The sequence below is a fragment of the Lissotriton helveticus genome, chromosome 6 (genome assembly GCF_964261635.1).
Source record: "Lissotriton helveticus chromosome 6, aLisHel1.1, whole genome shotgun sequence".
Lineage (NCBI taxonomy): Eukaryota > Metazoa > Chordata > Amphibia > Caudata > Salamandridae > Lissotriton > Lissotriton helveticus.
The window spans coordinates 1,777,860,202-1,777,932,290 of NC_136067.1; positions in this window are offsets into that span (position 1 = coordinate 1,777,860,202).

A 72,089-nucleotide genomic window follows, 5' to 3' on the forward strand; every position below is an offset into this window, starting at 1 on the left:
TCAGTACGGCTGAGCCCTTTCAACCAGAAAAACAATCCGAATGCCAATACTGATGCACAATTCTCAATACTTAGAGACTGGCACAGTGTCAAAAAAATCACTTTACCTTCCACACATCAAACTCATTCATTCATTCAGACCAAATTTTCCATTCACCCTAAGTATTCAACCTACACTCAACAATGTAATCGTCCTTAGGTCCACTTAATCTGAGCTCACCGTTAGTGATGGGCCTCAGTGAACAGACCAAACAAAGCGATAGTAAATGCCTTAAATAATTGTGCACACTGTTCCCTCCTGGAAATTAACAATTTTATAATCAGTTTACTAAACGTGCAAAACACAGCTTGAAGATTTTATACAAAATCTTCAAGCTTTGTCAAACGAAGACGTTTATCATATGTTTAGAAACTGCCTAATGTTGAGACCTCCTAAAAGATAATGACGGCATTGGCTGACAAAGCTGTGGGCTGCACACAGCGGCGTACTGGAAATCCACCACAGCCCCGGAAAGAAAAGTGTGATTAACGTTAAGGAGGTGATTTGTTGGCAGAATGTACGGTACTACGGACATTGATGTCTCAGGTGAGATGATACAAGAAGTTCACTATATGGGACCCACTCTTGCTTGAGCTAGAAAGGCTCGCGGAATAGAGGTTCACACCGAACGACGCTCTTATGGTAGGGGATGGTATGACCCTGGGACAGGGGTGGAACAAAAGGCACACCTGCGAAGTGTTTAATACTGGAAAGGATGGGCCACCTCCTCTCGTGAGTGGATCATGATAAACCACGCCTGCCCTTCTTCTTCCCAAACGGGCCACAGGGTGAACCGACTTCGAGCAGAAGATAAAAGGCACAACCATATATTTAAGATCTCCACACTTAACTGGTTTTTGTTTTCTTTAGTTAACTTGTTCTTTTCCAGCCGAACTCTGCACAGTATGTCGCAAAGTAAAACGAAACAGTATATGTCATCCTTCTTGGATACCGCAGATCATAGCAACACAACTTATTTACAAAATGCAATAACATGCTTTATAAAAAAAAATGTCAATGTGTTATCACCGATACAACTGTCAGCACAGAGGCCAACGATTGAATGTTCCTGACCAACGTTTTGCCCATAATTTGAGTTTATGTGTTAAAACCCCATTATGAAACAACCTCTGGCGTATGTTTTCTTGCAACTGGTTGAAGATGAATTTCCATTGATACTGCCAGAGTTGCGCTATAACCTATAAATGAACTGGAATTCCCCCTCCTCAAACAAATAAAAGAAACCCCGGCCCTCTGAAAGCAAGTTATCTCATTCGAACATTTGCATACTATACTAATGCCTTGCTCCGTGCCGAAGTAGTTACTCTCCCCGCAGAATATCTAATTATCTGATTATCGAGCAAACCCAGCATTTTTAATTTATCCCTGTTTTTATGAGATGCACTAATAAAATCTGCACTCGGCGGAAGTCCCATCTCATCAGCAATTGCCTTCCCTCAGGCCGCGCGCGTCTGTTTACATTATAAAGGAAGAGAGCAAATGCGCTCGCGGCCCTACGTACCTCTCTCCAGGGACGCGCATGCGCTCACCTGACCTCCACAGCCTCGAGGACACGCCGCCTTCATTTGTATCTTTCGGACTCGAACACGCCACCACCACTTCCCCGGATCAATCTCTTAAACAACAAGTTTAATCATTTAAAGGCGAATATGCAGGGCTTTTCCTCTCCATTATAGCAACAAACCTTGCCCGAAGGAGGAACATTAAATCACATCGTAATCCGTACTACTGCCTTGGGCCTCCCTTGACAATGTGGTGTTGTTGAAACTTCATTTTAATATTTACTTCTTGGATCACTTAAGGGCTGTCAAGTTTAATAACATTTTATCAATCGGATACTTTTATTATACACAGTTTCATAAAAATAACAAGGCCTTCTTAGGCTTTCAGTCATATGCGGAGATAATTATGTTGACTGGAGAGGGATTTGGTTTCCAATAACTGTTGGAATATGTGAGCAGCTTCCCGACACGCGTTCTATGGATTAACTGAGATGTGTTAAATGTTTGTAATATGTTTGCTAAGGCCAGATGCGTGCAAAATCTGCGCAATGTGCAGATATGAAAATGACTGCATTAATTTCTTGTCCATAAATGTAGAAAACAGTAAATGGCAGTTCTGAAAAGTTCCCAACTATTAAATGGAACATATAGAAATGGTACTAGTTTTTACCACTCTGTGGGCCTGATGTACAAAGTCGTTTTGCACTCAAAACGTTTACAATTCGAAAAATCACAGCGTTTGTGATATTGGGGAGAGAATGTGGCCTAAAGGCTAGGGCAGTCGACCTCAGAACTGGGAACTGGATTCGAGTCTCTGCAGGGACGCTCAACATACTGTGATTCAGGGCAAATCGCTTAATCTCCCCCTTGCCTAACAAAAATGAATGTGTCCGTCTGTACCGTAACTGGTGCGCATATAAAGCACTCTGATACCTTTGGGGCTAGTTCGTGCTATATAAAACTCCACAAAAAAATCAAAATGGCTTTTTTTTGATGTGCTAAATCCATAACCGATTTGATATAGCGTTACGGAATCGTAAAATAGGTTTAGAATCCTATAATGAATTGCTGTTAGAAGAAGCGTGTGTAGGGCTTTTCTTCCGAACAGTGATTTGTTAAGGTACGTCCCAATATTTTGCAGCTGAAATCCAGTCTCAAAAGAGGTTAACCCATTGCAAAGGGGGACCACTTCCATTTTGTGAATGTTAAAAAAAAGTTTGTTGGGGACTAGGCTGTGGTCCACAGGATCACTGCCAACTATTTTAAATTCGGCTCCTTTTCCTTCAATGGAAATGGGATGCATTTAAAAAATAACTGAACTGTATTTAAAATATGATCACAGACATGGTGGTTTGCTGACCCCCTGCAGGCAAAGATGGCATCCAATCGTAGTGAGTCACAATGTATGGCCTACCTTATAAATACTGATGACGTGGGTCAGATTGTGACCCTCTATGATTCGGAAATTTGCAAATAGAACTATTAGCACATAGGTCGGTTTGCCATTTTCAAAAAATTAGTGCACGGTTTGCAACCACTTTTTGTGAATAGAAATTTCATACATTAGGCCCTTTGTTCAGATTGCACATCATGCCTTCCTGGTACCCATGGCTAGGATGAGAACCAAACAGCATCCCTGATAACAGTGTTCAAACCAGCTCCACATTTGTTCTCTAGATATCCCTATATGCCAATCTATTTCTGTGTATCTAGATGTGCTGGAAGGAGGGTCTGGGAGTGCTGCAGCACCTCCAAATTTACCATGCTGGGGTTCAGAAGGTGAATGAGCAATGAAGATTCCTTTCAATTTTTATTCTTCTATTTTCAAATTTGCTGTGCGTTTAAAGATTCAGGGGGATATTTACAACAGAAGTGGCGGAGTGAGGCTTTAGCCGTAATGGCTTAACGCCTCACTCCGCCACTTCAGAAACTGAAGGCTGCACCATATTTACGAGAATATGGTGCAACTTTGTACTTCCCCCTGGGTTGGCGCTAAACTTAGCAGTCTAGTGCCAACGTAGACACCCTTGCACCATAGTGCAAGGGTGTCTGCATGCAGGAGAATATTGTTTATATACAGGAAGGCCCCCCTTCCTGAACATAAACAATCTTGAAATGCCATTTTGTCACTTCTATGTGTGCTGCATAATGCAGCACACATGGATGTCACAAAAGGTCTTTTTTTTAAAGATTGTTTATGGGCAGGAAGGGTCACCTTCCTGAACATAAACAATCCAAGGCTTTTTGATTTTTCCATGTGTGCTACACAAGACAACACACATGGAAAAAGCAAAAATGAGGAGAAATAAAGCATTTCTCCTCGTTTCGCCAACTTAAGACCAGGTTTTCACTGGTCTTAAATTTGGCTCTACCTCCCATTTACATTACCCTTGTAAATAGGGGGCAGCGTCAAAATCAATGGATGTTGCGGTGGAACGCTCACCTTAACACCCACTGCTCACCCCTTTCACGCTAAGCATAGCGTGATAGGGGGCCTTATTTGCAAGGCAGCGTTAATCCAAGTTAAGTGGCTTAATGCTGCCTTGTAAATAAGGTGAATCGCCACGGAAATGTCACACAAAGTGACGTTCCTGTGGCTTGTACATATGCCCCTCAGTTCTTCTGACAAATTGCTACTTACTCTTAAAATTGAGATTGGTTTTAAATTGTCTTTTTCTGACTAAAAAACATAGAGGAGTGTGTGAACTGTAGTATGCAACAATTTTGCTGAGGTACAGAAAGTGTGAAAGGAAAGACTTTCGGATGTCAGTTTTTTTCTAGCACAGCAACATGCACATAACTATCAAGTAACAGTACAAATACTTCAAAATATTTCATCAGTTAGGAAAGCACAGATGAAGCATATTTTTTCATTCTGAAATGTGATGGAAACAACATTTTTAATAGAATCACAGCAAATCAAGACACTTAGGGGTCCATTAGGATGGCGGGCGGGCTTTGCCCGCCCGCCACCCTATCGGGAAACGGGACCGCCCGCCTCAAGGGCGGGGGTCCCGAAATGTGCATTAGGATGCACCCGCCACAGTGGCGGGCGCAATCCTCATTCTAACATTGTGGCGGGCGGCGCCACAATCTGACAAGCAAATGCACGCATTTGCATACAGGAAGCGGCAGGCGGTGCCTGCTGCTTGGAGTATGAAAATGCGGGGGGGTACCACAGGTACCCCCCCATTGCACTGAACACCTCAGCCAGCAACAGGGGGGCCCGCAGGGGGCCCCCGAACCAAAGACCGCTTGCCTTTCCGCCACGGAAAGGCGTGACAGAATGCCCATTGTAATATGGCTGGCGGTGTCTAACAGACACCGCCACCATATTAAACATATTCCGCCCCGGCCGCAAGGCCACCGGGGCGGTAAACAGGCGGGCGGTGATTTTCACCGCACCGGTCCCCCCCGCCATCCTAATATGGCGGGGGGAATTTGGCAATGGATGTCGGGCGGATTGCCTCCGCCAGGCTGGCGGTGGCTACCGCCAGCCTGGCGGAGGCAATCCGCCCGACATCATAATGGACCCCTAAATTGTTGATATGCAAGTGGTAAATATATGATGAAAACCAGTTTCCACATATTATCGTTTGCACACTATATAGTTTCATCAGTAAAATTGCATGCCATTGCAAATTTGTGAAGTAAAGAAACAAAGGTCCAAAGCAAAGCAAAAATATTAATTAATACTATATAGACCACAATAGGCTGCTATATATTTTTTCTTGCCCAGCCGGACAAGGAATTTATTTTAAGTTGAATCAAAAGTTTAGAGTCTGAATACATTAGCAACAAACAATTTTTGCAGTAAGGCACAGTCCTGCACCGTACTGAAGAGGTAGACACAATGAAAGGAAAAGAAAGAATACAGTAGGGAAAAAGGTTCTTCAGGCAAAAGGAGTGAGCGTTCTGGGCACTTTTTAAATCAATGTTAACAGTGTTCACCAGAGTAGCACATACATACAATAATATACAATGGTCAGATGTATGTCTACTAGAGAGAGTCGACGTTTTGATCCTACGCTCTAGTTACAAGGGGATCATCATCAGGACTTAACACAATTAATTGCCTGGTCAAAATAATACATACGCCTGTTGGGGAGAGAACAGGGAAGAAAAGAACAAAAAACAATGTGATTTAAAATAGGTTTGAAAAATTAGGGAGAAGTCAGCATGACCACGTTTTGCCACTGCCTCACTTCTATTTAGGCCTGTCCGTATAGTATTGAACTGGATTATTGTCTTCAATTCCTCTCGATTCAGGGGTTGGGCTAGGTTACCGCCCCTTTGGGGCAACTTGACAGCTTTAAGGATTGTCCACTTGATGTCATCCGCGGTGTGTAACATGTAACATGTCACTATTGCACTGAAATCACTTGCGCTGTTTTTCACTACTCACTATTGAGACAACACGCTCAGTAGACTCCGGTCTACTCTTGACCCATGGTCCAGGCCAATTGAACTTAAGGTACCTGAGGTACCTGGCAACCTCCAATTGCCTACAAGCATCTCATGTACTGTTCCCAACAGTTGTAATACATACTGCATGTCTTCATTAGTATTACACTCCCACTTTAAACATGTCACAATCACATTCACTTGCGCCATATGTTTTAATCAGCAAATGTTTTAATAATTTCAACAGATATGTAATTAGGTTCTAATACACCCTGTAATTCCTTAATTGTGTTGGAATCCCATTTTTGTCATTTCACAATTGCACTTGCGACGTACTCCCTATTTATGGAAGCTTTACATTATCTAGTGCTTCCCTAAGCCTCTTTTACACCTCAAGATGGCTGCCACATTGCTGCAAGCCTCCTCGAGCTCCTTACACACACCCCCATCGCGTGCTCCGGGTCGCGATCACATGACCACGGAGCTACGAGATTTAATCAACATGGCCCCGTCTGTCCTTAGGCTCCATAGCAGCAGAAGACCTGAAGCGGATTCGCGCTTTGGCCCGCCTGCATCTTGACATCGTTCAGCAATCTGGTAAGAATCTATTCCATAGGCTTGCCGCTCTCACACTCCGCCAGCCCGGATATTAACCCCCGCTGTCAATTCTTCCCCAGCGGACCGCTTGAATTAATTGACCGCTTCGCAACCGTCGGGAATCCAAGCCCGCGTTGCCATCACGGCTGTCCTTACCGGAAATGCGGTCAATCTCTCCCACCTAAAGAGCCATTGGTATGTTTGTTATTATGTATATTGACACTAAGTCACGTCCTCCGTGAAGGTATGGCCCCTTAACCATTTCTTCCTCCTACAGAGCTCACAGCGTCACCGCACGCCTTGACCCACGAGCTCTGACTTATGAGCTCCCTCAGCCCTGACAGAACACGCAGCGTCATCATGCGCCTTGTGCCCCTCCTCGAGCCCCCGCAGAGGTAAGCACTCGAGCCTGCTTCAACCACCCATTGTGTGACAGTAAAAGCGCCTAGATCCTATCCTTATATATCGGCTCACCGCCACTAGTCCCTACCAGAGGTACCACCTGGATACACACTCATCACCGGTACCCTGCAACTCGAATTGCTAAAGGGACATACACATATGCGAGTGCGAGCTCTCGCTGCACGCTACCCTCCACAACCCGACTACCGTTCTCTGCCAGGTTGTAACTAGTGAACCACTGCCATATTTAGTACCTGGTCACGCTGGCCCCCTCCTCACAACCACGGAGGTCCAAGCAAGTCACCATTAGAGCCAACTCTTGCGCCGAAAAACACACCAAGCATTACTGTTTTTTAATCCAAACAGCACGTTCACTGGAAACACTGTAAATAGCACCTTATCACTGCAAATCTGGATACTGTAAATAGTGTGCAAAACGTGGTTATGCTGACTTCTCCCTAATTTTTCAAACCTATTTTAAATCACATTGTTTTTTGTTCTTTTCTTCCCTGTTCTCTCCCCAACAGGCGTATGTATTATTTTAACCAGGCAATTAATTGTGTTAAGTCCTGATGATGATCCCCTTGTAACTAGAGCGTGGGATCGAAACGTCGACTCTCTCTAGTAGACATACATCTGACCATTGTATATTATTGTATGTATGTGCTACTCTGGTGAACACTGTTAACACTGATTTAAAAAGTGCCCAGAACGCTCACTCCTTTTGCCTGAAGAACCTTTTTCCCTACTGTATTCTTTCTTTTCCTTTCATTGTGTCTACCTCTTCAGTACGGTGCAGGACTGTGCCTTACTGCAAAAATTGTTTGTTGCTAATGTATTCAGACTCTAAACTTTTGATTCAACTTAAAATAAATTCCTTGTCCGGCTGGGCAAGGAAAAATATATAGCAGCCTATTGTGGTCTATATAGTATTAATTAATATTTTTGCTTTGCTTTGAACCTTTGTTTCTTTACTTGACTGATACCCATGGTCCATAGCTACCTATTGGGTCCCCCTTGTTTACCTTAAAAAATTGCACATTTGTGGCCATATCAATGGGAAATTTGCTATCTGTAAATGATGGTGTGCTACCACATCATGCTTTAGTAATATATTTGTGACTTACACTGGCTACCACCCTTACCACTTGTTCTTTGTGTGATGATTGGATTTTTCAAAATTCCTTTGAATTTAGTGATGTAATATTGATGACAGCACCCCTGCTCTGAAGATTGTTCCAGGCCCACTGTGTCTGTCTCTCCGTCCTACCCCTTCTGTGCTTGTTGCATTAAACCCCTGGGTCTTGGAGAGAGTGACAGAGAGGCTGCAGGCCTTCAATAATTAGTCTCCAATGACTCCATTATGTCCCATCTCCAAATCAAGAAAATGCCCAATAAGATAAATGGCTCATCCGGCCCAGGCGGTTCCTATTTGCATGAGTTACTGTTTATTGATATTTTTGTTACATTATTTCTGATTGTATTATGGCATGCCAGGAATTATTGTGTAACGACGGGAAGTCAAGAAGTAATATTTATGATAACATATTCTTCTTCTGTAGTCATGACATTTTAAGAATGATCCTTTGTGAGAACTGGTTGAGGGTGTCCCAGGGGTTACTGGGCTACATTCGGCTCAAATGGTTCATTTTTCCTCTGATCATGTTGGACCCAAGCACATGTACAACTTAGCAATACAGAGTATTCCAAGGTTTAATCACTGTGGGCTAGTGACTTAGAATAGTGCAATAGCAATTATTAGATTAAGTTGAGAAAGTGCTTTATCTTTGAAAAAATACTTTATGCCGATCAAATCTAAATAATACACATAGAAATTGCCAGTGCAGAAGGAGATATAAGAAGAAAGAAAAAAAGGTAAAAGGCTTTTCACAGTAAATTAGTTTAGCTTACTGGATTTAACTGAAGGTGAGTCACTCATAATAACCTTCTTCACCTAAACTAAAATAAAGGATTTGACTTCTCTAGAAATGTTACCCTTCCCCACAGTTCTTTAATTTTTGTGTCCCATTTTAGAGAGTCATCTACACATATGCTGCTCTCTGTAATGTGTGTTCCTTTTTAATGAGATCAGCTGCCCAAGAGCAGTATATTTTTCTTAGCAGATCCTTGTGCTTCGATAGCCGTACCCATGGACATGGCATGACCAAGTGCATATGCGTGCACCAGAAGAAATGTAGATGGGAATGTGGGCGTTCATGCTAGGTGTTCAGTGAGGCTCTATAGAGGCAACAGGCTGGAGAGAGTTGATGCAAACTCTCCACAGCATCCTCTGCTAGTTTTTTAGTGTTGTGCCACTATTTCTGGGTGTCAACGTCTCTTTTCTGGACCCACCGCTCCTTCACAACTGAAGGTTGAAGATCCCACCTCAACACACCTGAAGTTCCTCCCAGAGTGGTGGACAGCTCAGGGTGGTGGCCATTGTAGGGGTATTGGAGTTGCTTACCGATGTCCTTGCCTTAGAATACCTCGTCTCTGCAGTGCTGGGAGTCAGATCAGGTGGCACACATTATCTATCTTGAAGCCGCTGAATGCAGTGGAATAAATTTAAGCCGATGTCAGGGAAAAGTTTTACATCTTTGGACTGCGTTACTGCAGCACTGTTTTTATGAAGCTGCACACTTCCAGGGACAGGAACGTAAAGTCTCCTAACTGCTCCAATTATATTCTCGTGCCCAGGCAACCAACAGTGGTGTGGGGGTATTTCTGACTGCACAACAGGTTACAGGAAGTCGGCGCTTAGAGGAGGACAATGCTGCAACCACTGGATGGTTCTTAGTGTTGTAGTGGGTTAGAGCATGTAGCCATCTCTACTAAACCCTCTTTAGCCAGGAGGAGGTATGAGCTGTCTCAAGGTACTGTTGCAGGCAACCAAGGTCACACACTGGATGTTTCAGGGATTGAGTGGGCTTACCACAGTCATTGCAATGCAGATCCTTTTCCTCAGCCTTGCAGAATTGGTGAAAGGTGGGTTATTCAACCCCACTACACAGCTTCCTCAGTGAGCAGGCCGCTCAGCTATGACCTTGTCTTCAGGAAATGTTCTCCTTCTGCAGCCACTCTTCCCCCAAAAATAAAAGAAATGAGCATAAACATTGTGAAGGAGGCTTGCTGTTAAATTTCCTACCTTGAAAAAGTTTTGGACCCTGTTTACTGAAGGCTTGAACACTATGTGCATGAACAGTATGTATTGACAGAGCTATGTATATGCTTATTTTGATAATGATAACCTAAATAATGGTCCTGCGATTAATTCCCAACATGTTAATGCCTCTAACATCAAGGGTATGGCTGTCTTGATTGCAAACGAAGGAACACAGCTACAGTATTGGATGCTGGAATACCAGATGGACTATTTAACAATATTGTAATTCATAACCCATACTGGTGGTTGCAAGTTCATTCCTCTTTTTTAATGGCATACTAACTTGGTGGACAGAACTGGATAATTGGAGAGTGGTCCTCCTTGCATCAGTTTTCAAATCACCCTAACAGTACATGTAGATATCATCTTCTTTTGCTCATCTGTTAGTGTTTTCAGAGATTCATCTAGAAAATACAAATTTGGATTGATTATAAGATCCTTATGAATACACAAACAGGTTTTCACAGGGTTTACCAACCATGCTCATGGTGTGGCACATAGCCTTCTTGTGTATTATGCCCTGAAGTTAGGGTCTGTGCTGCTCCTTTGGGGATAAGAGGATTTAACAGGAGCTTTTGATTCTTTAAATTATAGTCTCCTTTGGGAAAATGTGCCTAATTGGGGACTTCCCAGAGGTCTAGTTCAGCAAAACCAAGATCAATATTCTCAATCTTGGAATGTTATACGTTAAATGCATAGTTTGCACTCGTATGGTGGGCTAAAGAATGGTGGGTTGGAATAGTACCCTGAGTGATTGCCAGAGGTTAGACATATTGCAAGCATTCCTCTCATCACCTTTTGTGTATTTGTTGTCATGCACTAAGTGGCAATGGGTCTACCTAGACACTGGTACCATGCTCACTGTGCTACTGGAACCAAACTACACCTACTGAAGAGCCCCAACCAGGACAAAACCTCTCTTGGGTTGCTTGTTTTTCAGTTCAGAGAGGACCTGACAGTTCAGGCTGGACTGTTTGTATTGGAGCAGGGTCAAGACTGACTTGCATATCGTTGGATCTAATCTGAGGTGGAATGCTGGGCAAAAGAATGATGCGTTGAAATGCTACCACTAGCGATTGCCTGTGTTCAGGCAAATTGCAAGCATTCTTTCCAACATCTTTTGTATGTTTGATGTCATGCCCCACGGCCAATGGTATGCCCCGACGTGGATCTCTTGCTCACTGTGCCACTGTAACCAAGCTTCACCTAACTGACGAGACCCAATCAAGGTGAAACAAGTCTTGGATTCCTTGTGTTATGGATCAGGGAGGATCTGACCTAGCTGTTCGGGCTGAACTTTCCATATTGGAGCAGGGTTGTTGCTGGATTGCATATGGTTGGTTCTAATCTGAGGTGGCATGCTGGGCAAAGGAATGATGTGTTGGAATGCTACTCCTAAAGATTACCAGTGGTTAGACAAAATGCAAGAATTCCTCCGATCACTTTTTATGTGTTAGATGCACTGGCAAATGGTCAGTTGGAATCTGAGCATCTTCATGTGAGGATGCACTATTTTCATACCCTGTTATATATTTTCATAATGTATCTCCTGTATGGGATTTTTTCCCTGGACTTCACATTTGGCCAAGAGGATGTGATGACCCACGCATGGACCTGTGACTTTCACCCCTGAAGTACAGCCTGCATCAAGCTTCAAACATCGCGTCGAGCGCAGCCTGCATTATTTCGGCTCACTGATATCACCTCTCTGTACGATCCTCAGATCTGGAAGGCAACGCGGTCTTTGGATGTTTTGAGGTTAGTGGTGAGGTCTTATTGGCAGCTCATGTGACTGCACACCTGTTTGAGGTGTTGCAGTTATTGGAATGCCTTAATTGCGGTTGAAACATCATCTCGCCCAATCACAGAGCAACACTGTGCTTCTGTGACATTTTATTTGTGCGTCCAGAGGAACGCAGTAATCACTGCAGATGGACTAGTGAGCAGTCTTGCCATCGACTCACTGGGTGTCAGTGACGTCTTCAAATACAGTACATATTTGATGTCGGCTTATTCATTGTTTGGAGCACATAACGTGCAGTTGTGTGCCAGTGCTTAATTTGTAAAAAACATAAGTGCTGGGGCGCACATCAGGAGGCAACCGCAGTTTGCACCACACATTGCTGCTGTACTTACTCAACTACTAACCATCGCACTGCTACAAGTATGCCAATTCAGACCATTTGAGGCTGCTAAAGCTTTAAGAAAGGCTTGATTGGCAGGTATTAGTTGTTATGACTGCATGTTAAATCAACAAACAACTGCTTTTCTGCTCATTTTTAAATTACACACACAGCGCCACCATGTGGCAGCTGTCATAAGTGTAGGTTCCAATAATTAAGTATAGTAACAAAAAGGAGCCAAGAGGGCACGGAAAGGTATATAAGGGATCGCCCTCCACTCTAAGCAATCAATCTAACATAAGATCCCTATACCTGGGACAATTAATAAATTTAACAGACATGAGTATAAATCACTCAGGTTGTATTATTTCAAACATACCAGAGTAAACCCCTGCTATCTATCGCAGTGGGGTATAGATCCTCTAATGTCTTATTGTCCCCATAAACTATTGTTCCAAACAGGTTAGTGAGTTCTCAACTCAAACAGTGTCCAGGACAATGTCCAACAAATGTCTGCCTTCTTTACCGGCAGTACATGTATCCACACTCAACCACATGTGCACAAAACTAAGAAAAAATGTGTGGTGGAGCGGAAGGCACTTCACGGGCGAACAACCCTCGGGGATGTTGGCTGATGTTACCAACTCAATGCCCCTTTCTCATCATCGGTTGCCTTCCAGTCCCAAAAGAAAACAAACTAGGTACAACACATAAAATGAAATGCGTGTAAAGGTGCAAAATAAAGAGTTTTACAACATTAACTCATAAGGGACAGAGTGACATAAAATCAACAGACACACCCACTCAATCACTTTATTCTTCGTTTTAGTGTGTACTGATGAGTTAAAAAAGTAGGTTGGTAGCTTAATATCGCCTACCAGTACCTGATACCGACATGTTTCACTGCCCCAATAATTTCGGCTGATTCATCAGGGTATTCAACACTCGGTCACTGCACCAATTTTTGGAACATCCTTTCTGGACACTGTTGAGTCGAGAAATTAAAAAACCAGAGAAACACCCCAAGGTCAATGTAAATTATTAGTTCTCCACAATTGAGTAATGGTTACAAATATAACTATAATTCTCTATAATTACCCCAGGCCAGCATGGGCATCTCATACCGGCTGACCGAATCACACTCCGATTCGCTTAAAAACGATTGAGATATCAATCTATGGGAAGTGAAAAAGAATTTTTGAAATTTTTTTGAAACAGCCAGCACTTAGGAATCGATGTTCAACAGCAGCGCTAATTTCTGTTATACAATGGTACGTTATGCAATGGTATTTTGAGGACATGGGGCCCCAGGCACCCCTCACCGGATGTGATCCAGGAAGATTCAAGGCTCTCAGGGCCAAGTGCATAACGTCATCATCGTGCCATTTACCATATGTGGGGCTCAAGGCACCCGAACGTAATGCACACCACTCAACTTCTCGATTTCTTTATCAATCGCTAGTTACGACGTCACTTAATGTGACTGCCTATATAATACTGCCGCTTCATGCATCCATCTGAAACCCCGACTCCTCACCGTACATTACGGAACCAGGACCATGTATCATCCCAGGAACACCGCGCTCATGCTGGCGTTTGTATTTAAAGCTTGCCGGCGAGGGTCCGGTCACGTGATTGATCGCGCATGCGCACAGGGATACGTTCCTACGTTGAACGGTGGCGCCATATTGGAATGGGGCCGGGGGACGATTTCCTTCTTTCTCACTTGATTACAATCAATCGTCCTAGCACCAACTTCCTCCTACAGTGAGCCACACTGTTACTTAGTGTGAGATATAACTAAATATATTATATATATATTTTTGTGCAGCTGGTCTAGTTTGCTAATATATCCCCGCTGTACTAATCCCAAAATTAAGATACCTTCGTGGCGCCATCTTAGAGTGGGGGAATTTTATGGATGATATAGTATAATATGCTGTCAGATTATAAGGCAGTCTATACGCCAGTGGGTTCACACGCTCACGTCGCAGACCTGGGCAATAGATGCACAATGCCACACATAGACTCATTACACAGGAGTAGGACAGGGAAATGCAACCCTGACGGAAGTATATATGCATATATATTTTTACAACGTATTTACAACATATTTACAACTTGTTAAATCAAGAAGAAAATGTATCCACCCCATGAGTCTGATTCAGGAGTTATAATTCAAAACTCTGGGATAACAGGTATAGATTTGCTACGGAGCACAGAATCACCTGTCCAAACTTATTGGTGTTTCACTCTCTCTCTTACTCGTATAGCGTGGTAAGATACCAGGCAGGTTCATCCAAGGCAGAGCACATCAGACGGAATACAGGGCGCAAACCACAGCCCTTAAAAATATTGGTTGGGCAACAAGGAGCACCTACAAAAATTGAGGGGGAGGAAGGTAGTTGTCCTAAATTCCTTATGTAGCTGTGTAACCCTTAAAGGCCTATTTCACTCGATTCCACTCAATAATTTCGTTCAGGCCTATGCTGTCACTACGCTCTCTGTATATCCATCTTGCTTCCTTGCTAAGCAGCACTGTTTCCATATTCTGTGGATTTCCTTTTATCACCTCCAGGACAGTCCATGTGAAATCGTGTTTCTCTTTGTGGCAGTGTTGTACCAACTTGGTAGTTAGTTTACCCACCCTGATCGTGCTAAGGTGTTCCTGAATGCGCACCTTGATTTTTCTCGTGGTTAGCCCGATGTATTGGAGGCCACAGCAACATAACAATCTGTATATAACATTTGTGGTGTTACAATTGCTAAAGTGGTTAAAAAACCACACCTTCCCTGTACTCAGGGTAACACTGTTGCTCTTCTTGGTAAGGGGGCAAACTGAACATGTCCCACAGGGATAATGTCCCTTAGGTAGAGTGGTGTGATCTTTCTTTTGTGGTACCGGGGTGCGGGTATGGACTAGTTTGTCTTTGAGGTTAACTGCTCTCTTAAAAGCAAATCTGGGTGGTGGCATATGGAAGTCTTTTGTGGATAGCAAGTTCCAGTGTTTTCTGATGGACTGCCTAATTTTCGTTGCCATGGGGTCGAATGTCATAACCACCGGCAGGCAGTCTCTTTTCTCTTTATTTGTGTGCTCCAGAAGGGCACTCCGGGGTGTGTTCAGTGCCCTCTTTTTAGCGTTCTTAACAACTTTGCTGGGATAGCTGCGCTGCACGAGTTTTTTTGTCAGGTCTTGTGATTGCTCCAAGAAGCCACCCGTACTGGAGCAATTCCTCCTGTATCTCAGGAATTGGCCCACTGGGAGGTTGTCGCGGAGGGCTCTCGGGTGGTACGAATTATACATCAGGAGTGAATTCCTGTCAGTTGGCTTCTGGTGTACCCTGGTGTTCAGACCACCATCCACGCCCGACTCGATGTCAAGGTCCAGATAAACAGCACTGGTGCGGCTGTAGGTCCACGTGAACTTCAGGCTCTCATCTTGCGAGTTAAGCCATGTCAGGAACTCCCCCAGAGATTCTTCGGTGCCCGCCCAGATACAGAGCACATCGTCTATATATCGCTTCCAGAGGCAAATGTGCCGCTGGAAGGGGTTGGTATCAGGATAGACGATGTGCTCCTCAAATCTGCCCAATAATTAAGTGCCAGTGCTGGTATTTAAGTGGCGGTGCCGAGCCGGAAACCACCTGCTCAAATTAAGCACTGGTAGTGCTTAATTTGTAAAAATATAGGTGCCAGGGCCCAAGGTATCCACTGCAGCCGACACCGCCCTCAGCTCCTGATACTGCGGATGAATGGCAGTGTCAGTATTAACTACTAAATATCGCACTTAAACAATAATTACACATTTTGCACTATTGCAGGTTACCCAAAAATACAGGGATGGTCTGCAAGGGCTAGTTTTATAATTTTTTTCATGCATGCTAAACATGTATACTGTGCTAAAAAATTAGTCTCCGAGTGCCACCATATTATATACTCTCATACACAGGTGTTGGTGTTTATAAAGAAGTGCGAGCACTGGCAAATATCTGCACAAATTAAGCACTGAAGTAGAAAGGGAGTTGCATCAAAACCCGTTCGTGTTTGCCTGCGAATGCCCATGTCCCAACATTGCAACATTACTATGACACATCTGAGTATTGAGGAGTTCGATGTGGAGATTCCGGACGGCTGAACATTTCTGATATCGGAAAGTATCTTTTTACACATTACCTTCAATTGAAAGTTAAACCCCACAGAATGGGGAATAACTGTTTAGCCCAGATTTACCCAGCGGAATTCTGCACAGAATTGATTTCTATGCTGTTTGCTGCTGGCATCTGCCAAGAGCAAGTGGTAACAGTCTGCAGAAATCTTGTGGAGGATGGAGGCAGAGTGAGAAGGAGGGTGGGTGACTGCGGGGCAGGATTTCACTTGATAGGTATTACATTTTCCCCCCCATACCTGGTACAGGGGCAGTAAGGGGCTGAAGACTTCAACTGGGTTGTCCTTTCCGTAAAGCGGTTTTGCTGCCAAAAGTTGTTCCAGGTAGTAAAATCAGGGTGTGGGATCTTGTAATAGCACAAACTTAATTTACAATCACAAATTACTTTGTGATTCGGTTCAAAACGGTGACAACCTAGAGCTATGAGGCAACATGCAAACAGTCCACTGCTCCAAGAAGCTGACAAAGTGGCAGAGTTGCCGTATAGAAATAGCCACAACATAGCATAGTAGTTTTCAATAGTTGAAAACTGCAATTGTGTTGATGAACATCTCTCTCTCTCTAATGATTAAAGATTTATTATTATTCATAATTAACAGAAGTTTACTTAGGAATTGACAGCCTACAAAGAGTTAAAGAAATGCACATATTGAAGGGGCAGTAGCTTTCTGCTCTCGTGAGATCACTTCCTAAACGCGCTTCCATCTGCTTTTCTCTAGGTGGCTTTAAAGAGATTACAAGGAAGCCAACGCCATTTCTAGCTGACTTATAACGTTTGTTTTTTGACGGATGAGCTGAGTTACCCATTAAAACGTCGGAAAGTAGCAGCAAGGAAAGCCGTTTGTGGGGATTTATGAATTCTTGGAAAGATTGCATAACTGGTGTGATGCCCAGTCTACGGGAAAGAGGAACAGCAATGATGGTGTAATATCAAGTCCGTTGCCTGGCAACATCATCAGTTTTGGACCACTCTTCTACCTACAGGCAGGACTAATCACATTTAGCTGTTGCTATTGTAATGCAGCAGTTAGAGTGTTTACAGCTTGGGTTTGGCAATACCTGATATTTGCTTCAAAGTTGAAATGGCATTTTAGCTGCTGTTGGTACAGTTACAACATGGCTGCTGTATGCGTGGCTGTAGTCTCTGGACGAGCACATGGCAGTGTTTTATAATCCTATCAAAATGTATTAAGTTCTGATTGATGGAAAACATGATGCACGTTTGCCTGTGGAGGGTTTGTTTCAATGCACAGCTGCTCCAGCTGTGCAACAGATGCTGCTTTCAGACAATATTATAGGACTTATAAGTTATTGAATGTGATCATGCTTGAGTTGCTCTTTGAGAACCCTGTAACTCTTTTGCAGTCAACTACTATTCCCTTTCCATTTGAAGAGGAGATTTTGGATGCAAATGCACATATGTTCTGCTGTTGTCTTGTGCTGACCAGTCGGCTCCTCATGACTGCTGCTAGGCTGACATTCACCCCTATGTGTATAACTCTTACCACTGATTCTTTGGGACAGCGAAAGTTCAGAACTGCCTCAAACATTTACAATATTATTACACCAGTTTCAATGATGAGGGCTGCACTAAAGCGGACCCAACCACCATCCACCTAAACTCCCTCGGCCCGGTAACCATTGAAGAGGTTTTAACTACGCTAGCCAGAATCAATAGGTGGCTCCCCTAGCGACCCGGTGCCCTTACGCATCCTCAAAAAGTGGCTCCTACTATTGCCCCTCCGTTAACGGACCTCATCAATTTATCATTGCTCCAGGGAAAAGTCCCCCCCAGCTGGAAAGCGGCCGTTGTCAAGGCGCTTTTAAAAAACCATCACTTGACCCCCTGGACCTGGCCAACTATAGGCCAATCTCCCTCCTCCCCAGAATCAGTAAAATCACTGAAAAATTAGTCAATAAAAAGCTCTCGCAGTTTCTGGAGTCTAACAACCTGCTCAGAAGCTCGCAAACTGGAATCCGCCCAGGTCAGGGCACGGACATCGCCCTGATAGCGGCAGTGGAGGAGACCAGAGGCATTCTGGATGCAGGAGGATCAGTGGCAGTGATCCTCCTGGACCTCAGTGCGGCCTTTGACACTGTCAGCCACCGGGTCCTTATCCAGCGACTCAGAGACATCGGTGTGGAGGGCACAGCCCTGGTTCGCATCATTCCTAGACCATCGCTCCTTCCAGGTCTGGGAATGCGACACCCGCTCCCCAGCAACCCCCCTCCAATGTGGAGTGCCCCAGGGCTCTTCATTAAGCCCGACTTTATTTAATGTCTACATGTACCCATTGGAGGAAGTGGTCATCCCGTTCGGAGTGAAAATTATCAGCTACGCGGATGACACTCAGTTAGTGGTGTCTATATCCCATCCGAACCACGAACCATCTAACCTCCACAGCTGCCTTGCCGAAATTCAGGGATGGATGAACAATTCGTCACTGATACTCAATGGGTCTAAGACAGATATTCTACTCCTTGGTCAAAAGGGGCTCTCCCTTCCCCCTAACATCTAGCCCCCCTGTCTAGGTGATCCCCCGGTCCCCAAGACCGAGATCAAGAGTCTGGGAATCTGGCTAGAAAAAGACCTGTCCTTCAAGACCCAAGCCAAAAAAATCGCTGGGACTTGCTTCGGGCTCCTTAAATCTACCAGGAAAATTCTGCCCCTGCTCCCTCCCGTCTCCCAGAAATTGCTCATCCAAGGCCTCATTCTTTCAAGGCTGGACTACAGCAATGCCATCTATCTGGGTGCCCCCGAAGCAACCTTCAATAAACTACAAAGGATCCAGAGTGCGGCAGCCCGGCTTCTTACCAACACCCCGGCCAGATCCTCGGCCAAACCAGCTCTGAAGCTTCTTCACTGGCTCCCAGTGAGAGAGCGAGTCAAATTTAAGGCTCTCTGTTTGTCCCACAAACTACTGCAGGACAAAGGCCCCCCCATCCTTAAAAAATTCATCAGGCCCTACAAAGCCACAAGATCCCTTTGCTCTGACCATGAACCCCTTATCACAATTCTCAGAGTGAAGAAGGCCCGCACTGGTGGACGGCGTTTTTCTGTGAACGCAGCTCGCCTGTGGAACGCCCTCCCCCGCAATTTAAGGATGGAACCAGATCACCTCCGGTTCAGAAAACTTCTGAAAACACACCTGTTCCCCTGATCTCCGTTTCTCTTCTCTCCCTCTCAATTCACCCTCTCGACTGTCCTGGTCTTAGCGCTGGGATACTTACGGGTTACTATGCGCTTTACAAAACCTCAATAATAATAATAATAATAATAATCACCACTATATCACAATCAGGTTGAATCCCCGTAGTTCTGTGTCGTTTCAGCAGTTATTATTTCAGATACCTACACTCCCACACAGTTTCCCTTTATTTATTAAGCACAATTATTTTGATTAACACTGGGTGAAGCTTCAGTACAATTGTTTCAAAAGAAGAAAAGGGTTTACCAGATGTCAATGGCATGTCGTGAACTTGTCGAAAAACGGCGCCCTATTAAAGTGAATGCACTGTTCTGAGTGCAGGCACAAACTTGCACCTGCATTGTGGGCAGTGCATTATTGAAAGGCTCTTTGAAACCACCAGTTCCCCTTTCACTGCAGGCGGGAACCTGAATTGGGTTTCAAAGTGAACCTAATTCTCCCTGAAGGAGGGTGGAGTGACTAGGTCACCTGCCTGTCAGTGGGTGCCTGTGGACTCCTTTGGAGACTCTACACTCCTCTGAAGGGCCACCTTCTGGGGACATATTGACTGTGCTTCTCCTTTATGTGGTACACAGTCAGTGCAACTCCAGGTGGGTGTCTTTATCTCTCTGCCCGTGTTTGCAATATGGTGTAGGTAAAGGATTCCCTCACTTGCATTGGGTCAAACCTCTATTCAAATGAGGGTATGCTACTTTGGAATTGCCCCAGCACACATTTAGCACAGCATGAACCATTTTGTAGAAGGGTCTGCACAAGTATTTGCTTCCCCTTCTGTAACTGAAATGTGCTGTGGTGGTGCAAAACGGCCCCAGTGGTGCAGCTGTGTATATATTTATTGAATTCTGTAAATAAAAGAAAGTAAACATAAGGTTATAATGTAGTGTATTGTAATGTGGGTGAGATAGCTAGTTGAAGGATGTGATATCGCAGTGGCGGTGCGTCCATTAGGGCGCTAGGGCATTGCCTCACTATCGCATCGGCGCTATCGCATCGGCGCTATCGCATCAGCGCTGTGTGAATTAAATTAAAGTAACAAGTTAACTAACTAATTGGAAAAAATGAATCCTCCAAATTAAAAAACCAATCCGGCCTGGCCGGATACCCAGCCACGCCCGAGAAGCAATGGCTCTGAAGGGGGTGTGGGGCACGTGCACTGGCAGCAGCAGGTTTATGTTTCTTGCAGTTGAGTTGAGTCGACACTGACACAACAGTCAACAACAACATGCAGCAGTGCACATGTTCGGTTTTGGGCTGATCACTTTTCATCCACGAAGCCGCGAGGAGGTGACGTTTGTACGAGGTAGTACCCTGGTGTATAGTGCTAATAGCACTTTGTCCCCCTCGTGATCTAAGGCTCATGATGCACCCGCCTTCCATACAACAAATTACCTTTCAGGAATTTCCTTTGGTATCGTATTTTATATTCAGACCATTGGTCTCTAACACCTAGTATTCACTACCTGTTTATGTAGCACCACATCATTGATGACATTGTCAAACTATCTATGTGAGAACGGTAGGGATCTGTTAACCTGTCCTGAAGAAGAAGCAGCACGCATTGAAACATGTTGACACACACAGGAGGCTTTGTACATTGAAACAACACACCTCCATCCCAGTGGCGGCTGGTGACATTTCAAAGTGGAGGGGCGTAAAAGTTGGGGATGAATGCCATGTTGCAATTAAAGCTAGTGAGACGGTTGTCATAAGGGGAGGTTCAGTGGAGAGGGAGGATTCTCCAGAAATTTTGAAAAAAGAGTAGGCAAATGGTGCATTTTAAAGCACATTTGAGCAAGCATGAAGGTTTATAAAACAATTGTGAATGCATATCCTTGAAATATTAAAACACTAGAAACCGGCTGCCCCATATATTACTGCATTACTGCACCATGTCATAGGTAAACTTGTTATAGAAGTGAGGTGATGTGTCAAGTTAAATTTCACAAAAAGGATATCCTGTTTTAACTAAATCAGTATCTCTCACTTGCAGCTCTATCCACGCTCAAACTAGACACAGTATTCATGGTCTCTCAGATTCTCAGCAACTCAATACTAAAAACAAAACTCTGGCTTTCTGGATATTGCTGTAACCTATACATATGATGCAATCACTGTCCTTTTCTGTGCAACTACAATAGTTAACGTTCTATTTTTACTAGGCACTCTATAGTCAAGTTGAAAAAAATAAAAATAAAACATTTCCTGTCATAGAGTTTGTAGCCTGCCCAAGCCCATAGATCACGATTACCACCACTTTCATCCCCATCAAATACAGATAGCCATCCATCACCAGTCCCGTGTTTATTTTATGCCAAATCCTTTGCATTTATTGCTCGCATTTTAAAGGAGCTTGAGAAGGAAAACCTCTGCTACTCTACACAATATTGCTGCGTGGTGACAAAGTCCTACTCTCATTCACGCACCAGTTGACGCATGTATTTAAAACAAAGAAATACATCATTCAGAAAGTAAAACGTTACTTTTTCACAGCAAAAACACTCCATGACTGCCCACATGCCATGCCAGGATAAATATAGGCAGGCAGGGCTCTTCAAACTCTGGGCAGCAGTGCCCAGATAAGGCGCGCCCCCTGCGCATCAACAATTAACCAGGCCTGTCCATTATTACCACTGTTTTCAATGTTGTAACAAAGCAGCAGCTCACTAACATTACCGCAAATAATCTCGGGGACACCCTCACATTTCTCATATGTCAGGTAGTTTTGATCTAAAAAACTTTTTTTATAGATGTTGCGTGAAACGTAAACACAATATGTCTCTTCAAAATGTATGGTATAGATTCCCACATCAAAAATAAATTAAAGTAAAGCAGTATTTTAAACAATTAGGAATTATTCAAGGTAATCAGGGCAAGATTTTCTGCAGAACAGTGCACACTCTGTCAGGAGGCTGCTTGAAAGTCTTGGGCCCTGGGCCAGAGCCCACTTTGCCCCTGCCCCAAAACGTCTCTGAGTAAGAGGAGCCACTCTTTGGAAATCTCTGCCAAAAATTAGCGCAACAGACCTAATGCTATCTAGATTAGATATAATGTGAAACTGGACAATTCAAAAATTAAACTGGATGTCCACTAACATAACTCAGGTCAGGGTGTACATCTCCCTGCACCTACATATCGATGGTCACCATTAGAAGTTGGGCAGGTAACCCTTTACTGAGTCCGCAAGCCTCCTTTGTGTCCTGGTGCTGGCTGCGATATCAGTACTACCAGGTGGAATCAAAGGGGGTGGTAGTTTTCATGTAACAGATTCACCGACACATAAACGTATAAAAGGCATGACCCTGCAGGGAGGCTAATTAGCTAACTGGCTTCTGATTGGGCCCCACCTCTATTCACAAAACGAAAGTACAGGGGAACACTGTAGATGTGGGAAAACATTTATCGAGTTCAAATATTTAGGTAAACGGAAAAAAAAATCTGACAGGCAAGTATAATATTTAGCACCAGAGAGCGATTTTTAAAGAATTCTGCGACTATGCTGGTGCCCGATTAGAGAACCTATCCTATTAAAGACAAGTGGAACATTCTTGCGTTTGTCACACAAGGCAGAAAGAACAGATGCTGGTTTTTGGCATGCAAATTACTTTAGCATTGCTTTCAAAGGTGCATCCCTGCGATGCACTTCTGAAGCATACACAGCTGCGTGCAAGGCTCAAGCAGGACGCGGGCCTAACTGCCTGGACTGCACCAGACCAATCAGTCCGTGTTCCCGCTATAAAACATTAACATTCTTTCAAGTGCAGAGTCACTTGGGAGGGGAGGAGGGGGATGGTCGCGCGGGCGGTGGGGGGGGGGGTGTGGAGGCCGCCGGGGAAGTTTAAAATTTAATTATAATAAAAGAAAACTTACCGGTCTGCGCCGCCTCTGCTCGACTGCTCCTGCGCCGAGGTCTCGCGCTCCTCAACAAACCGGAACAGCTGCGACGTCACTGGGCAACCGCTCTACGTGCCAGGCCCAGGATTGGCTGAGGGCAAGGATACTATCTGCCCATTAGGAGACCGGGGGCTGCGGCATGAAGCAACCCTCGGTCTCTTAAGGGGTACACTAGTGCGCAAGTGCGGGCTGATCGTAAATATGATCAGCCCAACAACGAACATGCTCAGTAGCAATGCAGTGACGTGACTGTTTAGTGCCGTGCCTGCTGTCACTCAAACGCTGCCGCAGCCCCACCCCCTTCAGCGCGATGTCCGTAGTTCTGTTCTACTGTTCTCCGATGTTAATTCCAATCATTAGTCCTGATTGGAATTAGCGTGGGAGAAGTAGAACAAAGAATTTGAATGGTATTAGTAGTGGGGCAATTCCCCAGCGCCCCCAATGGACGCACCGCCACTGCTCCATCCCCATCTTTTTAACAATACCAGTACCATGGAATATTAACGTTTCTACTCCAGAGGAGCTAGGTATTTTTTAACATTCCATTTTCACTCACTCCTGACCCTTCCACTCATGTATTTCTACACCACACATAGTGAACAATATCAGTGCTCCTGTGTACCCACAGGTAATAGCACGCTGCTTCCCGTAGAGGGGCACAAAGACCCCTATGATGATGCCCGACACCACGGGCCCTTTTGGTGTGTGAGGGGTATTTAAGAAACACTATGTGCTTCCAACCAATGTAGGCAATGCACATGACCCTGGATTTAAATAATCCTCTACCATAATCCCTCAAGGGTGGATCCTAGTGTTTATGATACATTTTTCAGGCCAGCCCGAACATGCGCACTACGCTGCACATCAGGAGACCGAGGGTTGTTGCATGTCGCAGCCCCTAGTCTCCTAATGAGCGGGGAGTATCCCCAGCTCAAGCCAATCCTGGCGCTGGTGGTGCAGTGTTTCATTGGGCGCAGCGCGTGGGTGGCACTAGTGTCCAGCATGACCAATCGCTGTCATGGCTTATGAAGCCATGCAGATAGTGATTGGCCAATTTCAGTCAAGCGTGAATGTTAGCGTGACTGTGAATACCATCTGACGTCGGAGCAGACCGCGGCGCGCGCCACAGACCTCATGTGCTGCTAAGTGTGTGCCTGCCATGCCTACTGCTCGCTCACTCGTGCTTGGGTCACCAATTAATTATTGGATCGGATTCGGATCGCTAGAGTCAGAGTGACTCAGTGGGGCAGATTTATGAAGGCCTTGCGCCGCCGGTGCGTCACTTTTTCCCATGTTAAAAATGACGCACCGGCGGCGCAAGGCCTTCATAAATCTGCCCCAGTGAGTATAGTAAAGTATTTAATTCAGCTAAAGGCCTAAAGCGCATAACCACGCTATCATGAAACCCTCCGACCCAGAAAGGTGTACACTAGCCCATGTACGTGCAGAGCAGTACCCTCGGGAGGTGTACACTAGCCCATGTGCGTGTAGAGTACCCCCAGGGGATACACACCGCCCATGTGCGTGCAGAGTACCCTCGGGGGATGCACACCGCCCATGTGCGTGCAGAGTACTATTGGGAAGTCCACACCCGCCCGTGTGCGTTCAGGCCTGGAACATTTATTTTCATAAATTCTGTGTGCCTAGATGGTTCTCAAAATGAGCGAATAGCGCACCACAATACAGCTGCCTTGAGGCCTAAATGTGTGACACATGGCGCAGCTGCATCACAAGCTGCCCATGAGGCTATCATGAAACCCTCCGACCCATGAACGTGCAGAGTACACTCGGCAGGTGCACTCCCGCCCATGTGCACGCAGAGCTCTCTCAGAAGGTGTGCACAGACCCATGTGCGTGCAGAGTACTTTTGTGAGGTGTGCACAAACCCATGTGCATGCAGCAGAGTACTTTTGAGAGCCTGAGGTGTGAACCCGCCCATGTGCGTGCAGAGTACTCTCGAAACTTCGAAAGGTGTACAGTGCACTAGCCCATGTACATGCAGACTACCCTCGGGAGGTCTACACAAGCCCATGTGCGTGCAGACTAGTACCCTCGGGGGATGCACACCTGCCCATGCGCGTGCAGAGTACTCTCGGGAAGTGCACACCCGCCCATGTGCGCGCAGAGTACTATTGGGAAGTGCACACCCGTTGGTGTATGTTCAGGCCTGGAAGATTTATTTTCATAAATCCAGTGTGCCTAGATCGCGCTCATAATGAGTGCACCACAAATTTACAGCTGCCCTTCAGCCCGAATGTGTGACACATGGCGCAGCGGCATCACAAGCTGCCTATGAAAGAACGTGCATAGATGAACCGCATCGATATAAATACTTCTCAGTCACAAGCAAGGCTTGTAGGTGCAGGAGGACAGCCGAGCCCAAGAAAGTGTGACGGCAGCCTGGTAATCTTGGATTAATGAGTATATTAGTCGGACCAAGACTGGAGAGATTGTTGACGACCTTTCCTCTTTATTTTCCTGCCTCTGCATTAATAGAGTATGACCAAAAGGGACATGTTACCCATTTCGTCCTGCAAAGCACCACCCTGAACAAAATCAGTGTGAGAGACTTAGATGCTTTTAAATAATCTGATGCTATTCACACCAGGTTCGAGCACAGTATTTTGCCATTCCCAACAGCATGATATATCCATATGGTGATCAATGCCCTTGTCTATGATATGTGAATGCAGTGACAATATAACAGGCTTTTAGGCATTCATAGCATGCTGTGCGCAGTGCTTGTATGTTTTGTGTCACCATTTAAAATGGGATAACACGTGTGAAAACAGAAAGTTGCAACTGTGCTGATCTAATGTACCCATGTTAATGTCTGTAGTATTGTAATTATTCCAATGCTACAGACATTATTATTTTCCAATTTTATATAGCGCAAACTCGATCCAAAGGTATTGGAGTGCCTTGAGCACCAGTTACATTACAGAATAATAGATTTTTTCAGCCACGGGGATATCAAGTGATTTGCACAGATCACAGGATGTTGTTGAGGAGACGCTTTGCATGCTTGCGTCTGAGGCTGACTGGTGGTTGAGTCTGCTTCAGTCAAGAGGGCTAGTGGGTAGCATTTGTCCGAGTAAAGAAACTTCAAGTGGCACAGGTTGTCTGGAACTCTTTGATTTCCGCAAAGGCCCGCTGAACCCATCTAGACTCAACCGCTAGAGTATGCACACCCTGAATGAGAAGCATTTGCCACTTAATCCTTCATCTGCTGTATAATCTGCAGATTTTAACAAAAAATGTTTTTCTAGTTCAAACGTATGAAAAGTTACTAAAAAAGTGGTGATGCGTTCTTACCTAGTGCAAAACACTTCACAGAGGTTATCTAGATGTGGATGGATGGGTTGTCGGACGGACTGGTCCCTGCAAGGCTAAGGGGCGCAGTCTTATCTGTGAGAGGGCCATCTGTGTTTGGTTTACTAAATTGTTATATTTTTATTTTCAGTACATGGTAAAGCCTGACAGGCATTACCTAATTTTTGGGCCATTTCTGGGTGAAGAACAAGAGGCCCCAATCTCCTTTGCTGTTCTTTCACCTCAGCTACAACCCAGCAAGCACCAGTGTTAAAGGTAAGGAAGCTGATGCTAGATTAGAGCAATGTATGTGGTCACTCTACATGGTGGTTGCGGTGGGTGCACATTTTGAACATTGTACCCTCAGTGGATGGAATTTACTAATAGCCTTAGCCCTGTGCTTTGGGCAACAACGGTTGTTAAAGGGACTATCTATCCCTTGCCTTGTTAAAGGCCCTCAAGCAGTGTCTGTTTCAGTGCCTTCAGCAACCAGTATGGCACACAGAGGCAGCAGGCAGTAAGGATGTATTTTTAGCAGTCATGTTATGCATAGGGGAGCTGTTGGAGATCTATTGCGATAATGCACAAGATATATATATTTATACTAAAATTTGATATAATTGCACCAAACCTTATATGTTGCACTTTGATTATTGACAGGTTTCTTTAAAATTGGTAAGGCCAGCATCAGCATGAATACAGTAGAACAGCTACTTGCAAGGTCATTCTGTGGACAGACACGTGAAGAGAAACTACATATAAAGCAATTAGGACCTGATCGGCCTAACCCGAAATGACAACAAAGTACCCAGGACAGAGTAAAGACTTACAAACGTACATTCTCAAACACCTGGTACACAAAAGTTGATTGGTTTACAGGGTGCACGTCAAAATATTCTCTGTTTGGCTTCCCCTGCATGCTGTTTGGTGGTGAATTGCCCTGAACAAAACAAGGAGTAACAGACTCGAAGCATCTATCTGACAAAATCAAGAAGCATGCACACACAAAAATCCATGTGGAAAACCTGACGAGACTGGGAATGTTGGGAGACACACCGATTGAACACCACATAAACGACGCATACCGGAAAAAAATACAAAAACACAATAAAGCAGTTGATAGGAATAGACACATACTATCAAAAATATTTGATTGTATTAGTTTCTGTGGTGGTTTCGAACTGGCATTGCGAGGCCATGATGAATCTGAAAGTTCCTCAAATCCTAGAATATTCAGAGGCATTGTGGATTTAAGAGCAAGCATAGACCATGACATGGAAGCACATTTAGTAAGTGCTACAGTCTTTAAGGGCACCTCTAAAACAATACAAAATGAACTCCTTGAGTGTATGCTGCAAATATTGAGAAGCCATATTGTCCAAGAGGTGCAAATGACAGACTTTGTGGCTAAATTTTAACAGAAGGGGGGAGAGAGAGAGAGTCAGTGGATTCAGTCTCCCGAGTCATACGAATAAACAAAGTGGAATCCACTCAAGGTGATAGTGATCCCTAGAGTAATGGGGAACACACAGTGTTGTTTAAATGCCCCTCACACACCAACAGGCCCCTTGGTGTCATGCTTCATCATCGGGGCCTTCGCACCCCTCTACGGGATGCGGCGTGCTACGACTCGCGAATACGCAGGAGCACTTGAAGTGAACTATGTGTGGGGGTGTGTGTTTATTACGAAAGTGTGAGTGAGGTGAGGTGAAAAAGTGAGTGGTTAAAAAATACCTGGCACGTGGGAGAAAAAAAATAAAAAAATAAAAAAAATTTTTTTTTATTAAATCCCCGGCTGGTATTATTAAAATAAAAGTGCAGGGCGTGGTTTTGATAGATACGTGTTAGGGTATCAAACCACTGTTTCAAAAGTCAACATGTTTCGGAGGTCAGAGCCCCCTTCTTCAGGACAAGGGTTAATGCACTTACCCTCCCCTTACTCACATGTAAGATGTAAAAGTGAAAATAAAAATTACAACAATGTGTAATGTTCCTCACAATGTTAAATGTTAGTGAGTGTCGTTGCGCCCAATTGGCGTATGAACCTGTGGAGACAAAATCATAGATAAACATACAGATCTATATTTCACAGGTTGAAAGAGAAGAATCATGCTTCTCTGAAAAAACATCAGGTACAACCAAAAAATAAATGGAACCTGGAAAGGAAAAAGAAAAAGGACACTACAAACATACTCACACACAACACCAACATTACTCTCTGCTCAGGTGGAAGGAGAGCAAAACAGAAAGGAATAAAAATCTTACTTAAAGTTCCCAAATACAGGACTTCATGAGCCTTAGCGTATATTGGGGAATCCTTCCTTTCTAATCAGAAAACCTAAGAAATCAATATCAGGGGTTCAGTAGGAAGAATTTCTCATGAAAGCGCCACAATTACAGTGAGGAACTGCTTCTCTCAGTAGTCTATAACTCACGGTTACTGCAACAGCTAATCGCCTGCCTTCCCTCAACGCGGCTCCGATGAAGTGAGCTACAAAGGAATCGAGGCCCTTATATATATTGTGCCTGTAGTTAATTAATGATGATTAATTGAATAATGCAACCCGGGGGAAGCCCAAATACGGAGATAACAACCTCCGAGCGTCCGGTGATGCGCTAGCGCCTTTCGCTACTCTGTCGCGCATGCGCATTGCCGCTCCAGAGGAACGCATGCGCGGCAGGCGGGGCTGCCGCGCATGCGTCGACGGAGACACTTCGTTTAGACACGAAGCAATCGGCTTTGCAGTTAAACGCCTGATGGTAAATGGCGCTTTTAGAAATAAATGCACAGGGACATGCATTTGGAAGAAAATAAAGTATGCGCAAATAAGGCAGGGCATACAGGCAATTTTATAGCTAGAGGCCAAGCAGAGTAAGCAACCATGACAGCAGTGGTGAATTAAAACACTTTTTGGAGATGTATTCGGATCAGCAATTAGATGGACTGCCTTCACGTTAGGACTTAACATATGGTGATTATTTAGTTGGTCCCGAAGGGATACATCCTCAATCACAACTCGGTGATACCTCGTTGTACTGATGTATTAATCCAGATGAACCCCGCAGATACATTTGTTGTATGTAACCACACGTATACATAAACAAATTGTGATGGGTAGTCAGATTGAGATTTATCTGAGAAGGTTCCATGGAATGGAATCGTTCAGCCCAGTGGTGTCGGTTCCCAACCGAAACACCCACCGTTGTTCTTTTTCTAGGAGACCTATCTCTGAGGGCAGTTGTTCAATGATTGTCCACTGTAGCTCATTCACACAGTGTTGATGTTCAATAAAATGGGTTGACATCTTGGTCGTTAGTTTTTTACACCTGATGTTGCTTTTGTGTTCATTTAACCTGACCCTTACAGGTCTGGTGGTCATCCCCACATATTCCTTTCCACATGGGCAGGTAATTAGGTAGACAAAATTTTTACTGTTGCAGTTCGTAAATGCACGTTGTTCCCATGTTGTCCCATTAGTAAAGGTTAGATTCTGGCTCTTTTTTGTGAGGTGGCAGTTATTACAGTTGCCACACGGGTAGTGCCCATGTACGCCTTGCAACCTCGTCTGATCCTTGGTAGGAGGGGGTGGTCTTGTATGAACGAGTATATCTCTTAGGTTCCTACCCCTTCTGTGTGCAAAAAGAGGTTTCTCCAGAGTCAAACCACCACTCGTTAAAGTGCGCCAATGTTTGTGGACCAATTTTGTCACTTGGTTGCTGACCGGACTGTATGTGGTAACACAAACCGTCCTGTTTGCGGCATCCTCCCTACGTGGATTGTCCTCCAGAAGGGCATCACGGTTATTATTTCGTGCTCTTGTAAAGGCTTTTTTGATCACAGTTTCCGGATATTTCCTCTGTCTTAGTTTCGCACTAAGATCCTTGGCCTGAGTTTTGTATCTGGCCACATCAGTACAGTTCCGCCGAAGGCGTAGGAACTGTCCATAAGGAAGGTTCTCTCTCAGATGACGAGGATGAAAGCTGTCAAATCTGAGGAGACAGTTCCTCGCCGTAGGTTTAAAATGTGTTTCCGTTTTTAACATGCCGGCTTCATGGTAGATGTTCAAATCTAAGAAAACCATGTTGGTATTAGATGCCTGGTGAGTGAATTTCAAAAAGGCATTTTGATTGTTCAGCCAGTCAATGAATTCAGTTATCATGGTTACATCTCCATCCCAGATGACCAGGATATCATCAATGTACCTTCGCCAGGTGCGAATCCTCGCCCTGTGAGGATTGTCTGGGTGCAGGATTTTCGTAGATTCCAAATGGTGGACATACAGTCCAGCCAGACTTGGGGCAAAAGTACTGCCCATACTGGTCCCATGCTTCTGCCAGAAAAGAGTGCCTTCATATTCGAAAAAGTTTTTCGTGAGTGCCAAAGAGATGCACTCCATCACTACATTCCGTGGAGTGTGGTATTCCCAATTCGTAGAATGCAGTACCTCCTCAATGATTTGGATGGTCTCATCGTGGGGGAGACTCGTATAGAGACTCTCCACATCCAGACTTAGCAGCATCTGTGAAGTCGGGTCAAAAGTTTGATTATTCAACAGTTGTAGTACTGCTTTGGTATCACGTAGATAGGTGTCAGTAGCCTGTACAAGTGGCCTCAAGAAAGCATCCGCAAACTTGGATAAAGGTTCCAGGATGGATGAGATTCCGGAAACTATGGGGCGACCAGGGGGGTTCTCCAGATTCTTGTGCACCTTAGGAATGGTATAGAAGTAAGGGATGCGAGGGTTCCTCTGTGTCAGGAACTCGGACTCCTTTTTAGTAATCCAGTCATGTGTAAGTGCCTCTTCCACCATACCACCTATCTGGACTCTTAAAGATTCAGTGGGATCTGCCGCAAGTATCTGGTAGTTCCTGTTATCAGAAAGAAGCCGCCTGCATTCCTTGTCATAGGCTATGGTTGTTTGGACAACCACTGCACCACCCTTGTCTGCTGGTTTTATAACCAGGTTTTTGTTCATCCTCAATTCTTTAATGGCCTCATTTTCTGTTCTGCTCATGTTCTGAAAGACCTTCTGTCTGGTTTCTAGACCTTTCAATTCCTGCATCATGGCTTTTTCGAAGGCCAGTACTTCAACAGGAAGCTGGTTGTCTAATGGTGTAAATGTTGACTTGGGTTTTAGGCCAGTATCAGAAGTCTCCGCGGGTAGATCCTTGTCTTTAAAGAATGCCCGCAACTTTATAGTCCTTATAAACTCCTGCATTTCCTTATGTAGTAGGAAAATGTCTGGTCTATTGGTGGGGACATAACCCAGGCCTTTGTTCAGTACCTCCTTTTGCAGATCCGTAAGGGGCCACGGGGTTATATTAATAACTAGGTCCCCCTGTGGCTTGTTGATGCCTGATTGGCTGCCATGCTCCTTGTTACTACACGTGGGTCTGACTCCTCTGTGGGTTGCCAATTCACGTTGTTGCCCTTCTTGTTCCGCCCTCTGCGGGATCCCTGGCCCCAAGATAAAAAAGGTTGTTGATTCTGGGGTACATTGATTTGGTCTGGAACCCACTGGGGGTACATTTGTCCCATTTGAGGAGGGACAAACTGATATTGCGGGAATTGAAAAGGAGGTTGATAAGGGTTAAATTGAGGACCTTGAAAGCCACGCCAACCTCTTTGACGTGGGAATTGGGCTCTTCGTTGACGAAAGCCGCCTCTTTGCTTTTGTTGCTGGAAACCTCCCGATTTGTTACTGGAGTTACTGCCATCTGAGTTAACACTATCTGTATCACTCATGTTGTCTTTCATGACATAATCTGCTCGAGTATAAGGGTAGGCTCTCTCAGGGGTAAAGCGGTCTTTGTCTTTTTTCAGTTTGTTAAATTTGCTTTGTTTCAAGCCGGCCTCAAATTCTTTCATTTGTTGGTTTAGTTCCTCTAAGCCCTTTTTAAGATCCGTTGGTGAAATGAAGGCCTTTAGCTGTACCTCAAGTCTTTGGATCTCTACTTTTAGCTCTACTGACTTCCTAGCTGCAGTCTGGACTATAAGTACCAGCCAATCCCTGGTGCAGTGCCAAGAGATAAGTGACCATGCCTTTTTAAAAACAAGGTCGTCCTGGAAAATAAACGGTTCAGTTTTGACCAATAAACCTTGCGGGGCCATCTTGTTTCGCAAGTATTCCCTCATCAGTAAGCCATGAAGGGCTGTCCTGATTTGGATCTTGCGGGTGTTCATCAGCTCATCCCAATCGGCTACTGCAGGCCCTGGGTCGCTATTGCTGAGGCCTTCAAAAGGTTTATCATCTGCTAGAATGCGGTCAATATCATCCTCACTAAAAGTCAGTCCATGTTCATCCTCCATGTTGACAGATGAGGAGAGCAGGAAGGTTTTTTCAAAGAATTAAAGTGGTTGCGTGTGAAAGAGTATGAGTGTAGGTCCGAAGGGAAAGGGAAGGGGACTCCCACAGCTGCACGCTGTCTATAAACAAATTTTAACAGAAGGGGGGAGAGAGAGAGAGTCAGTGGATTCAGTCTCCCGAGTCATACGAATAAACAAAGTGGAATCCACTCAAGGTGATAGTGATCCCTAGAGTAATGGGGAACACACAGTGTTGTTTAAATGCCCCTCACACACCAACAGGCCCCTTGGTGTCATGCTTCATCATCGGGGCCTTCGCACCCCTCTACGGGATGCGGCGTGCTACGACTCGCGAATATGCAGGAGCACTTGAAGTGAACTATGTGTGGGGGTGTGTGTTTATTACGAAAGTGTGAGTGAGGTGAGGTGAAAAAGTGAGTGGTTAAAAAATACCTGGCACGTGGGAGAAAAAAAAAAAAAATTTATTAAATCCCCGGCTGGTATTATTAAAATAAAAGTGCAGGGCGTGGTTTTGATAGATACGTGTTAGGGTATCAAACCACTGTTTCAAAAGTCAACATGTTTCGGAGGTCAGAGCCCCCTTCTTCAGGACAAGGGTTAATGCACTTACCCTCCCCTTACTCACATGTAAGATGTAAAAGTGAAAATAAAAATTACAACAATGTGTAATGTTCCTCACAATGTTAAATGTTAGTGAGTGTCGTTGCGCCCAATTGGCGTATGAACCTGTGGAGACAAAATCATAGATAAACATACAGATCTATATTTCACAGGTTGAAAGAGAAGAATCATGCTTCTCTGAAAAAAACATCAGGTACAACCAAAAAATAAATGGAACCTGGAAAGGAAAAAGAAAAAGGACACTACAAACATACTCACACACAACACCAACATTACTCTCTGCTCAGGTGGAAGGAGAGCAAAACAGAAAGGAATAAAAATCTTACTTAAAGTTCCCAAATACAGGACTTCATGAGCCTTAGCGTATATTGGGGAATCCTTCCTTTCTAATCAGAAAACCTAAGAAATCAATATCAGGGGTTCAGTAGGAAGAATTTCTCATGAAAGCGCCACAATTACAGTGAGGAACTGCTTCTCTCAGTAGTCTATAACTCACGGTTACTGCAACAGCTAATCGCCTGCCTTCCCTCAACGCGGCTCCGATGAAGTGAGCTACAAAGGAATCGAGGCCCTTATATATATTGTGCCTGTAGTTAATTAATGATGATTAATTGAATAATGCAACCCGGGGGAAGCCCAAATACGGAGATAACAACCTCCGAGCGTCCGGTGATGCGCTAGCGCCTTTCGCTACTCTGTCGCGCATGCGCATTGCCGCTCCAGAGGAACGCATGCGCGGCAGGCGGGGCTGCCGCGCATGCGTCGACGGAGACACTTCGTTTAGACACGAAGCAATCGGCTTTGCAGTTAAACGCCTGATGGTAAATGGCGCTTTTAGAAATAAATGCACAGGGACATGCATTTGGAAGAAAATAAAGTATGCGCAAATAAGGCAGGGCATACAGGCAATTTTATAGCTAGAGGCCAAGCAGAGTAAGCAACCATGACAGCAGTGGTGAATTAAAACACTTTTTGGAGATGTATTCGGATCAGCAATTAGATGGACTGCCTTCACGTTAGGACTTAACATATGGTGATTATTTAGTTGGTCCCGAAGGGATACATCCTCAATCACAACTCGGTGATACCTCGTTGTACTGATGTATTAATCCAGATGAACCCCGCAGATACATTTGTTGTATGTAACCACACGTATACATAAACAAATTGTGATGGGTAGTCAGATTGAGATTTATCTGAGAAGGTTCCATGGAATGGAATCGTTCAGCCCAGTGGTGTCGGTTCCCAACCGAAACACCCACCGTTGTTCTTTTTCTAGGAGACCTATCTCTGAGGGCAGTTGTTCAATGATTGTCCACTGTAGCTCATTCACACAGTGTTGATGTTCAATAAAATGGGTTGACATCTTGGTCGTTAGTTTTTTACACCTGATGTTGCTTTTGTGTTCATTTAACCTGACCCTTACAGGTCTGGTGGTCATCCCCACATATTCCTTTCCACATGGGCAGGTAATTAGGTAGACAACATTTTTACTGTTGCAGTTCGTAAATGCACGTTGTTCCCATGTTGTCCCATTAGTAAAGGTTAGATTCTGGCTCTTTTTTGTGAGGTGGCAGTTATTACAGTTGCCACACGGGTAGTGCCCATGTACGCCTTGCAACCTCGTCTGATCCTTGGTAGGAGGGGGTGGTCTTGTATGAACGAGTATATCTCTTAGGTTCCTACCCCTTCTGTGTGCAAAAAGAGGTTTCTCCAGAGTCAAACCACCACTCGTTAAAGTGCGCCAATGTTTGTGGACCAATTTTGTCACTTGGTTGCTGACCGGACTGTATGTGGTAACACAAACCGTCCTGTTTGCGGCATCCTCCCTACGTGGATTGTCCTCCAGAAGGGCATCACGGTTATTATTTCGTGCTCTTGTAAAGGCTTTTTTGATCACAGTTTCCGGATATTTCCTCTGTCTTAGTTTCGCACTAAGATCCTTGGCCTGAGTTTTGTATCTGGCCACATCAGTACAGTTCCGCCGAAGGCGTAGGAACTGTCCATAAGGAAGGTTCCCTCTCAGATGACGAGGATGAAAGCTGTCAAATCTGAGGAGACAGTTCCTCGCCGTAGGTTTAAAATGTGTTTCCGTTTTTAACATGCCGGCTTCATGGTAGATGTTCAAATCTAAGAAAACCATGTTGGTATTAGATGCCTGGTGAGTGAATTTCAAAAAGGCATTTTGATTGTTCAGCCAGTCAATGAATTCAGTTATCATGGTTACATCTCCATCCCAGATGACCAGGATATCATCAATGTACCTTCGCCAGGTGCGAATCCTCGCCCTGTGAGGATTGTCTGGGTGCAGGATTTTCGTAGATTCCAAATGGTGGACATACAGTCCAGCCAGACTTGGGGCAAAAGTACTGCCCATACTGGTCCCATGCTTCTGCCAGAAAAGAGTGCCCTCATATTCGAAAAAGTTTTTCGTGAGTGCCAAAGAGATGCACTCCATCACTACATTCCGTGGAGTGTGGTATTCCCAATTCGTAGAATGCAGTACCTCCTCAATGATTTGGATGGTCTCATCGTGGGGGAGACTCGTATAGAGACTCTCCACATCCAGACTTAGCAGCATCTGTGAAGTTGGGTCAAAAGTTTGATTATTCAACAGTTGTAGTACTGCTTTGGTATCACGTAGATAGGTGTCAGTAGCCTGTACAAGTGGCCTCAAGAAAGCATCCGCAAACTTGGATAAAGGTTCCAGGATGGATGAGATTCCGGAAACTATGGGGCGACCAGGGGGGTTCTCCAGATTCTTGTGCACCTTAGGAATGGTATAGAAGTAAGGGATGCGAGGGTTCCTCTGTGTCAGGAACTCGGACTCCTTTTTAGTAATCCAGTCATGTGTAAGTGCCTCTTCCACCATACCACCTATCTGGACTCTTAAAGATTCAGTGGGATCTGCCGCAAGTATCTGGTAGTTCCTGTTATCAGAAAGAAGCCGCCTGCATTCCTTGTCATAGGCTATGGTTGTTTGGACAACCACTGCACCACCCTTGTCTGCTGGTTTTATAACCAGGTTTTTGTTCATCCTCAATTCTTTAATGGCCTCATTTTCTGTTCTGCTCATGTTCTGAAAGACCTTCTGTCTGGTTTCTAGACCTTTCAATTCCTGCATCATGGCTTTTTCGAAGGCCAGTACTTCAACAGGAAGCTGGTTGTCTAATGGTGTAAATGTTGACTTGGGTTTTAGGCCAGTATCAGAAGTCTCCGCGGGTAGATCCTTGTCTTTAAAGAATGCCCGCAACTTTATAGTCCTTATAAACTCCTGCATTTCCTTATGTAGTAGGAAAATGTCTGGTCTATTGGTGGGGACATAACCCAGGCCTTTGTTCAGTACCTCCTTTTGCAGATCCGTAAGGGGCCACGGGGTTATATTAATAACTAGGTCCCCCTGTGGCTTGTTGATGCCTGATTGGCTGCCATGCTCCTTGTTACTACACGTGGGTCTGACTCCTCTGTGGGTTGCCAATTCACGTTGTTGCCCTTCTTGTTCCGCCCTCTGCGGGATCCCTGGCCCCAAGATAAAAAAGGTTGTTGATTCTGGGGTACATTGATTTGGTCTGGAACCCACTGGGGGTACATTTGTCCCATTTGAGGAGGGACAAACTGATATTGCGGGAATTGAAAAGGAGGTTGATAAGGGTTAAATTGAGGACCTTGAAAGCCACGCCAACCTCTTTGACGTGGGAATTGGGCTCTTCGTTGACGAAAGCCGCCTCTTTGCTTTTGTTGCTGGAAACCTCCCGATTTGTTACTGGAGTTACTGCCATCTGAGTTAACACTATCTGTATCACTCATGTTGTCTTTCATGACATAATCTGCTCGAGTATAAGGGTAGGCTCTCTCAGGGGTAAAGCGGTCTTTGTCTTTTTTCAGTTTGTTAAATTTGCTTTGTTTCAAGCCGGCCTCAAATTCTTTCATTTGTTGGTTTAGTTCCTCTAAGCCCTTTTTAAGATCCGTTGGTGAAATGAAGGCCTTTAGCTGTACCTCAAGTCTTTGGATCTCTACTTTTAGCTCTACTGACTTCCTAGCTGCAGTCTGGACTATAAGTACCAGCCAATCCCTGGTGCAGTGCCAAGAGATAAGTGACCATGCCTTTTTAAAAACAAGGTCGTCCTGGAAAATAAACGGTTCAGTTTTGACCAATAAACCTTGCGGGGCCATCTTGTTTCGCAAGTATTCCCTCATCAGTAAGCCATGAAGGGCTGTCCTGATTTGGATCTTGCGGGTGTTCATCAGCTCATCCCAATCGGCTACTGCAGGCCCTGGGTCGCTATTGCTGAGGCCTTCAAAAGGTTTATCATCTGCTAGAATGCGGTCAATATCATCCTCACTAAAAGTCAGTCCATGTTCATCCTCCATGTTGACAGATGAGGAGAGCAGGAAGGTTTTTTCAAAGAATTAAAGTGGTTGCGTGTGAAAGAGTATGAGTGTAGGTCCGAAGGGAAAGGGAAGGGGACTCCCACAGCTGCACGCTGTCTATAAACAAATTTTAACAGAAGGGGGGAGAGAGAGAGAGTCAGTGGATTCAGTCTCCCGAGTCATACGAATAAACAAAGTGGAATCCACTCAAGGTGATAGTGATCCCTAGAGTAATGGGGAACACAGAGGGCGGAACAAGAAGGGCAACAACGTGAATTGGCAACCCACAGAGGAGTCAGACCCACGTGTAGTAACAAGGAGCATGGCAGCCAATCAGGCATCAACAAGCCACAGGGGGACCTAGTTATTAATATAACCCCGTGGCCCCTTACGGATCTGCAAAAGGAGGTACTGAACAAAGGCCTGGGTTATGTCCCCACCAATAGACCAGACATTTTCCTACTACATAAGGAAATGCAGGAGTTTATAAGGACTATAAAGTTGCGGGCATTCTTTAAAGACAAGGATCTACCCGCGGAGACTTCTGATACTGGCCTAAAACCCAAGTCAACATTTACACCATTAGACAACCAGCTTCCTGTTGAAGTACTGGCCTTCGAAAAAGCCATGATGCAGGAATTGAAAGGTCTAGAAACCAGACAGAAGGTCTTTCAGAACATGAGCAGAACAGAAAATGAGGCCATTAAAGAATTGAGGATGAACAAAAACCTGGTTATAAAACCAGCAGACAAGGATGGTGCAGTGGTTGTCCAAACAACCATAGCCTATGACAAGGAATGCAGGCGGCTTCTTTCTGATAACAGGAACTACCAGATACTTGCGGCAGATCCCACTGAATCTTTAAGAGTCCAGATAGGTGGTATGGTGGAAGAGGCACTTACACATGACTGGATTACTAAAAAGGAGTCCGAGTTCCTGACACAGAGGAACCCTCGCATCCCTTACTTCTATACCATTCCTAAGGTGCACAAGAATCTGGAGAACCCCCCTGGTCGCCCCATAGTTTCCGGAATCTCATCCATCCTGGAACCTTTATCCAAGTTTGCGGATGCTTTCTTGAGGCCACTTGTACAGGCTACTGACACCTATCTACGTGATACCAAAGCAGTACTACAACTGTTGAATAATCAAACTTTTGACCCGACTTCACAGATGCTGCTAAGTCTGGATGTGGAGAGTCTCTATACGAGTCTCCCCCACGATGAGACCATCCAAATCATTGAGGAGGTACTGCATTCTACGAATTGGGAATACCACACTCCACGGAATGTAGTGATGGAGTGCATCTCTTTGGCACTCACGAAAAACTTTTTCGAATATGAGGGCACTCTTTTCTGGCAGAAGCATGGGACCAGTATGGGCAGTACTTTTGCCCCAAGTCTGGCTGGACTGTATGTCCACCATTTGGAATCTACGAAAATCCTGCACCCAGACAATCCTCACAGGGCGAGGATTCACACCTGGCGAAGGTACATTGATGATATCCTGGTCATCTGGGATGGAGATGTAACCATGATAACTGAATTCATTGACTGGCTGAACAATCAAAATGCCTTTTTGAAATTCACTCACCAGGCATCTAATACCAACATGGTTTTCTTAGATTTGAACATCTACCATGAAGCCGGCATGTTAAAAACGGAAACACATTTTAAACCTACGGCGAGGAACTGTCTCCTCAGATTTGACAGCTTTCATCCTCGTCATCTGAGAGAGAACCTTCCTTATGGACAGTTCCTACGCCTTCGGCGGAACTGTACTGATGTGGCCAGATACAAAACTCAGGCCAAGGATCTTAGTGCGAAACTAAGACAGAGGAAATATCCGGAAACTGTGATCAAAAAAGCCTTTACAAGAGCACGAAATAATAACCGTGATGCCCTTCTGGAGGACAATCCACGTAGGGAGGATGCCGCAAACAGGACGGTTTGTGTTACCACATACAGTCCGGTCAGCAACCAAGTGACAAAATTGGTCCACAAACATTGGCGCACTTTAACGAGTGGTGGTTTGACTCTGGAGAAACCTCTTTTTGCACACAGAAGGGGTAGGAACCTAAGAGATATACTCGTTCATACAAGACCACCCCCTCCTACCAAGGATCAGACGAGGTTGCAAGGCGTACATGGGCACTACCCGTGTGGCAACTGTAATAACTGCCACCTCACAAAAAAGAGCCAGAATCTAACCTTTACTAATGGGACAACATGGGAACAACGTGCATTTACGAACTGCAACAGTAAAAATGTTGTCTACCTAATTACCTGCCCATGTGGAAAGGAATATGTGGGGATGACCACCAGACCTGTAAGGGTCAGGTTAAATGAACACAAAAGCAACATCAGGTGTAAAAAACTAACGACCAAGATGTCAACCCATTTTATTGAACATCAACACTGTGTGAATGAGCTACAGTGGACAATCATTGAACAACTGCCCTCAGAGATAGGTCTCCTAGAAAAAGAACAACGGTGGGTGTTTCGGTTGGGAACCGACACCACTGGGCTGAACGATTCCATTCCATGGAACCTTCTCAGATAAATCTCAATCTGACTACCCATCACAATTTGTTTATGTATACGTGTGGTTACATACAACAAATGTATCTGCGGGGTTCATCTGGATTAATACATCAGTACAACGAGGTATCACCGAGTTGTGATTGAGGATGTATCCCTTCGGGACCAACTAAATAATCACCATATGTTAAGTCCTAACGTGAAGGCAGTCCATCTAATTGCTGATCCGAATACATCTCCAAAAAGTGTTTTAATTCACCACTGCTGTCATGGTTGCTTACTCTGCTTGGCCTCTAGCTATAAAATTGCCTGTATGCCCTGCCTTATTTGCGCATACTTTATTTTCTTCCAAATGCATGTCCCTGTGCATTTATTTCTAAAAGCGCCATTTACCATCAGGCGTTTAACTGCAAAGCCGATTGCTTCGTGTCTAAACGAAGTGTCTCCGTCGACGCATGCGCGGCAGCCCCGCCTGCCGCGCATGCGTTCCTCTGGAGCGGCAATGCGCATGCGCGACAGAGTAGCGAAAGGCGCTAGCGCATCACCGGACGCTCGGAGGTTGTTATCTCCGTATTTGGGCTTCCCCCGGGTTGCATTATTCAATTAATCATCATTAATTAACTACAGGCACAATATATATAAGGGCCTCGATTCCTTTGTAGCTCACTTCATTGGAGCCGCGTTGAGGGAAGGCAGGCGATTAGCTGTTGCAGTAACCGTGAGTTATAGACTACTGAGAGAAGCAGTTCCTCACTGTAATTGTGGCGCTTTCATGAGAAATTCTTCCTACTGAACCCCTGATATTGATTTCTTAGGTTTTCTGATTAGAAAGGAAGGATTCCCCAATATACGCTAAGGCTCATGAAGTCCTGTATTTGGGAACTTTAAGTAAGATTTTTATTCCTTTCTGTTTTGCTCTCCTTCCACCTGAGCAGAGAGTAATGTTGGTGTTGTGTGTGAGTATGTTTGTAGTGTCCTTTTTCTTTTTCCTTTCCAGGTTCCATTTATTTTTTGGTTGTACCTGATGTTTTTTCAGAGAAGCATGATTCTTCTCTTTCAACCTGTGAAATATAGATCTGTATGTTTATCTATGATTTTGTCTCCACAGGTTCATACGCCAATTGGGCGCAACGACACTCACTAACATTTAACATTGTGAGGAACATTACACATTGTTGTAATTTTTATTTTCACTTTTACATCTTACATGTGAGTAAGGGGAGGGTAAGTGCATTAACCCTTGTCCTGAAGAAGGGGGCTCTGACCTCCGAAACATGTTGACTTTTGAAACAGTGGTTTGATACCCTAACACGTATCTATCAAAACCACGCCCTGCACTTTTATTTTAATAATACCAGCCGGGGATTTAATAATTTTTTTTTTTTTTTCTCCCACGTGCCAGGTATTTTTTAACCACTCACTTTTTCACCTCACCTCACTCACACTTTCGTAATAAACACACACCCCCACACATAGTTCACTTCAAGTGCTCCTGCGTATTCGCGAGTCGTAGCACGCCGCATCCCGTAGAGGGGTGCGAAGGCCCCGATGATGAAGCATGACACCAAGGGGCCTGTTGGTGTGTGAGGGGCATTTAAACAACACTGTGTGTTCCCCATTACTCTAGGGATCACTATCACCTTGAGTGGATTAGACTTTGTGGCTATTCAGGCTGATGACACCACTGATGTGGCCACAAAAACATTAGTCTTTTGGTACCTTGACAATGATAGTAAAGTTGTGGAGAGGTTCTATGGTTTCACACATTTAAGTGACTCCAGTGTAGAAACCATTACTTCAGCTATACTGCATAAACTGAACATCATTTTTCAAGAGCTGCCTAAAAAAACCCAACTTATCGCACAAAGCTATGATGGTGCATCCGTAATGAATGGAAGCCTTGGTGGAGTACAGAAAAGAATAAGAGATGTGTACCCTAATGCTCATTATGTGCACTGTTACGCCCACCAACTTAATCTTATTATGCAACAGGCAGTATCAAGGATCTCCGAGACACAAATTTTCTTTCAGGATGTAGGAGGCATGGCAGCATTTTTCTCACGTTCCCCCAAAAGAACGGAAGCACTTCAAGAGATCGTGGACAAAAGACTCCAAGTGGATCCTCAACTTGTTGGAATCCGTACAGTCAACCTAATATATAAACATAGGGAGGGCCTTGAGAAATGTTTTGAGGCCATAGAAGCCAATGATGCCTTTGATTACAAAAGTCAGACTGAAGCCCGTGGCTTTGCTAGAACACTACAAGACAGAGTGTCAGTTCTTTCTGTTTTCATTTCAAGAAATATTGTATTTTGTCGACATGTTATACAACCAGTTACAAGCCATAGATACTGTCTCCGTGCAAAGAGATTCCAGTATGTTTGTCACCAACATGAGCAAAGTGAGAGATGGGGTTGACAATTTAGACAGCAAACTGCTGGAGCATTCTACTTTTGCCAACCGCAGGAAAAACATCAGCAGTCTGGTCCGAATTGCCAAGGAGATATGTGACATTATAATTGTGCATGCACAAGAATGTTTTTCTTTCACTAAACACTTGGAGAGTACCGCATTATTGCAAAGTGAACCCTTTGCAAAATATGATCAATCCTTCCCTGAGCAAGCTCTGAATGATGCTGTGGAAGCTTATCCTATGCTCAACAAAGAGGACCTGAAAACTGAGTTGACTGTACTGTACGGAATGAGTGTATCTTGGAAGGCCACTGGTGCCATTTCTTTGCTGGCTTTAATACAGAAACTTAATATGGAAAAGTCACTTACAGAGACAGTGGCTTTACTAAAAATTTTCATTACCACTCCTATGACAACTGCAGAGTGGGAACAACGTTTTTCCACCTTAAACAGAATTAAGACATAACTGAGGAACACAATGATTCTGGAAAGACTAAATGCTTTAGCAATGCTCTCTGTAGAGAGGGACCATGTTAAAAGAATCCCAGACTTTAATGTTCAAGTTATTGAAAAGTTTGCTGCTCTTAAAGACAGGCGTGCTGATTTTAACTACAAAAAGTGAACAATCTTGAATGCTGCAAGTTTGCAACCTGTTTTTGGTTTGTTAAATAAAAAACATGTGTGAGGTACTCAGAAATGCATTGTATCTCCAAGTTTGTTATGAAGCTCTGTGGTGATACTGAATAAGCAGCTACCTTTGTTATATGACATCTCTTCATTAATGTAATAACTGCACTTTCACAATTGCTTTATTAACCTTCCTGCCTTCTCAAATTTGCTTGAAAATGTAACATTTCTCCACTCTTTTCTCTACATTTTCTCGAGGGGAGAACCCACCCCAAACCCACCTTAGGTTGTTCGGGCGCGCTCGCTCTGCTCGCCCGCTACAGTGCAGTATGAAAATCATTTTACGCATCACCACTTTCAAATGTCAGCAGCCGCCACTGGTAATATGTGCATAAATACATGAGGTAGGTAACATCAGTGAAGCATTACAAAACACCTGTGATAAATAAAGAAACAATCGAATAACCAATGTGTCTTTACAGAGGGGAAATATTTCCAAAGTGATCGAAGGAGAGTCAATAGAAACATTTCAGGCTCTGCTTTGGCCCGACATTTTCTGCTCAGTGGAGATACCCTCAAAAAGTGAGCCTTGAGAAAGCCCTTAGTGCAGCGACCTTTTAGGCCCTCATTATGAGTTATGGTATTTCTCCTGAAGCAACAACTCCAAGTGAAATTCCACATTCGCAATTCTCTCCGGACCAAGAATTATTAAGCACAGAAGTTCTGAGAGCTGCTTGGTAAAGTGAAAAAACACATAATCATCAGAATTTAGTGTGAGTACATCGGCCTGAACCAGAGATTCCAGCCTCCCAGTTTCCCTGCAACAAATTCTGCAAAACATGTAATGGGGTCAAGAGGGTCATGGGGGAACAGGTGTTGGCTGATGCTCTGTTCTTGAAACAACTACAAACCGTGCTGAAGAAACTTCAAGAACCATATTAAAAACATCTGTACTTTCAAATAGAACATCTTGATTGTGGTCTGTCCCAGAGAAGATGGGTTTAAATTTAAATATGTGATATTATATTTATGACATAAGAGCCTATTCAGGAAATAAAAGTTAAACTATAAGCAGAGATTTACATCTCTGCCTGCTGGCGGGAGTACCTTTATGAACCTTCCCAAGGGGGGAAGAGTCAGATTGGAGTTTAAGAATTCCCACAATGTTTATGGGCATTCCCAAACGTGCTGGGCAAACCATTCCTTGGGAGATTCCCTTCCCACCACTTGAGTAGGATTTACAACAGTGGATTTCCCCGCACTCATGGAGGAGAAAGCTGCAGTAGTAAATTCATTTATACCTGCCAGGAATCATTTTGGACATTCCTGGCATGCGTAAGATGTTTTTTCATATACAAACCTGTTTACAGACGAAAATATATTTGTCAATAGAGCCAGATCTATTTATCACTTCTTGCTTCTTAAGCAATACTTTGCAAGGGGTGGCATTCCCTGGCAGCTAATGATCATGATGAAGACGAGGGCCCTACTCCACCCGTCAGTAAAGTCTGGATTAACCTGCTGCATATTTTTTGTTAGACCAAAAGGCCCAAAGTGAGGTTGGGTAGGGAGAGAGCAGTGAAGTCTTAACTATCGGGATAATTCCAAAGAGGGCAAGGATTGAATGGATATGCAGATGGAAGTATCCCACCTCCCAGTTAAAATGATATATACAAGAGGAGAACAGAGAATAAATAGGCATTGACACCCGTCTTTACAGTACCTCAAAATTGATTTTCTCAAAAAGGACAACAATGAGTCAACATAAAGCCCATCTAAATTTTTTCATCATCCATCTGTACATTCACTCCTCTGTCTGTTCATCACCCATTACCTCTATGTATGTCTGCTTCTGAGCGGTCTGCCTCTGTGCTGCTTTAGATTTATGTGTATCTGTATGTCTGTTCTGAGTATATGGCACATCTATGTGTTAGTTTACTTAAAGTGTTTTTCGGCTCTCACAGGCGTGCACTGGCATCTCTTTAACTCTTTACCTGGATCCTAATTCTTTTTGGGACCACGATTTCTTGCCCTGTTTTCTCCGTTCACCTGATTTTTAACCCCTCTGCTCTTCTGCTCCATCCTTCCTCTCATGTTCTCTGCTTCCTCTCCTGCTTTCTCTTAACAAACTGGAATCCTTAAGTCAGACACTCAATGTTGCTCCTTTTTGGGGAATGTCATTGCATTCATAAGGCTCCTTTGTCATGTCCTCTTGTGTTCTCTTCTTGTTAGGAATGATAGCCAATGACCCAATAGTAGAGTAAAGATAAATGTATTCCAATGATGTGAAGGAACCCACAGAACAGCATCCTCCTCCGTAAGAGTCCTGTAGCAACTACCTCTAAAGAGCCATTGCCAGGAACACCCCACAAAAAAAGTTCCAGGTAAGTAATGAACCAGTAAGTAATAGTGAAGCGTTTGCATATGGTAAATAACACATTATGACAAAATACCTGAGGTTATATAGTACACAATTAAGTATATACATTACATCAACTTTCCCCTTACAAAAAGAACAACAAAAAAAGCAAATTACACCAGTGCAAATAGAAGTCTCTTAACCTTGCAGGAATTGATACATTCCGACTCGGTCTGCAAATACTTGGGACTGTAACAAAATCATCGTTAGAATTATGTTCTAAAGAGTGTGATTTTCATGGAAATGAGAATCAATGTCAGAACAATCTAGAAATAGAAACCACTGAACCAGTAGAAGGAATCCCAGTAGAAAATGGAGAACCTGACAAAGAGAAAGCAACAAAAACAATATGCAATGTATTGTTGCCAAGTGCCTTTGCAGCACTAACCTCATTATATTCTAACCTCTAAGCTGCGTCAGAATCAGAAGAGGATTCAGTACCGAAAACACCCTTGGACTTCAAATTTTTCTTTGCTTGTTGTTCAATCAATCTTAACAAACTTTGTTTACTCTACCAACCTTTTCGAGGGAGTAATGCTGAAGTTTTGGACAACTTCAACACTTGAATGGGAGTCAGATACTTAGATTCCCCCTTTGCACTCTGTAAAGTTGCTTAAATCATGTCCAATTTTAATCTCAACTTCTTTCATATTATGTGTTTTTTTTAAAACTTTGCCTTGCACAAAGCTTGATGTTTAGACACTCTGTGCAAAATTGCTCTTTGATCCTCACCTGTTTTTTCATTATTTGAGCATGGATCTTTCTCCTAATCAGGACCTAAAATAGATCTTGGAGGTCTCTTGTGAAGAAGTTCAAAATGAGACACCCCTGTGGTGCTATGTGGTGTGATTAAGTAACAAGACAACTTCTGTCTTAAGAAATTTTCCACATCAGTCCCTAATGTAAAAGACGATTGTACTCCTTTCAAACATCTGTTCATTCTTTCCACCAAACCATTTGAGGTAGGCGAATACAATGTCATCTGAAAGTGTTTGATGTGTAGTGAATCAATAAAATATGTCATAAGAGTGTGGAAAAGTAAATTTTGCCATGTTATATGTGCCTACGTGTTCCCCATGTTATGTTATATGTGCATGATCGATATGCATGTATTCCCTTCTGATCGATTAAAGACGCAATTACAGTTGTGTCCATCTCTAGTATGCCAGTTTCCAGTTATCGGAAATACAACGAATATCAGGCCTATGTAATCCTACGTTGCCACGTTTTACAGTGTGCACGTTAATTCATTGAATTGTCCCCGTTTCTAGGCCTCAAAAGGGCCCGGACTCAGATTCAGCTCCTGTCTCCTGAACCCTCTCCGAGGAGCGATACAGCCCCCACCTGTATCCCTGACCCTTAGCTCACTTTCTTGCCACGCAGTGCCCGGCTCGGCCTGGCTCTGCCTCCCAGTCTGCCAAGAATATGTTATGTTTCTAGTTATCAGTCCAACCCTCCTTCTCTGCATTCCTAAGCTACTGAATCGCATCAATAGTTTCCGTCATGGTCTAGCCTTTATGTCTCCATGTAAGAGAAATACTGTATTAATATTCATAGAATATTCCTCGCACACACACTACATGTAGAATAATGCATGCCCCAGTCTTAGTGTCTGTTAGCCTTTACCCTGATAACTTTTGGATTCTATCAACATGTTCTCTAAACACGAGATACTAGATAGGCTTTAGGTACATGTCGCTCTGACACTCCAGACTTTCGTCTCCTCTTCTAGCACAGAAGTCATAGCCCCCAGTTCTCCCTAGTAACACGTCATTGTCAGTTTGCGCGCACCACTAGGTTAAAGGTCCCAACTGCTCAGGTAGCCCCCTCCATGTTTCCGCCCCGTTTATGACATATTCTGTTACGTTTGCATCACATGTCTATGTATACGCCCTGTACACACCTCTTGTTACACCCACTTTATGCCTTATCTTTCGCGACTGCTACAAACTCCGCCTACTGCTACGCCTACTGTATTGAATACAATGTATTTTGTTTAACTATAAATATTGTGCACTGTTATTAAAGTTTGCTAGCCATTCCCAGATCCTGCCCCGGCAGCTGCCGGGTCCTGCCATCCCATTCCCATGCAGGCTGTCCTGTTCCAGTCCTTTTATGCCTGATTAAAGCCTGTACACTCTAGCTACCTCGTATCTTGACTCTTATTTATTGAGCTAACCGTTTATTGATTATAGTCAAAAATAGAACCGGTAATTAATTATTTATTTACCACATAATGGCGCCCGAATAGGGACTTGCCCTTTCCCCACGCGCCGGAGAAGCCACGCAGGCCCCCTGATCCTCTGCAGCCGTGACGGAACCATACCGTGCACGTGCAGATATTTCTGCTTCAAGTATCCCTCAGGCCCACGGAGGAGACGGAGGTTGCGGTCCAGCGTCCAGACGAGGCGGTGGAGGAACGCGGCGAGTCCCGACCAGAGCCCAAGCCGAGAGTCCAAGGTCCGAGGTATCCGGAGGCCCACCTGTAACTGAAGTCCGAAGTTCGTCCGTCCGTCGTCGTAGCAGTCCAGTCCAGTCCGAGGCCTTCCGTTCTTGCTGCCCGGTGAGTACCGTTGCTGGGGTAGTATCTAGACAGGGTCAATTAATTTGCCTCTGGTCCGTGGGTTTGGGTACACAGATCCAACACGAAGTGTCCACTTAGGTGGATGCGGGTCCTGACGTGTCTCTTTATGGGACCGGTAAGTTTCGTACTGTTTCAGCAGTGCATCTAGTAATTCTAGTCAGTTCTGTTCTCGAGAAATTCATGTGTTCTGGTCTCAGTATTTCAGGTAGTAATCTGTCCGAACTGTTATTTTAAATGTTATTTCATGTGTTTTCAATGTCGTGGTATGAGTGATTTGTTTTCTTAAAGTTATTATTGTGTTTATCGTGTATTGTACTGTGTCCAGACTCCAGCCTTAGTTATGCCTCTGTTCACGAAGTTACGTCAGTTAAAAACTAGAAAAGGTCTGCTCGAGGAAGCAGTTCCTGTCCCGCCTAGGGACAGTCCAGGTCATTTTATGTATCACAAGCATGGCATAAGTGCCATATTATATCTAGACTTATGGGTAGAGTACACCAAGGAATTAGAAGAGAAATATAGATGGCCTGTATCAGGCACATGGGATGCCGAGTGCATCATGCGAGTAGAAGAAGCATTGTGGAAAAAGAAAGCCAGACAGTCACAGAAAGATGCCATCGAGTTATGGCGCAAAGAATCTCATAAAAGAACCGAAAAAGAAATCAGAAAGTCAGAATTAAGTAGAGAATCCTCAGAAAGAGCCCAAGAAAGGGAATTAATCGAAATAGGTGAACGAGTTAAAGCCGAACAGTCAGACAGACAGAGAAATGCCCACATTAAGGGTATGTATCCTCTTCTTGCCGAGGGCTTGCCGAAAGCAACCCCGGAAGCACCATGTAATTTTCCGCCACCATTAGTCCCGATTAAGCTACGTCACAAACCGACCGCAGCTGATATTTTTCTCTCGTCCTATTTGGACGACACAGTCCCAGAATATGCAAAACCTGTTCCGCCAGCTCCTGTAAATAATGTAATTCCTGTTCTTCCAGCCACCGGGGCACCTGTTACAGCACCTGTTACGGTACCCCCGGTCCAGCCCGTAGTACAAGTACCCGCTACATCGGTCACTCTGCCAGCACGAAGAGTATCAGTCGACGATTCCAGTTTAGGGGCCGCGGGGGGAGGTCCTCCTGGTACCCCGCCGCCACACAAACGTGTAACGTTAGTCGAGTTACATGAACGTGCGTTACAGCGTACGCCCAAATATCAGTCCGTTGCAGATATCAAGCGAGCTCTTACCGAATGCCGTTATGATCCAGTCCCAGGCGATGATAATATGGTTATATATTCATTGCGCGTAAGGCGGGTGACCGAGTATTTGGACACCCTACCGAATATGAAAGAAGATCTAGACAGAATATATCGTTTCATCCGTACAGGGGACGATCCAGAAAGTATTGGCGAAATCATGTCTCTAAGGAAAGCTGAGACTCAGCTCATGCTATTAACATTTTTAATCAATTGTTTAATAAGGGAACAAGATTGTCCGACTAAAGATCCGACCGAAATGAAAGTTCTGACAAGGTGGAGAGATAATATAGCCGAGGGTAGACACAAGACACTCAGTAGTATAGAGAGTATGTACAAGAAAATTCGTAAGGAAATAATAAGGTTACACGACAATCGTAAAGCAGCACAAGTAAGCGAGAAAGAAGACAACACTGATACTGAAGAGGTAGACGACGAGAATCCTACCAGAATAGCGTATGTAGGTAGATCTAGACTTCCAGACCGACATTCACGTCTAGAACACAAGAAAGTTTTTCATCTTCCAGCACCAGAACAAGATTCGCTAGAACAAGTATTTCAAGCTACCGATCACATTCTGAAATCACGAATCGGTTATAGTGAACTTAGTACCATGCATGAACAAGAACTAGCCCGATCAGCAGTTCGATGGACTACTGATTCTACCACTTTTCCAGATGAAATAGTGGCACAAATGTTTCTGAAACTGCCCCCAGCCGAGCAGCGACTGGTGGGTATGTATATGATCCAGCACCTCATTACACTGTATGAGGGTCAACATTCTGATCCAGGTCCGTTACATGATGTCCTGAACGAGTTACTCCAGTATAAATGGAAAGGTTTAGGTACCGATTTAATTAGTGTCATTCTAGAACAGCGCCACAAATATCGAACGTTTCTGAATCCGCATTTTGGTCATGTCTCACCTCCAGAAAGTAAACCATTTTACATAGATAGACAGCATCCGCTACGAGAAGTACACCCAGTTAGGACACCGGATGGTGAAATGCAACGAGTATTTGTTTACACCCCTATTACAAAGATGGAACTCTTAGAGATGAAGAAATTAATTCCCTGTCACGACAAAGATCCAGCAGGGTTCCATCGAGAATTAAAAGACATGCTCCGTATGGGAGAATACACGTATCCTGATATCATTAAAATGCTAAAGGTCCTGTTGCCCGCAGGGGTATATGAGAAACTCAAGGAAAAAGAATGGGAGGTGGGAGAGAAAAAGATTGATTGGACAGCTCTAGAAGCTGAAGATAAAATACGAGTACCAGGTACCGGTCTTGGGGACAAATTTAAAGAATTGCCCGAGTTATTGATTCAAGTTTTGCCAAGATTATTAGCCACGAAAAAGGAAGACTGGGATGCAATCTCAGCATGCAAACAGAAACAGGATGAGGATACTAGTGATTTTTATTCTAGATTTGAGAAATGTTTCATTATCAACAGTGGTCTGAAGACAGGTAGGGAGTCATACCCTCATCTTTTTGTTACTAAACTAGTCGAGAATTCAAGCCCACAAGTTAAAAATCGAGTTTTGAAAGTCGAAAGTACCTGGCAAGCTAGTACCCCGTCACAAATGCTTCAGATGCTTCAGTATCACCAGAATATAATCAGGGAAGAGCAAGAACACGAAAAGAGACGTATGAAAGACACGAAAATGAAGGTACTAGTTGCACAATCTGTTCCACAAGACAGTCAGAAGAGGGGTCCGAGTCAAGCCAGTCATCCTGCAGCTCCCGTTAAAGGGACATGCAATTATTGTAAACAGCCAGGTCATTTTATAAGCGAGTGTGCAGTTCTGAAACACAACATAGCAACTGGTAAGACTAAAGAAAGACCACGTCCGCCTAGACAAGAGCAAGTTTCACCGACTTCTCAGCCACTACAGAATGCACACCAGATAGTTCCAGCACCGCAGCCTATCGCTGCAACACAGCATGTTACACAGCAGATGTACCAGTATGCCCAGACAGAGTATCCAGAGTATCAACAGTATTCATGAAACAGCCTAGAGAGGGAGGTAGGCTTGCCTCTCATCGAGATACCTGTAGATCAAGAGGGTCCCTATGTACACAGTCAAGTATTAGGGAAAGACAGAAAGTTTCTGATTGATACAGGGGCAAGTAGGACTACTATCAGTCATGACGAGGTTCCAGGGGCTCCGCTCTCAGGCTCTAGAAATGTTTCCCTTGGATTTTCAGGAAAGCCTATTGTAAACGAGATATCAAAGCCAGTTACTCTAGAAGTTGGTCCATTGTCCCGAACTACTGATTTGTTACTTACGAAATCATGTCCAGAAAATTTGTTAGGTATTAAAACATTGAAAGAATTAGGTGCAGTAATTTGCTGTTCCCCAGAAGGAATCCGTTTGTTTTTAAGAGACTTTAAAGGTCACTATGTATTACGCGATTTTGATCCAAGATTGTCCAATGTACCACAGCATTTATGGGCGCAAGGTCCAACTGATGTAGGTTTTATGCAAATCACACCCCATCGTGTGACTCTCAAGCAAGGTATAGTCCTGCCACGGATCAGACAGTACAGATTGCCACCTGAGGCTGTAGCAGCCTTATCCAAAATTATTGACGAACTCATTGCTCAAGGAGTGGTCGTAGAAACTGACTCCAATGTATGTAATTCTCCTATCATTCCAGTCATGAAACGTACTGATCCAAATGCACCTCCAGTATATCGATTAGTGATTGACCTTCGAGAACTTAATAAATGTATCATACCCCAGTATCCAGTAGTCCCAGATATTTCATCCTTATTAACAGCCATTGATTCTGAAGCTACATTTTTTACTGTAATAGACCTCAAGAATGCATTTTTCAGTGTTCCCATTCATCCAGACAGCCAGTACCTTTTCGGTTTTAGTTTAAATGGAAGGAGCTATAAATTCACACGAGCTCCTCAAGGTTTCACAGAAAGTCCTAGCATTTACAGTCAAGCACTTAAGAGACAACTAGACAATATTCACATGCCAGCTGACACTGCCCTGCTCCAGTATGTCGATGATCTACTGATCACAGCCCGTTCTGAACTTGATTGCGAGCGAGCGTCACTTACAGTTCTGTATTTCCTGGCCGAGATGGGGCACAAGGTGTCCCCTTCGAAGCTTCAATTCTGTGTCCAGCAAGTGATCTACTTAGGCCACTTACTGTCCAAGTGGGGTAGGCAGTTGACACCAGACCGTATCCAGTTAATAGCGAGTCTTCCACAGCCCAAGACACAGAAGGAGGTACGTGCTTTTATTGGCCTCACTTCTTATTGCAGACAATGGATTCCTCAGTATGCATTTCTAGCAAAGCCACTGATACAGTTAACGACACAGGAGGCAGCCGTATCGACTGTTCTCCCTTGGACATCTGAACATACACTTAGTTTTAATGAATTAAAGAAAGCCTTATGCCAAGCACCTGTTCTAGCTACACCGAACTACAGTAAGCCTTTTACACTTTTTGTCACAGAACATGATGGTACCGCATTATCTGTTCTCACACAAGATCAAGCAGGACAGTACAAGCCCTGTGCTTATTTTTCGAGCACACTAGATCCAGTAGCCCAGGCTCTGCCTGCGTGCCTCAAGTCAGTTGCAGCTACAGCTCTAGCTATCAGACAAAGTGATTCCATAGTATTAGGACACTCCCTGACAGTACAAGTTCCACATTCCGTGGAAGTTCTTTTAAACCGAACACAGACTCAGCACTTGACAATTGCACGTTTAACAGGTTATGAACTGACATTGTTCCAGCCACACATAGAAATCAGACGCTGCAACGTTTTAAATCCCGCTACTCTGTTACCGTCAGTTACTTCAAATCCTGCCACACATGACTGCGTGGAAGTAGTTAACACTATGACTAAGCCAAGACAAGACCTGACAGACATTGCATTACCTAATCCCGACCTGACACTTTATGTGGATGGTTCATGTATGAGAACTAGTACAGGAGAACTAGTAGCCGCGTATGCAGTGACTACTGACACAGAAGTTATTGAAACACACCGTATTGACACCCTGTCTGCTCAAGCAGCAGAGCTAGTTGCTCTGACCCAAGCCTGCATACGTGCCAAGAACCTGAAAGTGAACATATATACAGATTCACGTTACGCATTCGGAGTTGTACACGACTTCGGAGTACTCTGGCAGGAGAGAGGTTTCATGACTTCTCATGGAACCAAGATTCAGCATGGCCCCCTCATTCAAGCTCTGTTAGATGCAATACATTTACCGACAGCTATCGCTATCATGAAGTGCAAAGCACATACGAAAGTCACTGATATTATTTCCCAAGGTAACGATCTAGCAGATCGAACAGCCAAGCTTACAGCTCAGACACCAGACATTCCAGTTAACAAGACACAGACATCCATTCCAGAACAGACTACTTGTATGACAGTTAAGGACCCTACACAAGATGTCATAGACATACAGTTACATGCTACTCCCGATGAAACAAAGAAATGGTCCGAACAAGGAGGGGTCCAGACAGATCAGGGATGGGTGACGAAGGGAAAAGCCACATGGTTTCTCCCCGACTCTATGGTTCAAGTCATTATCAATACCGCACATAGTCCAGCACATCTAGGAGAAAAAGCCATGTTAGACAGTATACAGAACCTTTGGTTCAACAAGCACTTACGAGCTGCAGCCAAGCAGAAAGTCCGTACTTGTATGATATGTTGCCAGTTCAATCCAGGTAAAAGTGTCCCGGTGGAACAAGGTGGATTCCAACCCCCTGACCACCCTTTTGAAGTCCTCCAGATGGATTATATTCAGATGGAGCGATGTCGAGGTTTCAAGTATGTTCTCGTAGTTGTATGCGCTTTGTCCAGGTGGACAGAAGCATATCCAGTTCCAGATTACACAGCCGCGACCACTGCCAAGCAGTTGGTTCGTGAATTCTTCCCCCGTTATGGACTCCCTAGGGTCGTGTATTCTGATAACGGCCAGCCATTCTCATCCGAGCTAATGAAACATGTTTCCCTCTTGTTAGGGTACCAGTGGAAGTTCCATTGTGTGCGCCATCCAGAAGCAGCCGGTCTCGTAGAGAGACATAATCAAACTCTGAAAGTCCGTATTGCCAAGACATGTAAAGAGAAAGGTGTAGACTGGCTAGTTGCCCTGCCAGTTGCTTTATTCTTTATGCGCATGGTTGCACATTCCAGATCAGGTCTGTCCCCTTATGAGGTCGTATTCGGCCGCCCCCCAAACATGTGGGGTACACCTAGACCCCGCAGTATTACAGATGTTTCCAGTAATATGTTGACAGATTACCTAGCTTCCTTGATGTCTGCCCTACACTCTTGTCGTTCACAGGTTGCCGCCGCATTTCCAGACAATACTGAAGTGAAACCGCATGAGGTCATTCCAGGTGACCTAGTACTGGTCAGGAACTTTGATCGTTCAAGTCCGCTGGAGCCTCGCTGGAAGGAGCCGAGACTAGTCCTTCTGACCACCCGCACGGCCGTGAAGTTGGAAGGCCGCAAGGGTTGGGTCCATCTGTCGCATATCAAGAAATGTCATGGAGTCCGGAAAAAGACTTTTAATGACAATTCCAAAGACTGTTCTATTTTTAAAGACTGCCTGAAACCAGACTCTAAACCAGACATTAATCTAAATCCCGAACTGAAAGTTCCTCTGTTAGAGAAAACTCCACAGCAGGAGTATAAGTTAAAACTCCGGTCTAGTAAAATAAGTCAGCCAGTTTAATTGTCTAAGTCCCTCTCGGGTGAAACGGTTAGACAGGTATCTGACATGTATGAGATAGACCCCCATAGTGAGAGAGTTAGTCAAAACTCTATACGATGTATCGTCATTCTAAGTTTCTTATTGTTTCTAAGTTTGATGGTTACCTGCACAAGTTATGCATTGCATTTATGTTTTCCAATTTCTCATGTAAATAAGTTTTCTAATGCCACAGTAGAGCACACATTTAGTGATCTGCCTCCTCACGAGTTATCCTATCGTCTTGCTATGAGAAATAATACATTTATAAGAATGTTACACTATTCACACCAGACCAGCAATGCCACTAATTGTTGGGTGTGTGGTCGACTCCCCCCTTTCCAGACACCGAAGGGAGTTCTGCCACTCTTTCCTTATCCATTTTCACATAATGGTTCGTGTGGAGCATGGTCCACGTTAACGTCATCTTCAAATGATATGTCCCTTCTGAATAGAACATGTTTTCCAGACAAGCAAGGTCTCTCCCACAGAACAGGGTTAAATCTAGAAAATGAGGTTTATAATTTAGGTAATTATTCTTCGAATTTTATGGTCCTGAATGTTCAGTCTGATACTACTCCAGACTTACCTGCTATTTCAGTACTACCAGTCAAAGGCGAATTATGTGTCCGAAATAATGGTTCTGCACATGTAGGACATAGTGATTGTACTACTACTGTCGAGTATAGTGACAGTGGGAAATCTATTTTCAAAGCCTCACGTCATTCTTATTTTGTTTGTGGTCAGACCGCATATGTTCGTCTGCCCCTCGATTGGGATGGAACATGTTACATTGCCTTCCTACTGCCACCAGTTTTTCTAGCCCCATCAGATTATCACAGAAACACACATCTAGTACACGTCAGACATAGAAGGGAGATCGAGTCCCCAATTGTCGATCAAACTGAAACTACTCTAGAACAATATCAAGACTTTAATAAAGGTTTCTTTTTCTTTATAGGCCCTGTCCAGAATAGTAAGCTAATACGTAGACTAACCAGAACCCTTGAAGCAGTAGTGAATGAGACTACTTCTGCTCTAGGTAACTTAACCGAAGAGCAATCTGCTATGAGATTTATCGTGCTCCAAAATCGTCTCGTTCTTGACGTCATACTGGCCGATAGAGGAGGAGCATGTAGAGTCATCGGATCTAGTTGCTGCATTTTCATTCCTAATAACGCGCCGTCTGTTTATTCAGCTATAACCAGACTTCATAAAATTGCCCATCAGTTACACCAGAATCCAGGCACCTGGACATGGTCCGGTTGGCTCTGGAGTATCATATCTGCCTGGGGATGGAAAGTATTGTCATTCCTAGGTATTGCAGTAATGATCATTTTCAGTTGCTGCCTCTGTATACAATGTGGCCCTGCGATTTGCGGCATGTGCGCTACCTCTTGTATTCCTAGTCCTAAGTCCCGTTCCAAGACAATTCGAGACGAGCAAATGATGCTATATGAAATGATAGATGGTATCATGAATATAGATGTTTCCTGATGGAAACGTAGGGCACAAGGAGGGAATGTGGAAAAGTAAATTTTGCCATGTTATATGTGCCTACGTGTTCCCCATGTTATGTTATATGTGCATGATCGATATGCATGTATTCCCTTCTGATCGATTAAAGACGCAATTACAGTTGTGTCCATCTCTAGTATGCCAGTTTCCAGTTATCGGGAATACAACGAATATCAGGCCTATGTAATCCTACGTTGCCACGTTTTACAGTGTGCACGTTAATTCATTGAATTGTCCCCGTTTCTAGGCCTCAAAAGGGCCCGGACTCAGATTCAGCTCCTGTCTCCTGAACCCTCTCCGAGGAGCGATACAGCCCCCACCTGTATCCCTGACCCTTAGCTCACTTTCTTGCCACGCAGTGCCCGGCTCGGCCTGGCTCTGCCTCCCAGTCTGCCAAGAATATGTTATGTTTCTAGTTATCAGTCCAACCCTCCTTCTCTGCATTCCTAAGCTACTGAATCGCATCAATAGTTTCCGTCATGGTCTAGCCTTTATGTCTCCATGTAAGAGAAATACTGTATTAATATTCATAGAATATTCCTCGCACACACACTACATGTAGAATAATGCATGCCCCAGTCTTAGTGTCTGTTAGCCTTTACCCTGATAACTTTTGGATTCTATCAACATGTTCTCTAAACACGAGATACTAGATAGGCTTTAGGTACATGTCGCTCTGACACTCCAGACTTTCGTCTCCTCTTCTAGCACAGAAGTCATAGCCCCCAGTTCTCCCTAGTAACACGTCATTGTCAGTTTGCGCGCACCACTAGGTTAAAGGTCCCAGCTGCTCAGGTAGCCCCCTCCATGTTTCCGCCCCGTTTATGACATATTCTGTTACGTTTGCATCATATGTCTATGTATACGCCCTGTACACACCTCTTGTTACACCCACTTTATGCCTTATCTTTCGCGACTGCTACAAACTCCGCCTACTGCTACGCCTACTGTATTGAATACAATGTATTTTGTTTAACTCTAAATATTGTGCACTGTTATTAAAGTTTGCTAGCCATTCCCAGATCCTGCCCCGGCAGCTGCCGGGCCCTGCCATCCCATTCCCATGCAGGCTGTCCTGTTCCAGTCCTTTTATGCCTGATTAAAGCCTGTACACTCTAGCTACCTCGTATCTTGACTCTTATTTATTGAGCTAACCGTTTATTGATTATAGTCAAAAATAGAACCGGTAATTAATTATTTATTTACCACAAGAGAACAAGGTAAAATGTGTACCATTGTCGGTGACTAACTCCTTGGCTGTACTGTCTTTGCAAACATTTTTCTTCAAGAATTTGATCACCAAGCTTTATTAGAAGCTCACACAAATTCAAAGTACACCCACCTTGAACAGTAGTCAATGAAAACAATCATGAACCTTTCATCAGAAGGTAATAACTCAAAAGGTCCTGAGAAGTCAAACACAATCATGTCCCAAATACCATCTGGCATAGACACCAAATGCGATGGTGTTTCATGAACTTTCTATTACTTATCCGAAAGCAAACAAGTAGTACAGTTATTAACCCATTTAACAACTTGAGCATCCATACATGGCCATCAATAAAATTGCTTCATGAGCCATCTTGATGAGGTACTTGCATATAGATGTATGAGAAATACATCTAGCACTCCGCATAAACCCTCCGTTAGTCACAGACAATTCTTTTGAGACCTGAACAAATGATTTCAAAGAAGCATCCAAATTCCTCTCCTTGGGCCAGCCTATATCCATAAAATGCATGCTGATCTAAAGCCAAATAGGGTAAAACATTTAGCCTGACTCGGATTTGCTAGCAATTCATTAACGTTAAGCAATGGATGGCATTCCACTATTCTGTTTTTAGTGAGTGTGTGCAAATCAGCACATATCCGCAACTACCCGATTTTTTCCTCACAATGGGACTAACCTATTCTGCTGAAGTATCCTCCTGAATGCCTCCTTAAGTAACCCATTTCTACAATAAAACCTTAACATAATTTCCCACACGGTGCCAAAGAGGCTAAAATAAACATCATCCAGACAAAGGCCAAAAGATCACGCTGGCATTTGCTAAAGAAATATCCCCACTGGAAATATCACTTACCTTGCAAAAATAATAAGAGATGTGTCATCAAGCAAGTTTAATCCTCTACGACCACGTTTGTAAATAGCATTTTTACAAGATGGTGGCCCCACCCAATAGAGGGAGGTTAGTGCTCTAGTGATCGGTGTTTTCAGCGCAAGCAGCATACCGTGCATTGCGCATGTGGGCTGTTACAAATCCACACTTCAACTGATTCCTGTCACAGGAGAGCAATGTCTCAACATAACTCCTGCCCTGAGAGGAATTCACTTTCCTCCTGTTTAGTTTGTGTGCACACTAGGGGTATTCCCCACTTAGGAAAGTGTTTTTTCCTGTTTCCTGATGTTAGCGACCAGTATATTTTACTGAAGTCATTATCCTGAGGAGAATTCTGAGTGTGGAGACGTATTACCTGGAAAAAAGGTAAGAGAACTGCATAAAAGAATTTTCAAGTAAGCAGACTGTTAATGTTAAAAATAGGACAGAATTCTTATTGATTATAAGGCAGATGATATATGTGGATTTTGAATGCAAATTGTTTAAGAGACTCACAAACTGATTAACTCCTTTGGAACAGTGAGTTCACAAGATTTTGAAGTAGAAAGAGATTGGGAGTTTCTACTTTGGTGAAACATCTACCAAAGAAAAGTTAAGCTAAATCCTCTGAACCCATCGGTAAAATATATGTAATAGAGAAAGAGAGTGAAAGTGAGAGTTCAATTCAGATGAGTGAATGATTGGGAGAATGTGGATATCTGAAGAGTTAAATGTTTAGTACTGTATCTAGGGAATAGACATAAATTGTTGTTGTACTGTTATTTTGAGATAACATGCCATTCTGAAGGTTTACCTCAGCCAAGAAAAAGGCAGAGCAGACTTCGGAGGCAGTCTCTCTTTGTTTTCACAATCCTCTTCCTCCCGTGAGGACATGGTATTGTGAAAGAGCAAATTCCTTTGCATGTCCACATAGCGGGTGAGGAGGAATACTCTTCTGCTCCTGTAACATCTGGCACAAGGTTAGTAGTCCTGATATAGTCTTATCTTATGTGCCACAGGTACCGCATCAGCTTTAAGTCTGACGCTATATTGACATTTTTTGATGTAGCCAATTTTCTTTTTAAATACCTCTGGAAATTCTTTTACAAACACCTGAACCCCTTTTTCTGAACAGTTTTCAATCAAAGAAATTGGAATGGGTGCTAGTACGACCAGTGTATCTGACCCTGGTGATTAACATCAAACCTAATTTCGCCAAGTATTGCCAACCAACTCTGTTTCTTCTATTTTTGGCCACGTAGATTTTGGTAACTGCTTTTCGCCCAAGACATGTTAATGTGTCGACAAATATCAATGCATGTCAATTTCTTGTTCGACAAAGGCTTTAGGGTTAATATTTGGAACTTTCAAAACAACATAAGGATCCCATAAACTTATAAAAACTGTGTGAGATAAGATTGTAATAGGAGTCAGCCAACATGTTGAGTGAAATGTCACCCTCCAAGACATCACACAAAGGCCCTTTCCCTTTTGGAGTTTTGTCAGGTTCCAACTCTACTCTAAAGTCAATTTATGAAAGATCCACACACTTCACTCTAACTTCTTTTCTTCCACTCCTGCAAACTCACTGAAAGTGCCCCAACCTTTTGCACTTGTTGCATCGTATCCCAATGGCAGAGCAATTCTCATCATTTCCCAAGTGTGCTTTGCACTGTGCTGAATGAAATGTCCATGTGACATGAGTTTGCCTGAAATTATAGATCGTTCTATCCCTTTTGCAATACCCACCACTTCCAATAACGTGGGATCTCTGTAACTCAAAAGACTTTCCTGGATCTTTTTCGAGGAACAACTGTAGACAAACTGGTCTCTTATGTAGATATCCAATGCAGTAAATGAAACACACAAAAGGTGATGGGAGTCTGCTTGCAATAAGTCTAACCACTGGCAATAGATTGGGGTATCACTCTAACCTATTGTTGTTTTAGTCATCACCATGCCACCTCAGTTTGGACCCAGCCATATGCAAATCAGTCTTGACTGTTCCTCATGATAACAGTCCAGCCCAAATTGACAAGTCAGGTCCTTCCTGAACTGGAACACAAGAAACCCAGAACCGGTTTCCCTCAAGTTAGGGCTCTTCAGCCAGGTATAGCTTGGTTCAAGTGGCACAGTGAGCCGGCACTTTATTAGCTGCTTTTTCTTTTCTTTCATCACCGTAGACTTGCTTTATTTACTCCATAAGTTGGCTGAGTTGTCAGTCTTCTTTTATTTGGGCAGCAGCCACTGTAACAATATCTTTGTCGTTGTCTTGTCATAAGAGAAAAAGAACAAATATTATTTTAGTCCACTTCTTCGTACTTTTCGCATCCTTGTTCCTTAATTATTGGCTATTTACTTAGATCGAAATAAGTGCATACTTGCTTCAATGCGTGAGCGTAATCAGGCAAAGTGAGGCACCGGCGTGTTGTTCTTAAGTGATGATCGCGTGTGTCAGTTTATAGCTGCAACCATTTCTTCACAGTAATTTTGTTGCCGTCTTGATAGGGAAAGAAAGAACAGGTGGCATTTTAGTCCTACATTTTTTTTTTTTTTGAAGTAACAAGTCAAGTTTATTTCAAGATTTGGAACTCATTCGAAGTCCACAAGATCAATAATAATACATCACAAGAGAAATACATTTTTACAAAGATAAATAAAATAAATGTGGCAACTAGGGAAATGTCAAAATGGGGCAACAGACAACAGTAAATAGGGCTTAAAAGTTTGCTGTTTCACTGGTGGTCTATCCAGGGTTAGCAGCCACTACGCCTGCATTCCCCCTCATTGACATCAATGTGTAACTTATTTATTATACGACGTTGCCATGATAAATGAACATTATATATTGTGAACTATTGCATCATGATAGCCGACACAATTTTTTTTCCCTCTATTGGCACCTATGTAATAGGCATCATTATTATGTGACAGAATTAATTCTATCGGTTTGGGTAGGTTAAAATTCACAGTTTCCTCTGCGCAGACTACATCTATTGACGTGCAGTTGCACCCCGCTCTCCTCGGTGAGGGCTCTACCCACCGAGCTATCTTCCCAGTTCCCGGCCTTAAAGACGCCGCCATTAATTGTTCAGAAGACTGGTTTCTCTGGAGGGGAGTGGCCCTGGTGGTGGGTGCAGAGAGCATGGGTGTTGTCATATTTTTCCCAGTCCCTGCACTCTCTTAATTTCAAAGTATTTTACATTAGCATTTCCATCATGGGGTTAGCCAAATGTAGTATGTATTGCAGTGATTACAGGTACTTGAGATATATGTTTAGCTAATCCCCTCTATATTGACTTGCTGGGAAATTAGGCAAAGAATGATAGAAAGAAAGAAACAGTAAAGAAAGGGGTGAAAGGAGGATACGAGAGTGGTTCTGTAGCACTGAGTCTAATTGGGGTTATAGTCATGTGACAAATCTGACCACACCACTAGTCAACCTGTGGTAGGAATTGTAGTCCAACAAGGCTCCTCGATGCCTCTTCGGCCCATGGTGGGAGCATTCTAACTCGCTCGGTCCTCCCTAGGGGGAGGGATGGAGGGAGCCAGAATGGATTCAAGGGGATTTGTAGGAGTCTAGGTACGTGTCGAGTGACTTCCACATCCCCCTGGTTGTTGGCCTCCAGGGTGAGTTCTGCCGATCAATGTTATCCGCGCCTCTGAGGTACGTCACCCAGTTGACCCAGCCTTTGTATGAAGTCTTAGTTGTGTCCTTCCAGTTGGTCAGGAACATTTTCACTGCTGCGGTGAGAAGCAGGTCAAGTAGGTCTTTGTCATGCTCTGAACTTAGTCCTGTGGTCATGAATGTGGTGGCGAGGGAGGCAAATTCAGCTGTTAGTGTGCAGCCCAGTGCATTATTTATGAACCCAAAGATTTTCTCCCAGAACGTTTTGAGTGCTGGGCTATAGTAGATAAGATGTGCTAGGTCCCTCCTTGCCTTGTTACAGTTCCAGCATAAATCATCTTCCCTGAGGCCTAGTGAGAATAATCGAGCGGGGTCCAGAAGGCCTTGTGGAGTAGCCAGAATTTTGTTTGTGATAGTACCGGAGTGATTTTATTATGTGAGGCAGAGGACCATAGTGTAGCCGGTTCTTGCTCATTTAAGTGAGACATTGCCTTGTTTTACCCAATAGTTAGTTGTCTTGTCCTTAGGTTTAGTGGTGTTTGGGCGTAGAAGTTTATAGAGGTGTGATACCTGATAACCTAGTCTGTTGATCTTTGCCAAATACTGTGGGATTGATGGTTGGGCAGGTGGAAGTTTGGCTTTGGATAGGGCTGTTTTGATTTTCAGGAAGTTGTAGAACTCGATGTCCGTTAAGTTATGTCTAGATTTCAGTACGGAAAACATGGTCGCGTATCCCCCTTACTCTAGTTGGGCTGGGTGGGAGATACCTTTCTCTATCCATGTATCGAGGGCAGGTATTTTCCCTTGTATCTGATCTTGCTATTGACCCAGAGTGACTCCAGCTTCGAGTCCTTTATGCTGTTCTCCATTTTCTTGTCTATTCTTAGGAGGGCAATTTTTGTGTTTTTAAAAATGGAGCTGGAGGAGTGAAGATGCTTGTTAGCTGTTAACAGCGCCATTAGGTTTAAATTGTTCAGTATGGCTCTCTCAACTTCTAGCCATACCAATGTGTATCCGTGAGGGGGTGATATCCAGTAGGCTCTTGTTTTGCCAGAAATGCAGTTTGGAAGATTCTAAAGTCTGCTAAATTCGCCCCTCCCAGTTTTTTCTCCAGTCTTGGTTTTTTTATGCTCATCCGTGCCTTCTTCCCGTGCCATAAGTATTTAGTAATCAGGTTATCTATTTTACGGTGGAAGTCATCAGTGAGCAGGAGTGATCAGGTAGTTGATCATTGGGGTGATCATCATTTTGATTGTTTCGATTCTACCCCACCAAGTTATAAATTAACACTTTGCATGACTTGAGTAAAGGCCTTAAATAAAGCAAGTTTATGACAATGAAAGAAAAGAAGAAGCAGCTAATAAGGTACAGAATCTAGGAATGCAGAACTAGATAGCCAATATTTGATTTTCTCCTTCCTTTTCATGACACAAGCAATACGAAATTGCAAATATCATCATTAAAAGTCGAATGCAGGAGAACTGCGCTTACACTTAGTCAATGTGTCATCAATTAAGTAAACTTTCGACAAATAATAATTGCAATCAAAAACCATAACCCTGAATGAGGCTGGATTATAATTAGACGGTTTTGTTCTTTTATTCTCTTTTTTTGTTTTGTCAATCAGTCAATAAATTAATCAGTCAATCAAATAACTTTATTAAGTTTTCAGATGTAAAACCATAAAAGTTTACCATACATAAAAACAGTAATAAATAAAATGTCATAAAACCATTACACAATTCATTACATACAAAAACCGATTCATTGATAAAATGCAGGGCAAGATACTTGGTCCCCTGAGGTCAAAGATTCAGATAAACCAAAAATTAAATAGCGCCCAGGATCCTTTCTAGTAATTATATCACATTCAGAGGGCTAAGTTGTTCAATGACCCCAGAAAAATATTACCATTTTTTCTAAATGGGCCCTACATTTTACTGCACATTTAAGGAAATTAAGAACAAACAAAACCGAATCTTTGTGCAACAACTGTAGATACATAAGAGCTGGATGGGCCTGCCTGAATTTCAACCTCCTTAAAATCGGAACGATAAACTTTTACTGTGGAATCACGTAAAACCTACAAAATAATAAAAAATGAAGCAAGTCCTGTGGAGACAGCCCGTCGCAGCCACAGGCTGCTAAGATCTGTTCTCTGCTTCTCCCCCAGGGTAAGCCAGGAGGAGGTGGAAAAGACCCAGGTGAAACCTAGTCAGCAAAAAACGATCATATGTGCTAAAAAAAACAAGAGATAAGGCTCAGTAGATAATGTTTTCAATGTTAAAAATTTGCAGACGGTAGGTTTCCTCAATTCCAGCTCTTACCTCTCCAATTTCCTTAAAGTATAGAAGGACTCCCTAAACCAACCAAGGTCCTTTTTGCATATCATCTTGGGGTTTGTGTATAATTCTACTCTGCCCAATCTTTCAAAGCTAGACTTTACATAACTAAGCCAAGGTATGCGGCGTGAGTGATCAAACTAAGCCAAGGTATGCGGCGTGAGTGATCAAGAGCCATACACTCTTTCAATTTTGATTGGGTCAACGACAATTCATCGTTCCACCACATTTTCAGCCAAAAGGTTAGAGGACGGAGTGCCAAAGTATCACTCAAATACGGGACCCCCAGTTCTTTGTGCAGAACCATAGCCGAACTTCCGATGGTCACACCCAGTAAACGCTTCAGGAGCGTGTTCTTAACCACTTGCAATTCTTTCATGGTTACATGCTCCCATATTTCACTGCCGTAAGAGGCCATCGCAACACACTTAGCCTGATATATCTGTAATAGTGCTGCTATTGGTCTCTTGTCTAGTTTAGTAGAAAAGTTAAAAATGGCAGTATTCTCCCACACTAGGTCACCCCTCTTTCTATGTTTTAGTGGCCCCAGTTCAGTTGTTCATCCAATGTGACTCCCAAGTACAAAAAGACATCAGTACAGGGAACTTGTGCGGAGCCTACCCTAAATTGGAAAGACTTTTTTTTGCAAGGGCCCACCTGCATCACAAAGGATTTAGAGTAATTTAAAGATAGATCCCGATCCCTCATGAAAGCAGCAAAGGACTAAAGCAGAATTTGTAACCCCCTGGCGGTTCTGGATATAAGGACCGCGTCATCTGCATATAATAAAATCGGCAAACTGCGACGGCCTACCTGGGGTAGTCAACCCTTGTGGCTTGTAGTGCATTATCTAAATCATTAATATATACATTAAATAGAAAGGGGGCCAAAATACAGCCCTGTCTTACACCTCGTTAATGGTCAAAGTGCGGGAGACTCTAAAGTCTTGTGAAAATCTGACCTGCACCTTGGTTGCTTGGTGGAGATTTTCCAAAAAGAGGACAATATTACCACCTACCCCAATATCCAGTATGGACTGCCACAGTTTGCTTTTATTCACGCGATTGAACGCGGAAGACAGATCCAGGGATGCTAAGTAGATCGTACCGGGGCGGGCAACTGTGTATTTGTTCAGGATCATGGACAGATTAAGGCACTGGGTCACTGTTGACCTCCCAGGATGAAACCCATACTGGATGTCCGATAGAATGGCATGTTCATCTGTCCAGGTTGTCAGTCTGTCCAGAAGCACTCGGCCTACCACCTTGACCACTGAGTCCAATAAGGAAATTGGTTTATAACAATGGGTGCTGTCACAATTGCCTTTTTTTAAAACTGGCACTAGGGGTGAGGTTGCCTAGGACTCAGGACAGCTGGGCCTTGCCACTGCATTAAAGACTGCAGCAAGAACCGGCGCACAAAAGATTGGATCTGATTTAAAGTGATCAGCTGGAATGCCGTAGGTCCCAGGGTTTTGTTATTAGTTAATCCAATAATGCCATCCTTCACCTCAGAAGAACTAAAAACCAGGTCAGGTGTGCCATCCACCTGGGGAAAAGAGCAGTTTAACTCAGGGCGGCACTCAAACTTGGCTTCAAAAGGAAGAACCCACTCATCCTCTGTGATGTGGGCATCTGTCACTCTCCTTTCTTCAGGGTTTAGAGAGGGGATATTAATTAAGCACCAGCATCTGGTGCTGTCCCTCAGTGTAGTTGCCTCAATTAGCTCCCTCCATGCTTCATCCTTTAGAGCGGAACTACGTCTTGCAAATTCTAATTTGTACTCTTTTCGGTGCGATCTCACTAAATGGGGTCCCTTGGGCACCTATTTAGTGCTTCCCGCAAGTACCTAGCCGCCTAGGAACAGAGGGAATCGAACCATCTGGGGGACTGAATAACAGAGCGCCAGGCCGTGGCGCTTAAGTCACTTATTTTACCTGTCATGATGTTAAAAGTGTTAAGGACCTTCCCCGGCGCTGAGGTTAATATGGTGCACCTAGCTCACTCATTAGCGCACAAGACTGATATGTACTTATAAAATGCGTCTGGGGATATCTGGGTCCATTTTAATCGCCTTCCACCATCTATTGGTCTCACCTCCCCACTCTGGCCAGTCCCCCCTCTACGCAGCATAAAAGGCCCATGAAAATAAACACACAGGGGGTTATGATCACTATGGACACTCGCTTGTATCGTGAATCCTGAGAATAAATCTAGTAGAGGCGAAGATACCAAAATAAAATCTATGAATGATCTATCACCCTTACCTTTGAAAGATGGAGTGACTGACCTACTACAAAGATCAGATAATCACATGAGAGACAATAAATCAAATTCATGAAGAAGGCCATTCAATGTCTCCCCTTGTGAGGAATGTTCAAAGTGAATTCCATGCATGCGTTGGCAACCCAGATCAGCCACACTAAATACCCTGGGATCACCGCAGGTATGAATGTTAAAATCCCCAGCAATCACAGAATTACAAAAGGAGGTATTAGGGAGCTGCCTTACAAAACAGCCTAGCGTGGTGATGTTACATACATCCCTGATGCAGGATGTTGGATTGTAAAAATGTATGAGGCCTAGCTTGTGCGACCCTCTACAGACTACCAGAGACTGTATACACAGGTTTTCTGTATGCAGAACCAGCAACCTACATTTGACTGCCAGCAAGATATAAATAGCATGGCCGCCTCTCGTTCTTCCTGTGTGAGAAGGGATAGCCGGGACAGAAAAGGACTTCTAACCCTCCAGTGGTAGACTGCTTTCAGTCAGCCATGTTTCCTGCAGGCAAATCACACTAAATTGTTTAATGCACTTAATCCACGAAGGATCAGAAAACGTATTAGTTAGTCCTGCAATGTTCCAAGATATAACGTTTCTGTTGAGAAAGCCTATAGTTCTGGTGCTTGCCCGTGAAATTTCCTGTGGGTTAGTGGATGGTACTGGGTTTGTTAAAACAGGTCTACTAAGTCAGTCGCAGGCCTCCAAGGTGACCAGGTGTGTCAAACGGTTGGTAAGCTCCAAAAAGGGGAGAGGAGGTAGTTCCTGCCGGCCATGTGCAATTCTATTCTAGTAATTTGAATCCGGAGTCCAATTCGAATTCAGATTCCTGGGTGATTGATATAATGACATTGGTTGGGGCCCTGAAAGTATTTGACATATGATTTCTCCCCCGGGGTTCAGGTTTGTAAAAGAAGCAAAGGGGTAAAGCCATGATTGATGTCTTAAGACTGGAGGAGGCGTTGTTTACAGATAAAAACAGAATCAATTTTGCAATTTGGGGTTGATTAAAATTGATACTAACACAATCACCAGTGCACGGCTTGCAGGAACTGCCAACCCAATTGACCCTTCGCACCATGTTGATGTTTTTCTCTACCCTCATTCCTAAGGTCATGTTACAAGATAACCAGTATAGAACCTTGTTCTTCAATTTAGTGTAATCCTCTGTGGTGACCTGGGGGAGAGTTGGCACATTCCCCAATACCACAACATATGGAGTTGATTCTGGTGGCAGGTGAATGAAGGTAGGTTATGAGTAAAATTTTGCATAGGGCCATTCCCTCCCCCCAGATGTTGCTCCCCTTGTGCGTTGCTCTCCTGTGTAAGTTGGCCCTGTGCAGCCAAGCTATCCTTTAGTGCTTGGTTTTGATGCATTATGAATCACGGGAAGGGGCACATCCGGATGCAGATGTGCATTGCCAATCGATAACCTTGGAGGGGAAGGTCAAGGTAATGGTGGAGGAGCCCAAGTGTTCGTGTGTCGGCCTTCCGAAGTAGGACAATCCGGTGTTGAGGATACCGTCAATGGATTGGTAGCTACACCTCTTGACAATGGGCAGCATTTGAGTTCAGAAATACTATTTTCAATCAAAGTCAGACGCTGAATGATTGGTATCCATCAGGTCTTTCATGGAGTCTTACAGGGATTCTAAAAAGCACGTCAAATCTGCTTTAGTCAGTCCTGGATCGACTACAGTTTTCTTTAATATCGGGTCAGCTCATTACTTTTTGGCCTTCCCCCCAGATGGTTGGCCCTTTCTTTTCGCGCCTGACCCTTTGGGTAACCAACTCAACATCTCCTGGTCTCCCTCAAGTGGCAGTCCGGCCGCTGATGGATTCAGAAGATTACTAATGGTCATAACACCCACTTGCCCCCTGCATGGATGTGCGTTGTGATTATTGATCATGATGGTTGGTGTTAGGGGTACCTGTTGACCAGTTGTCTGGCTGTTCAGACTAATTGGACCGACCAGTTCTTGAGTCCTGGAATTATTAAGTGAACCGTCAACACTGACCACAGGACTTTGGGCATGTGCAGACAGGGGGGATGGGAGGTTGAATGGGATCAAGAGAGGCACCGGTCCACCAATTCAATCTCCTTGTCGATCACTAATGCGGCCCGTTGCAAGAATGATTCCATGGTTGCCACTGAGCCTAAGGTGGCAGCTATAGCCCCCCCCCCGAAGCTGCAGGTGCCTTGCACTTCCCCATGTGATGCCCAAGTTCCAAATCAGACTACCAGTTAGCATGGCTTTGGCACAAAATAACACAGGTCAGGGCCGGGATCTGCTAACACAGAAAGCAGGAGTTAGACACACGTTCCTTGTTTGACCAGCTATCGTTTCTGGGACCCTTATATTACTAATACTCCACCACAGCGGCCAACAAGTTTGTTCTAATTAACTTTAATGGTGAAATGGTGGGCCTTATCTTCCTACCTGGTCCTCTGCTGCAACCGATAAAAGATTGGGCTGGGGCTGGTACTGGTGCTGTTACGAGGAGAGTAAAAGGATATTCCTTAAACCACCTAGTTCCTGAGGTCTGACAAAAAATTTGTAAGGGGACCAAGAGAGTAGGCCCAGCCTCCTCTGTCTCGGACAGGCGCAGACAGACCCGCCCGCGCATGTCCCAGGCTGCGGTAGCCCTGGCCGGTGTTTAAGCACCTTCTGGCGTGGAGAGTAACATGGGCGGGGTGCGTGACGCTTAGCGGGGCTGGGAGTTGTGGTTTCTCTCCCCCTCTGGTGGCAATTCCGGGCTGGCAGCGGCAGGCAGCAGGCAACAATGGGTAACAGATTTGTTTTGTCTTTTTTAATAGGTTAATAAGCGGTCCAAACAAATGGAAACAATCAACATAAACGGACTAGATAGTAAAAGAAGGTAAAAACCAAAAAACTGGGAGGGGTCACAGTTCTTTATTTGTAAGAGAACCCAAAATTATGGGGTTTGAAGCGCATCAACACTGTGCATTAGGGAGTTGTATGAATTTCCTCTTATTGTGGAGGCAACCCTTAAAGATTGGGTGTCCCTCCTTGATTCAATTAATAATTTATCACAACCCCTGCAAATGTTTTGTCTTAGGCGTATGGACAGTTGAGAAAAATATGAAACTCCTATGTTCAAATGATGAGAACTGGTGAACTTTTAATATATCACAACTATTGATGTTTTGTTTTGAATTGTCTGTTTTTGAACATTTATAATTCAAGATTTTGGTTTAACACTGAAATGTGATGTGGGACACATAAGTCTATCAGACACTGATTGATGTATATGCTATTAGGATATATGATATGATATGCATAAACATAAATAATATGCCCATACTAATTAGATTTCTTGATCATGCAATTGTACTTATTAAATTGTTTTTGAGAAGGTGTAGTGTTTTATTGGTTACTTTTAGAAAGTTGTCATTTTCTTGCCTTAGCCATTTAGTGCCTGCAGCTTGTATCTTGGTCACATGACTTGATGAGGCTGACAGCTGGGCTTTGTGTATACCTCCTAGACAGCCACACAATGTGGAGCTATGGTGTGACTGAATGGACCATCGCTAGTAGGATGGGAGGGAGGAGCTGGGTCCAGCCCCCTTACACTTGAATAGTGTCTGCTCTCCACACAAAGGGCTGAATACACCCTATACTTAGTCTGAATCCAGCGCAGGAAGGCAGGGCACCAGTGCACTTCAAAGGCAAGCCTCTAGAAGCATTTCCTCACTTTAAAGGCAGAGCTGGGTATAAATACTAGACCTCAGATACCAACTCGAAACACTTCACAACCTGTGAATACTCTGCCAGGAAGAAGGACTGCTGTGCTGATGAAAGGACTGCCACTCTGCTGGACTGCTGCTTTGAAGGAACTGCTGCTCTGCTGTGCAGACCTGCTTGCCCTCCTGCCTCGTTAAGAAGGGAATTGGACATGCTACTTCACCCTTGCACCCAGGACCCCAGGGTGACTCCAAGGTCTAGTCTGCTGATCTGAACTTCAGGGACATAAAAGTCTACCTAACATTCTGCACCAGGACCTGGCCCAGCTGAAGTGAGTTTCTGACCACCAAATGGTGCCCCTCGGATCCTGGACCCTTGGTGTGGCTCGGAGAGCTGTGTATTAAAGTTTTTGAGCTTTTCCCGACCCTCAACCTGGTCGTTTGTACTGCGATTCAAAGCTCCAGCAGACGCCTTTTCACACTAGAGCATTGACTGCTAGCAGGAACTGCCAAAGCAAAGCTCCAGTAATGCCTGTCCACGACAACTTCAGGATCTTCGTGCAATACTGGCAGTCTTCCGCAATACTCTCACTGCTCCTCGTGGCCCCCTCCACCAGGAACGGGACTCTTGACAAAAATTTGAGAAGGTAAACTTCCTAACCTGGTGACTGTGTCTGATCTGTTCTCCTTCACCGTAAGATATCCCAGTTGGTACTTTGTGGCTTTTTCAGCTATTTTTACTAAAATATTAAAAAATTCAAAACTCTGGTTCTACTGATGTGTTTCCCAAATACTT